The sequence below is a fragment of the Chiloscyllium punctatum genome, chromosome 5, assembly GCF_047496795.1.
Source record: "Chiloscyllium punctatum isolate Juve2018m chromosome 5, sChiPun1.3, whole genome shotgun sequence".
Taxonomy (NCBI): domain Eukaryota; kingdom Metazoa; phylum Chordata; class Chondrichthyes; order Orectolobiformes; family Hemiscylliidae; genus Chiloscyllium; species Chiloscyllium punctatum.
Genome location: NC_092743.1, coordinates 143,969,065 through 144,041,153, shown reverse-complemented (window position 1 = coordinate 144,041,153; position 72,089 = coordinate 143,969,065).

The window sequence follows — 72,089 nt, the reverse complement described above, 5'->3', positions numbered from 1 at the left end:
TTCCAACGCCCCTCTCCCAAGTCCCTCCTCCCTACCTTTTATCTTAGGCTGCTGGACACACTTTCCTCATTCCTGAAGAAGGGCTCATGCCCGAAACGTCGATTCTCCTGCTCCTTGGATGCTGCCTGACCTGCTGCGCTTTTCCAGCAACACATTTTCAGCTCTGATCTCCAGCATCTGCAGTCCTCACTTCCTCCTCCTAGGTGTTGGAACATCATGTTGAGGTTGTACAGGACATTGATGAGGTCTCTTCTAGAAAACTGTGTCCAGTTTTGGTTGCCCTGTTATTGGAAGGTTATTATTAAACTGGAGAGGGTTCAGTAAGGATTTGCCAGGATATTGTCAGTGTTGGAGAATTTAGCCCAATTAATCAGAGATCACAAACACACAGATCGGAGTGAGAACTGACAAGGATTGATTTAACAAACAACTATATTGCGGAAGAGACTTGACCCCACTGAAACAGTCACTGCCAGGCTGTTCAGAAGGAACCACAGCTTCTTCCCCGAACAGAGGATATAGTGGAGTTTCATTCCCTTACAACAATGAAGGGTGAGTTTATGAGACAATGGTGTGAGTCGTACAACAAAGAGAAATAAAGTTCATTCATTGAAAAGATTCAAGTGTCCAGTGTCTGACAATGAGTTAATTGAGCTGAAAAATGTGTTACTGGAAAAGCGCAGCAGGTCAGGCAGCATCCAAGGAACAGGAGAATCAACGGTTCAGGCATTAGCCCTTCTTCAGGAATGAGTTAATTGCCTCAGGAGATTCCGATCCTTGGCTGGAGGAGGTGTTAGTGGGTTTCATCCTGGTATCAATGTGTTCGTATTGTTGAGGGGGCAAGCGAAGTACCTTTGGTGCCTCCTTGTCTGGGTACCCTTTGGGAAGGCTTGACTCCTAGTGCAAGGTTCATTATCAGTTAATCTGAAGAAGTCTATTCTCTTTGTCTGGGGCTGGATGAGTCATGTCCTAAGGTATGTGTGATGTCTGGGGCAGCTGTTTTGGCCAGTTTGCAGCATTCTGGGTAGGTTTTTTGTGTTGTCTGTTTTGTGGCAATGTCATGGGGGGGTGGGACCTGAATTTTCTCCCACAGTGAGTAATGGAGGGTTTGAGTTATAAGGAGAGGTTGGATAGGCTGCGACATTTTCCTTGGAGCATAGGAGGTTGAGGGGTGACCTTATAGAGGTTTATAAAATCATGAGGGGCATGGATAGGGTAAATGTCTGGTATCTTTTCCTTCGGGTGTGGCAATTTCAAGATTGGGGACATATTTTTAAAGTGAGAGAAGAAAGATTCTAAAAAGACATGAGGGGCAACCTTTTTACAGAGAGTGTGGTTTGAGTGTGGAAAGAACTTCCAGAGGAAGTGTTGGATGCGTGTACAATTGTATTGTTTAAAAGACACTTGGATAAGTACATGAATAAGAAATATTTGGAAGGATATGGGCCAAGCGCAGGTAGGTGGGACTAGTCTAGTTTGGGATTATGGTCAGCATGGACTGGTTGGGCTGAAGGGTCTGTTTCCATGCTGCTTCACTCAATGTTGGAACCTGAGGCCACTGGGAACAAGCACAGCAATGGAGTGGAAGGCCAGGCCTCCCAGAGAAATAGGTAAGAGTCACCCAGAATCACTCTTCTGCATAGAGAATAAGGTCCTCTAAACTTCATGTTTCAAGTTTATTAATTTTACTACTGCTTTGTTTCTGCTGTTACCTGTTGGCTCCTGCTTTGTCTATAATGATGTAATTATAACACAATATTTTTGTTTCTTATTAATTGACAACATCATCGTGCAATGAGGCCTACTAGGAGTTAGTCCTGTTAATCAGCCTCCCACCTGGCTCATACTGGCCAGGAATAGCACAGGCAAGGAGGAAGGGTTGGGGAGGAGGGGTTTGGAGGGGTTTGAGCCATTCATCCTGACAATTTCCCTAAGCATTGCTTCACCGGACCCTGTATCCTGTCAACTGCACCTTCCCTACTGCATCCTCCCCATTTTGCCATGCCTACTGTGCCCATGGGAATTGTCTGAATTCAGGGTGAGTGCACACTGCAGCAATGTGGGTCATCACAGTGACACAATTGGGACATACAGGCTACTGTCATTCATTCCTGACCAAGACAAGTCCAACCTCACAATCAACAGAGAAGCAAAGGAGACAGCAGCCTGACATCAGGACACCCAGGAAATTTCCCTCCATTTCACTTTTTAAATTTTCTTTATTCCTCACTGCTTCACAGGAATGCCTTTGCTTCACCTGTCCTCTGCAGAACCCCTTTTCCTTCTCACACACACTGCCCTCCCCAACCCTGGATGCCTGACTTCCCTTAGGCAAGGGATATTTTCTTTAATACTGACCTGTACGTATGTCCCCCTGCAACACCCACCCACACGTTGTGGATGAATAGCAAATTCAAGCACAATTAGGCCAGAATTAGAATAATGTTAGGTATAAAGATCCTGCAGGTCTGATACTCTGGAGATGATGAATCAACTGGAGTTGCTCTCTATATTGCACCTGGATTCCTTGATCAAAACCAGGCTTCAGTTTTATTGAAAAGGAGAATTATTTTCTTTCTGCTATTTGTGAACAAGCACAAGTATCAAGAATATATCCATGCTTCGATATCAATCACACTTTTTCCACCTCTGCTAGAAGAGGAATGCAGACTGACAATGTAGAGAATAGGCTGGCAGAAAATCCAGAGAAGGTAGGTGTGCCATCCAAATAAATAAGGACTGAATTGGAAAAGAAAAATCAAAATAATCCTGCAATCCTTCTGGCAGTGAGCAATAAATACATGAAATGTTTCTTAAACATCCTCCTTACGTTTATATACATTTTGGCACACACATTCACTCTTAGATATACCATGAATCCTTGCCACTGCTCCTCATGTTTCATGTTAGATTCTTGGGCCACCAGCAAATTTTAATGGAGTGCTTTGACTAGTGCATTGGAAAATAACACTTGGTAGTCTATTGTGGAGAGGTTCTTGTCCTAAACAAGGCATGGCAAATTTCATGACTGTAACTAGGTACAAGTTACCTTGGCATGATAGACATTGTTACCAAGAGCATGGGGAAACGTATATGTTCAAACTATAGCTATCTAAGAGCATGGAGAAGCCTTTATGTTCGATATATAGAGGTCCATAAGATATAGGAATAGAAGTAGGCCATTCAGCCCATCAAGTCTGCTCTATCATTCAATGAGATCATGGGTGATCTGATCATTCTCAACTCCACTTTACTGCCGTTTCCCTCAACCCTTGATTCCGTTATGTATTTAGAATCTGTCTATCTCAATCTTAATGACCCAGCCTCACCAACTCTTTGTGGTAAAGAATTCCAAGGTTTATTACAGTATGACTGAAGGAATTTATCTTCATCTCTGTCTTAAATGCATGATCCCTGACTCTCTTTTAGATATTTTCCAATCAATGTACTCAGAGATGGTATGCCACACCGCTGGGGAAGGTGGGATTTGAACCAGGATCTCCTAACTCAGTGGTAGGAACACTACCGCTGGACCATATGAGGCCTCCTTCATTTACATACTGTCTGCATAGACCTTCCAAATTGCTTCTTTACCAGGTTAATGGTGCCCCTTGATTTCCCGTACTTCTGCTGAGCCTCACAGTATCTTGTCACGACAATGGTGGCACTCACTCTGAGTTGTGACTACTTTACTTATGTCTCAGTTGCTCAGCCTATAACTGTGTCATATTCTTAAAAGGCTTCTCCCCACCCACCAGAGGTTTCAGCTTTTCACATGGAGCATCCAAAATCCATGGTTCTGTACTGCATGAGTAATGTATTAAGTTGATAAGTCACTCTGAGAAAGACTCATTCATCTGTTAACAGCCAAAGGGTCAGATTTACTATCAGGAAAATTATATTACAAACATGGTGCTACTGAACTCACAGCTCTACTGTTTTAACAGAGGCAATAACCCCTCATTTTAAAAGGAGATATTTATTAGAAATGTATTCAGTGCTCAAAAGAAAACATCACCAAGAGTGATTTCCACCCTTGAATTAAAAGATGCCTAGCATCAGCACATGTCCTCTCTGTTGTGAAAAGATATCTGAAATGGAGATAGTTAGTATTGAGCTACAAAGTTGCGAGAAACAATAGCTGGGTTCTTTTTTTAAGACTGAACAATGTACAGCCGTCAGAGTCTCTGTTCTAGCATTGACATTTTCAGCTTATGGCATTGAAATAAATTACAACCTGTTATGAATGTGCTGCTGAATAGTTTTTTTTGACATTGTTATTACCAGCTAATTATCTTCATTTTGATGGCTTACCTTAATACCTATAAAATCTAGAACCGTTTTCTGTACAAGATTCAATAAATCTACCTCAATATCAAACCAGGTAGCATTTTCTGGTGCGCAGTTTGTGGTCACCACTGGTATATTTTGGGGGAATATAAAACAGGGAGAAGGTGCTCCCAGCTCCTCCCGACTCTGTCTCACTCTGTATCCCATATGGCAGTGGCTGGGCAAGCCCTTCTACCTGCTGCAGTGCTTCCAAGGCATAGTCTACCTCCACATGTTGCAGGGGAAGGACGAAGCAAGGCAGATCTCCTGGCAGCTTTCATTGCGCAGCCCTTTAAAGGCATCCTGATGCCCACAAACTATCGCACATCCTTCAACAATCTCAAACCCAGCTTCACCCCATCCACCAACTCAGCCAGACCCTGGACATTGCAGCCTGTTGGCCTGGCCCATCCGAAATCCTAGACTTCCCTTTAATTCCAGACTTCATCAGGCTTTTCTTCTGGGAGCCTGCTCGGCGTCCCAGCTCTCAGCCTCTGCCATTCTACGTACTGCTGGGAATCATAGAATCACCCAACTGTTAAAATGCAGAAAGAGGTTAATTGATCCATTGTGTCTGCACTGCCTCTTGGAGCATTTTGATTTAGTTCCGATCTCCTTCGTTTCCCCTTAACCCTCCACAATGTTTCTACGTAAAACAAATACAATGACCATCACCGATAAGAGACAATCAATACCCCTTGTCATTCAAAGTTGTTACCATCACTGAATCCCCCACTATCAACATCCTGGGGGCTATCGTTGACCAGAAGCACAATTACAAAGGCAGGTCAGAGGTGAGGAATACTACATCAAGTAATTCACCCACTTATACAATTAATGCTAAGGTTCTGGGAAGTGTTGCTGAGCAAAGGGATCTTGGAGCACAGGTTAATAGTTCCTTGAAAGTGGAGTCACAGGTAGATAGGATAGTGAAGAAGGCGTTTGGTATGCTTTCCTTTATTGGTCAGAGTATTGAGTATAGGGGTTTGGAGGCTATGTTGCGGCTATACAGGACATTGGTTAGGTCACTTTTGGAATATTGTGTGCAATTCTGGTCTCCTTCCTATCAGAAAGGATGATGTGAAACTTGAAATGGTTCAGAACACATTTGCAAGGATGTTGCCAGGGTTAGAGGGTTTGAGCTACAGAGAGAGGCTGAACAGGCTGGGGCTGTTTTCCCTGGAGTGTCAGAGGCTGTGGGGTGACCTTACCGATGTTTATAAAATCATGAGGGGTATGGATAGGATAAGTGGAGAAGGTCTTTTCTCCAGGGTGGGGGAGCCCAGACCTAGAGGGAGTAGGTTTAGAGTGAGAGGGGAAAAATTTAAAAGGGACCTAAGGGGCAACATTTTCACACAGAGGGTGGTGCGTGTATGGAATGAGTTTCCAAAGGAAATGATGGAGGTTGGTACAATCACTACATTTAAAAGGCATCTAGATGGATATACGAATAGGAAGGGTTTAGAAGGATATGGGCCAAATGTGGCAGGTGAGAGTAGAAAAGCTGTTCGGCATGGACGAGTTGGACTGGAGGGTCTGTTTCCATGCTGTACATCTCTCTGACTCTATGACTCCCCAAAGCTTGTCCATCTGTGGAGTCAGGAGTGTGATGGAATACTCCCCATTTGCCTGGATGGGTGCAGCCCCAACAACACTCAAGAAGCTTGACACTATCCAGGACAAAGCAATCCCCTTGATTGACACCTCATCCACAACCATCCACTCCCTCCACCACTGACACTCAGTAATAGCAGTGTGTACTATCTACAAGATGCACAGCAGAACTTCACCAAAGATCCTCAGACAGCACCATCCAAACCCATGAACATCTCCATCTAGAAGGACAAGGGCAGCAGATACATGGGAACACCACCCCTTGCAAGTTCCCCTCCAAGTCACTCCCCATCCTGACTTGGAAATATATGCAGGACTACAGTGGTTCAAGAAGGCAGCTCACCCCCACCTTCTCAAGGGGCAACTAGGGACGCATAATAAATGCTGGCCTCAGCCAGTGATGTCCACGTCACACAAAATGAATAAAACAAAAATCCAGCTTGGAGACGGTACTGTTTCCACAAGAGTCAGTCCCAGTGTCCCAGAAAACTCAGCACCCCCCGACTCCATCTTGTTTGTGTACTCACTTGCACCAGGCACCAGAGATTGTCAATTTTGAGGTCCTGCTTGTGAATTTTCCACTGAGCTCCCTGAATGTCAGGATCACATCCCCCTTCCTGTGTATGTCATTGATATCAATGTGAACCACAACCTCTGGCTGTTCGCCATCCCTTACCACCACCTCCACTGCCCCCCACCCACCACCCCTCAAGCTGCTCTGGGACAATCTTGACTTGGGCACCACTAAGGGATCTTATCATCCCAGAGTCCCATTGAGAGCTCCGAAAACAGCCGCCTGGCCCCATCAATAAAGATTCTCTTCTCATTTTGGCCTGTTCCAATCGTCTTCCTTCAATCTTGTCCAGCTGGGTCAGGCATGGTGCAGTGGGCTTGGTTAGTGCTGTACTCCTCATGGTCCCATCATCTTCATCAATATTCAGAACAGGAAACCAGTTAACATGTGGCATGTCTGGGGACTCATGCACTACTGGCCTTGGGGATGCCTGGTGGTCTCCCATTACTTATCACCTGACTTGGACCTAAACTGTTGTATAACTGTCTCACTGAATGTGTAGTGTCAAAAGGTGTGGTGCTGGAAAAGCACAGCCAGTCAGGCAGCATCCGAGGAGCAGGAAAGTTGACGTTTTGAGAATACTGTCATTCCTGATGAAGCGTTTACTCTCAAAATATTGATTCTCCTGCTCCTCAGATGCTGCCTGACTGGCTGTGCTTTTCTATCATCACAGTCTCGACTCTGATCTCCAGCATCTGTAATCCACACTTTCTCCTCACTGAATGTGTATCCATGTAATTCCCTGCTTTGAGGATGAACCTCTTCCTGCTGTTTAAATTCTGAAATCCAGAATTCAAGGATGTGCAACTGGTGAGACCTGAGCTACGAGAGCTTCTTTACATCACCAACTCTTCTCTTTGCCAAGGCAAAAGTGAGGACTGCAGATACTGGAGAGATCAGAGTCGAAAGCGTGGTGCTGGAAAAGCAACAGCAGGTCAGGCAGCATCCAAGGAGCAGGAGAATCGATGTTTTGGGCTTAAGCCCTTCATCAGGAATGCCTCTTTGACCACTTGGCCAAAGTGTCCTGCCAAACCTTTAGCTTATCCTTCACTGACTTTATCTTTAGTTACTTCACTTACTTTCACTTTAAACTTACTTTAAACTTATTTGAAACTTACTTTAAACTCACATTAAATATACTTTAAACTTACTGATTTAGTGATTATATGATGTCTAATCCATTCTAGGGCATTACCCAACTATCAAGCATGTTAGCTTACTCAATATACCCAGGAGCTTGGAGGGAGCACAGATTCTTTCAGAGATAATCTCTTTAATTCGCAGGCCACTGTGAGGGTTCCTGCAAGACAAATGTACCCAAACCTTCATTGGAATTGGCATCCTGAATGAGGCCTTATCTTTTTTGACAGTCTAAAGAGAACCTTCTCTTGTCCAAGCTTGTTCAGAAAGGCCAGCAGACTGAAATCTGTAAATAACACTGAAATCACTCCACAGAGGCCAGTATCCCATTACCAAATCCCCCTTTATTTACACATAGAGAGCTCTTGACACTGACCCAGCTCCCTCAGAGCCAGCTCTCAGAGTGAGCAGAACCTCTGACACTCCTGTTTATTTTTTTTCCTTTTTTTTCCTCAAAGGGCAATGCTGTGTGATCAAAACAGTGAAGGGGAGGGAATCTCCTGTTTATTTTTTTTCTTTCTAAAAACTACAGTTTTTCTTAAACCCCACACTACCGTCTAACTGCAGTACACTCCTGTTTATATCTGTCAGCTAGGGTTCCCTGATTGGACCAAATTAACAGCCCCAATCAAGGAACTCATATTCTATGAGGTCCACCTGGCTGACCCTGTTACAATCATTACAAAAACAAACCTCTTCACTTGTGAAAGAGACAAAGAGATTTTCCCTTAAACCTAAGTCTGTCCAGTTTGTTAATCACAAGCCAGCAACCAGGGTAGGTGATAACCCAGTGATATTAGTGTTAGACTATTAATTCAGAGACCAAGTAATGTCTGGGTTTGAGTCTCACTTGGCAGATGGAAGATTTTGATTTTAATAATACTCTAGAAATAAGAGATTAATAGTGACCCATGGAACCACTGTCAGAAAAGAAATCCCCATCATTCACTAATGCTCTTTGGGGAAGGAAATCTGCCATCCCTACCTTGTCTGCCCAAAATGTGACTTCTGATCCACAGCAATGTAGTTAACCCTTCACTCTGGGCAATAAATGCCGGTCCACATCAGTGACATCCAGTGTTCCATGAAGGGGTATATTCAGTACCATTGCATTTATTGACTGTATTGTGGTAAACATCCCTACTGTGTGAAGACTCTACAGCTATTAATACACTTTGCCATGACTATGAAAAATTTTTAAAACTATTTGCAGGAGCAATAGAATAGTCCCAACAACGTGGCAAAATGGAAGCAGCTTAACCAAAAAATAACTCTTAATGAGGGTAAGGAACAGGAGTAGATCCAGATTTCATTCTTTCTGGGGCATGTCACAATAATTAAAATGACTTCTCTGAGTGAGAAATGTTCATGGTTAACTGTCAAAAGCAATGTTAAGAGTTAATACGAAGAGAAATGTTAGTTATCAAACAGATATAACAGACAATTTGGGAGGAGATAATTGATAAATGCCATAATATTAATAAATAGTTAACATAATCAGTGATGCCTGTGGATATGGTTTGATTTATTATCATATGTACCTAAGTACAGTGAAAAACTTTGTGTGTGAACAAAACAGAGAGATCACAGTAAGCAAGGACACACGGATCATAGGTGAAAATGCTTGAACAGAGTAAGGCGTACAGGTTCCACTGTACAAGAGGTGCATGAGGTGGGATCAACAAGAACAAGATCAGCAGTATTTGAAGCTAGATGGCCTTCATCAGCTTAATAACAGTTGGTAAGAAGCAGTTCTAGAATCAAACTTCTGTATCTTCTGTCTGATGAAAGACGTTGTAGGTGAGCATTATCAGGATGCGATGAGTCTTTGATGATGTTGGCAGCCTTACTGTGGCGGTGAACTGTGTAAACGGAGTCCATGGTTGGAAAATCAGCTTTCGTGACGGTCTGGGCTGTGCACACCACCTTCTGTAGTTTCTTACAGTCCTGGGCAGAGCAGTTGTCATTACCAGGTCATTATGCACCTGGACAGCATGCTCTCAATGGTGTATCTTTAGAAGCTGGTGAGTGTCCTTATGGACCACCCACATTTCCTGAGCCACCTGAGGAAGCTGTGCCTGCTTGACTGTTGCATCTACGTGGGAAATCCAGGACAAGCTGGACTCTGAGGAAGTTGACGCTTTCCACCTTCTCAAGCTCAGTCCTGTTGACGTAGATGGGGGAAGTGTTCTCCTCCTTTCTTTCTGAAGGCAATGATCAGTTCTTTAGTTTTGCTGACGTTGCGGGAAATGTTGTTCTCACTGCACCATGTCACCAAGCTCTCGATCTCCTTTCTGTATTTTGACTCGTCGTTGTTAGGTATCCGTTCCACTGCAGTGTTGTCAGCAAACTTGTCGATGGTGTTCATTTAGAATTTGGCAACAGTCGTGGGTATAGAGAGTACAGTATGGGGATGAGGATACATCTTTGGGGAGCTCCAGAGTTGAATGTTATTGGGGAGGAGGTGCAGTTGTACATCTTCACTGATGGCCGTCTGTGGGTAGAAAGCGGAGGATCCAGTTGCAGAGGATGGAGCTGAGACCAAGGTCAGTGTTTTAAGGTCAGTCTGGAGGGATCATGGTGTAGAGGTAGAGCTGTAGTCAATGAGTAGACGTCTGACGTGGGTGTCCTTGCTGTCCAGATGTTCCAGGCACGAGTGCAGGGCTACAGATATGGCATCTGCTGTGGACCTTTTATGTCAGTCGGCACACTAAGGGATCAAGGCAGGCTGGGAGACTGGAGTTGATGTGGACCATGACCAACCTCTTGTACACTTCATGATCGAGGTCAGAGCCATTGGACGGTGGGTATTAAGGCACATTACATGTGCTTTCTTAGATACAGGAATGATAGGCACCTTGAAGCAGGTGGGGGGTTTTGGTTTGTAGGAGAGAGAGGTTGAAGATATTGGTGAATACCACTGCCAGTTGGCCCGCCCAGGAGCTGAGAATACCATCCAGCCCTGTTTCCTTGGGTCAACTCCCAGGAAGACCAATCTGCAGCAGTGACCAAGGGAACAGGTGTCAACAAGTCACTGGCATTCTGCTCAAACTGAGCATAGAAAGCATTGAGTGCATCAGGGAGGGATGTGTCTTTGCTATTATGCTCTGCTTCGTTTTGTATCCCATGGTGTTGGTTAGGCCTTGCCATAGGCAGCAGGTGTCCGTCCGGTTGGTTTGGGTCCCTAACTGGATCCAGTACTGCTGCTTGATGGGATTTGTGTGGTTTTCCTGTATAGGTCTGGATTGTCCACCTTGAATGTTGCACACTTGGTCTTCAGTAGGAAGTGGATTTTCTTCTTCATCCAAGGTTCCAAGTTGGTGAACACTCAGATTGTCTTCATGATACATAGCCCTCCACATGTTTGCTAATGAGGTCTGTAATGGCGGTGACGTACTCAACTAGGTTTCCCGCCAGGTATTTGAATAGGGTCCAGTCCACCGATTCTGAGCAGTCCCAAAGATAGTCTTCCACAGCTTCCATTTTTTTAATGAAGGATCCTCAGCTTCTGCCTGCAAACTGGAAGGAGGAAGTCAGTGCTGTGATCTGATTTTCCAAAGGGTGGGTGAGGGATGAAGCACATGGAATGAAAACAAGCCTGCAGGTCTCCAGAGATGAGCTTACCCCCAGCGTATCTACATATATATTGTAAATAACAAGTGTTCTTGTTCACCACTTGAGACTAACCTCTCTGTAAGAGACTAAGAGCACATGGTGTATGGGGAAATGTATTAGAGTAGATAATGGATTGGCTAAAGGACCAAGAAGCAATATCAGGATAAATGGGTTTCTGGTTGGCAAAGGGTAACTCGTGGAATGCCATAGGGTTTGGTCATCGGGCCCCACATTTACTATCTTGTTAATGACTTGGATGTGGGGGTAAAACATACTAGTGTCAAATTTGCAGATGACATTAAATAGGTGGGAAAGTAAGTTGTGATGAAGAAATAAATTTACAAGTGGATGTGGATAGATCAGGTGAATGGGCAGGAATGTGGTAGATGGAGTTTAATGTGGAGAAGTTATCCACTTTGGTTGGGAAGAACAGAAACAACTTATCATCTAGGTCCTAGGGAGTGTTGATGAACAAAGGGACCTTGGAGTGCAGGTTCATAGCTCCTTGAAAGTAGAGTCGCAGGTAGATAATATAGTGAAGAAGGCACTTGGTATGCTTTCCTTTATTGGTCAGAGTATTGAGTACAGGAGTTGGGAGGTCATGTTGCGGCTGTACAGGACATTGGTTAGGCCACTGTTGGAATATTGTGTGCAATTCTGGTCTCCTTCCTATTGGAAAGATGTTGTGAAACCTGAAAGGGTTCAGAAAAGATTTACAAGGATGTTGCCAGGGTTGGAGGATTTGAGCTATAGGGAGAGGCTGAACAGGCCAGGGCTGTTTTCCCTGGAGCGTCGGAGACTGAGGGGTGACCGTTTAGAGGTTTACAAAATTATGAGGGGCATGGATAGGATAAATAGACAAAGTCTTTGCCCTGGGGTCAGGGCATCCAGAACTAGAGGGCATAGGTTTAGGATGAGAGGGGAAAGATATAAAAGAGACCGAAGGGGCAACTTTTTCACATAGAGGGTGGTATGGGTATGGAATGAGCTGCCAGAGGAAGTGGTGGAAGTTGGTACAATTGCAACATTTAAGAGGCATTTGGATGGGTATATGAATAGGAAGGGTTTGGAGGGATATGGGCCGGGTGCTGGCAGGTGGGACTAGATTGGGTTGGGATAACTGATCGGCATGGACGGGTTGGACTGAAGGGTCAGTTTCCATGCTGTACATCTCTATGACTCTATAAATCCCCTTATTTGAAGGTTGTAAATGTATTGGCGGCAGTTTGGAGGGTTTGCTAGATTGATTCTAGGGATATGGAGTTTCTCTTGTGTTGACACTGAATGGTTTAGGCCGATACACTTGAGTTTAGAAGAATGTGAGGCGATTGAATTGAGGCGCAGAAGGTGCGATAGGGGATTAATGAGGAGAATGAGAGAAGATGTTTCCTCATGAAGCAATCTAGAATGAGAGGTTATAGTTTGAGGACAAGGGGTAGCAGATTTAATGCTGAGATGAGAAAAAATTATTTCTCTGAAAAGTTTGTGAATCCGTGGAAATCACTGCCCGAGAGTGTGGTGGATGTTGGGGCATTGAGTAAATTTAAGAGTTTTTAATGAGTAATGGGTTGAAGTAATGGAGAGTAGGCAGGAGAGTGGAGTTGAGGCTGAGATGAGATCAGCCAGGCTTGTATTAAATGTTACAGTAGGCTTGAGGGGCTGAATGGTCTCCTCCTGTTCTTATGTTATCTACAACCTCATTATTGCAAAATTGGAAAAATCCTCTCAGATGTTGGTGATCTCACATGGTCACAAGGTCTTTCAAAACTCTGTCTCTTTTACTAAGAATTTCAGCCCCTCTCTCACTAGGAGCTAGTCTGACCTCTAGCAGCACACAATCACCCTGGCTTCTGTGGGCATAGTCTTCACCACAAATCCCATGTCTGCACAGCCTCCTCAATCCAATTTTGAATGGATAAGCCCACCATTGGTATCTCTAAGCAACAGTGAGAGCAGTAGCAAAAACAGAAATTGCTGGAAAAACTCAGCAGGACTGGTAGCATCTGTAGAGAGAAAGCAGAGTTAATGTTTCAGGTCCAGTGACCCTTCAGAATTGATGGTAGCTGGGAAAAGGTGAGTACATATGCTGAAATTGGGGTGGGGGGGGGGGTAAATAATAGAAGGAGATGGAGTCCAGAGAAAAAGAAACCATTGGACAGACAAAGGAATAGGTAAAGGTCAGTCTGGGACAATCAATAGTTGCCAATGAGGACTATTAATAGCTTTCAATTGGTTGTTTGTGGTAGTAGTCCATGGAGCGACATGTCCTGGTATGTGGGGGTTGGGATAAGGACATGGGAGAAGGTGCCTCAAAACCTAACATTGTTGAACCTGATACGGAGACCTAAAGGCTGCAGGGTCCCAAGTGGAAAATGAAGTACCGTGTTTCCACCTTGTGCTGAGCTCCACTGGAGCACTGCAGCAAGTCTGAGACAAAGACATTGGCCAAGGAACAGGGTGGGGTGTTAACGTGACAGGTAACTGGAAGCTCAGGGTCATTGCAGGAGTAACCTTATCTCTGATTCTGGAACTGGGCTGTCTTCCCCAGTCTTCTCCAACTTGTTTGTTTTATACCTGCAGATTTATTAACTGCTATTGCTCAGTTCAGACTGATCTATATCCTTCAGTATGCCTTTGTTTCCTTAAAAATGGGAAGGTCAGTTTTTTATTTTATTTGTTGTGTTTCTCCTTCTGTTTCCTTTTCAGTCGCGGCCTACCTTAAAACATACAAATTTAGCTTAAAAACATATACTTTTTTCTGAAATTCTTCAAATAAAGGCTCAACTGTTCCAGACACAAACACAATAATAGTTTCTAATATTCCAATATGTTGAGTAAGATTATCAGTCCATTTACCTTGAAAAGTATTTACTGTTCCAAATACTGATGTTAATGATAAATTGAATTGACCCTTTGTAGGATTAATTATATGATGTTAGAAAATAATTACTAATATACTGAGGTACATCTATCTAATCTCACAGGTATACAATGTAATTAATGCTGTAAAATTACCTTCTTTGTTTGATGAAATAAGAATAAATTGTTTCTCAATCTCTCAAAATTACATTCTGAATCTAATATAAGCACATGAGAGAGTGTCTCACAGTACAGAATGCCAATCTGCATGTCTATATGGTGATTCAGGGTGAAAAGCTAAAATACATTTCATACACCTAATCACAATATGTCAGCTATTTCATCAGAGGAACCTGTTTTGCCTGGCTGATCTTCTCTGATACAAGAATAATTTCTATTGTAGAAAAAAAATTATAGTTGAAGACAGATTAAAATTACCAGGATAATGAGAAAAGGCTGCATAAAGCCAACGCAAGACATACTGTGACACAATGCAGAATGGGTGACAGGTCTGTCATCTTACAATTTAATACTTAATATTGTTCACTAGAAGTCAAACAATGATTGCATTCTTTCTGATAATTCTGATGCAGCCTGTAAAGTGTGTGATATACTGTAATGATGAAGTAAGAATCTAATTCATGAAGACACATTGTAGGTTACAGAAACTGTGCTTGCTTGGTGTATGGATTTTTAAAATAAGTAATAAACTTTCATCATTTGCTGTTTCCTGAGAAAATGAACAATGATTTTAAATAAATGGCTCTGTGGTAGTATGATGGCATATACATAAATCTAATAAATGGGGAGCATGCTGTATCACACCTGTTGACCAATATGTTAACTCTTTCATACCCAGGTGTGTACAGGACAGGAGGTCAGGTTAGCTTAGATGGTAGATTTGTAACCAACAGCATGGGTTCAATTCCAGCATCAGCTGAGGTTACCATGATGGACTCTCCTTCTCAACCTTGCCCCTCACTTGAGGCATGGTGACCCTCAGGTTAAACCACTGCCCGAAATGTCTCTCTAATGACAGAGCAGTCTATTGGTCTAGTAAGACTGTGACAACTTTACTTTTACTTTATATGTAAGACGGAATCCTTCTAGACACATAGGAAATGCAGGCTATGGATATTTCTAAATTATGACAGTAGGTCCTCTAACTGCTAGGGCTACCAAGAACTTTATCACAATCAGCTTCACAGCAGTCACAGAATTCATCATTTGTAAGTGCTTTACACTTTCCAAAATTAACTCTAGCCCCTTCACACATCTCAACCCACACAAATTAAAGTCTTGGGGAAATGTAACTGTACTCTGTGTTAATTGAAGTCAAATTACCTCTCCAGTTGCTGTCAGTGCCTTTGTCTTCAGTCTGTGGGAGAATGGCACAAACTTCACCTCAGACATGGAGCTGAAAACGTGGATTTTCAGAGCTGTATGTGAGCCAGCTACTGAAAGAAACAGCAAGGAAAAGAAAATTCCAGTAAATTGTCAGCAATTGCCTGAGTCAAAATATCAGTGCCTTTTCCATCCCCTGCTGCTGTGTGAAGTGAGAAGAAATATGAGACAGAATTGGAACTTGCTTTCTACTTGCAAAGGCAAACTACGAAATAGCAGCAAAAGTACTTTTAAAACTTCTGAAAGCTGAGGCTGGAAGGTTTGGAACTGTGCTGTCAGAGTTGGGGAAGGCCAGGTCTCACTGAGGAGCAACAATGTCAAACATGAGAGATTTCTCAAGCTTTGAAGGCATAATCCATATTAATTTTACTTATCATTAATATTTATTCAACATCAGAGCCCAAGGAGGGAAGGAGACTATATAACCGCACTGAAAGATTTAGCTGAATCATCTGAATTTAAACGACTGAAAGGTGATCACGTTAGAGATCCTGCAGTGAGAGCATGTTTGCATAGAGAGAAGAAACTTATTCTGAAGTTAGCTATCTGTTGTTAATAAGGTAGAGTGTATTTCTTGGGGGTGATAGTAGGGACTGCAGATGCTGGAGCTCAGAGTCAAGAATGTGATACTGGAAAAGCACAGCAGGTCAGGCAGCATCTGAGGAGCAGGAAAATTGATGTTTTGGGCAAAAGCCCTTCATCAGGAATGAGGCTTGTGGGGCAGGGGGACTGAGAGATAAATGGAAGGGGGGGTGGGGCTGGGGGAAGGTAGCTGGAAATGTGATTGGTATAGTTCGATCTTGAATTGGATCTTCCAAAATGCATCATCTCCCATTTGTCTGGATGGAACTCGTTCTGCCATTTCTCTTCCCAACTCTCCTATTTATCCATATTCTGCTGCATTCTCTGACAATCCCCTCACTACCTATTACTCCACCAATTTTGGTGTCATCTGCAAACTTGCTAATCATACCACCTATACTTTCCTCCAGATCATTTATGTATTTCACAAACAACAGTGGTCCCAGCACTGATCCCTGTGGAGCACCACATTCCCAGAGCGCAGAGCGAGCCCTCCCACTCATCCCCTCACTCTCCCCACCCCCACACAGCTCCTCACTCTCCCCTCTCCCACTCAGCTCCTCACTCTCCCCTCTCCCACTCAGCCCCTCACTCTCCCCTCTCCCACTCAGCCCCTCACTCTCCCACTCATCCCCTCACTCTCCCCACCCCCACACAGCTCCTCACTCTCCCCTCTCCCACTCAGCTCCTCACTCTCCCCTCTCCCACTCAGCCCCTCACTCTCCCCTCTCCCACTCAGCCCCTCACTCTCCCCTCTCCCACTCAGCCCCTCACTCTCCCCTCTCCCACTCAGCTCCTCACTCTCCCACTCATCCCCTCACTCTCCCCACCCCCACACAGCTCCTCACTCTCCCCACCCCCACACAGCTCCTCACTCTCCCCACCCCCACACAGCTCCTCACTCTCCCACTCGTCCCCTCACTCTCCCCACCCCCACTCATCCCCTCACTCTCCCACTCGTCCCCTCACTCTCCCCTCTCCCACACAGCTCCTCACTCTCCCACTCAGCTCCTCACTCTCCCACACAGCTCCTCACTCTCCCCACCCCCACACAGCTCCTCACTCTCCCCTCTCCCACACAGCTCCTCACTCTCCCCTCTCCCACTCAGCTCCTCACCCTCCCACTCAGCTCCTCACTCTCCCACTCATCCCCTCACTCTCCCACTCAGCTCCTCACTCTCCCCTCTCCCACTCAGCTCCTCACTCTCCCCTCTCCCACTCATCCCCTCACTCTCCCACTCATCCCCTCACTCTCCCACTCATCCCCTCACTCTCCCACTCAGCTCCTCACTCTCCCCACCCCCACACAGCTCCTCACTCTCCCCTCTCCCACTCAGCTCCTCACCCTCCCACACAGCTCCTCACTCTCCCACTTATCCCCTCACTCTCCCACTCAGCTCCTCACTCTCCCCTCTCCCACTCAGCTCCTCACCCTCCCACTCGTCCCCTCACTCTCCCCTCTCCCACACAGCTCCTCACTCTCCCACTCATCCCCTCACTCTCCCCTCTCCCACACAGCTCCTCACCCTCCCACTCATCCCCTTACTCTCCCCTCTCCCACTCAGCTCCTCACTCTCCCACTCATCCCCTCACTCTCCCCACCCCCACACAGCTCCTCACTCTCCCCACCCCCACACAGCTCCTCACTCTCCCCACCCCCACACAGCTCCTCACTCTCCCACTCATCCCCTCACTCTCCCCACCCCCACACAGCTCCTCACTCTCCCCACCCCCACACAGCTCCTCACTCTCCCCACCCCCACACAGCTCCTCACTCTCCCACTCAGCTCCTCACTCTCCCACTCATCCCCTCACTCTCCCACTCATCCCCTCACTCTCCCACTCATCCCCTCACTCTCCCACTCATCCCCTCACTCTCCCCTCTCCCACACAGCTCCTCACTCTCCCACTTATCCCCTCACTCTCCCACTCAGCTCCTCACTCTCCCCTCTCCCACACAGCTCCTCACTCTCCCACTTATCCCCTCACTCTCCCACTCAGCTCCTCACTCGCCCACTCATCCCCTCACTCTCCCCACCCCCACTCAGATCCTCACTCTCCCACTCATCCCCTTACTCTCCCCACTCCCACTCGGCTCCTGAATGTAATATTGCTTTCTGTTATTGTTCCTTCATGGGGACTTCCTGACTAAAGCAGTGTACAAAAAGATCATGTGAATCTATGTTCTCATGCTGCTTTGTAAAATTTGTGATATTTGTGAGTACATGCTTCTCGACATTGAAGGACCTTGTCCCATACATGGGAGCGAGAAGAGTCCTTAAATTCATTCAGAATTTACCAAAGGCATCAAGAAACCTTGACAAACCCCACACCAATTAAAATAACTCCCATGGAGGCCAGCACTCCGCCACCGAGTCCCCCTGTATTCACACGGGGTGAGTCCTTAACACTGACCCAGCTCCCTCAGAGCCAGCTCTCAGAGTGAACAGTGACACTCCTGTTTATATCTGTCAGCCAGGACTCCCTGATTGGACCAGATTAACAGCTCCAATCAGGGAACTCCTATTCTATGATGCCCACCTGGTTGACCCTGTTACAATCACAACATCCCTCCCGCTCTGAGTCTGAGGACACAGGCTGGTTCTTTCAGTCTGCCTTCAAATGTTTGGACTGCTCTTTCATCCAGACCACTGGATGATGGATGGTATGGAACTGCCTTTATATGCCAAATGACATTTGACTTTAGGAAATACTCAAATTCCCAGCTGGCCCATTATCTGTGACCAACACTTCCAGGAGTCCATGTGTTGCAAAAGATGTGCACAGCTTTTCTATCGTTGTCCCCATGTTTGATGAATGAACTCTCTGCACGTTCCTCCATTTTGAGTGGGCATCTACAATGACTGAGAATATTGGGCCCATGGAAGGACCGGTCCAGTCAGCGTGTAAGCGAGTCCAGGGTTTACCCAGCCATTCCCACAAATACCGGGGAGCAGTTGGTGGTAATTTTTGTTCTTGTTGATACTCTGGACATTGCCCCACCATTACAGTTCTGTCTCCATCCAATCCTAGCTCCCTGACATAATCTCTTACCAGCTGATCCTGGTGGAGTTCTGCCAGTGTCTGGTAGTGACCTTTGCTCAGGACAATCTTTCTTGCTCCCCATTATAATATACCGTCCTGTCCTGTGATCTGGTCTCTCCTGGTCCAAGAAGGTTTCTGTTCTGTTTGTGATGGCTCATTGGTTGGAGTTTTGCCAGGACCAGATCTTTCTGCGTCCAAATTCTGATATTGTCAGGATGTTCTGGATGGGAGTTTGGTCACTGAGCTACAAGGTTTGTTTTCAGCTGTTTTGTCACCATGTTGATAACGTCATCAGTGAGCTTCCGGTGAAGCGCTGGTGTTATGACCTGCTTTCCAATATTGTCAGCTGTGACTGGGAGTGTGCCCTGAAAAATAAAAACCATTACAGACTCTTTCATTGGTGTTACCACCGGGGGTGTATCTGCCAGCAGGGTGCAGCTGTATTTGCTACTTGGTCGCCTGGATGGTGTTGCAATTTGTAATCATGCACTCTTAGTGTTTGAGGTCACCGCTGAATCTGGCCTGAATCTGGCAGCTCATTCCATACACATACCACCCTCTGCGTGAAAAAGTTGCCCCTTAGGTCTCTTTTATATCTTCCTCTTCTCACCCTAAACCTATGCCCTCTAGTTCTGGACTCCCTGACCCCAGGGAAAAGACTTTGCCTATTTATCCTATCCATGCCCCTCATAATTTTGTAAACCTCTATAAGGTCACCCCTCAGCCTCCAACGCTCCAGGGAAAACAGCCCCAGCCTGTTCAGCTTCTCCCTGTAACTCAGATCCTTCAACCCTGGCAACATCTTTGTAAATCATTTCTGAACTAGGGAGTCACAACATCTTTCCGATAGGAAGGAGACCAGAATTGCACACAATATTCCAACAGTGGCCTAACCAATGTCCTGGACAGCTGCAACATGACCTCCCAACTCCTGTACTCAATACTCTGACCAATAAAGGAAAGCATACCAAACGCCTTCTTCACTATCCTATCTACCTGCGACTCCACTTTCAAGGAGCTATGAACCTGCACTCCAAGGTCTCTTTGTTCAGCAACTCTCCCTAGGACCTTACCATTAAGTGTATAAGTCCTGCTAAGATTTGCTTTCCCAAAATGCAGCACCTCGCATTTATCTGAATTAAGCTCCATCTGCCACTTCTCAGGCCATTGGCCCATCTGGTCCACATTCTGTTGTAATCTGAGGTAACCCTCTTTGCTGTCCACTACACCTCCAATTTTGGTGTCATCTGCAAACTTACTAACTGTACCTCTTATGCTCGCATCCAAATCATTTATGTAAATGACAAAAAGTAGAGGACCCAGCACCGATCCTTGTGGCACTCCACTGGTCACAGGCCTCCAGTCTGAAAAACAACCCTCCACCACCACTCTCTGTCTTCCAACTTTGAGCCAGTTCTGTATCCAAATGACTAGTTCTCCCTGTATTCCATGAGATCTAATCTTGCCAATCAGTCTCCCATGGGGAACCTTGTCGAATGCCTTACTGAAGTCCATATAGATCACATCCACTGCTCTGCCCTCATCAATCTTCTTTGTTACTTCTTCAAAACACTCAATCAAATTTGTGAGACATTATTTCCCATGCACAAAGCCATGCTGACTATCCCAAATCAGTCCTTGCCTTTCCAAATACATGTACATCCTATCCCTCAGGATTCCCTCCAACAACTTGCCCACCAGCGAGGTCAGGCTAACTGGTCTATAGTTCCCTGGCTTGTCTTTACTGCTCTTCTTAAACAGTGGCACCATGTTTGCCAACCTCCAATCTTCCAGCACCTCACCTGTGACTATCGATGATACAAATATCTCAGCAAGAGGCTCAGCAATCACTTCTCTAGCTTCCCACAGAGTTCTCGGGTACACCTGATCAGATCCTGGGGATTTATCCACCTTTAACTATTTCAAGACATCCAGCACTTCCTCCTCTGTAATCTGGACATTTTGCAAGATGTCACTATCTATTTCCCTACAGTCTATATCTTCTATCTCCTTTTCCACAGTAAATACTGATGCAAAATATTCATTTCGTCTCTCCCCCATTTTCTGCTGTACCTTTACTGCATACATCTCTAACTACCTGTTTGATACAATCCCCAACATCACACCTACTGTTTAGTGGCCTGAGCACAACTCCAACTAGTGTCTTTTTCCCTTTGATGTTCTGCAGCTCCACCCATTATCCAGGCTCATGCCCTCACTTACTATTGTGTTAATCCACTCCTTAACCAGCAATGCTACCCCACCTCCCTTTCCTTTCTGTCTGTCCTTCCTGAACATTGAATAACTCTAGATGTTGCGTTCCCATCCTTGGTCACCCTGGAGCCAAGTCTCCATGATCCCAATCATATCATAACCATTAATATCTGCTTGCGCAGTTAATTCATCCACCTTATTACGAATCCTCCTCACATTGAGGCACAGAGCCTACAGGCTCAGTTTTTAAAAAAATATTTATTGCCTTTTTAGAATCACGGTGAAATGGGGCCCTATTTGATTTTTGTCTTTGGCTTCTCTGCCTTCCACTTTCCCCTTCCCCTCCCCGACCTTTACATAGAACATAAAACGTTATAGCAGTACAGACCCTTCAACCCTTGATGCTGCGCTGACCTGTGACGAAAAATATTTGTTTAGTGCTTCCCCTATCTCCTCGGACTCCACGCACAACTTCCCACAATTCTGTTTGATTGCTCTTAATCTTACTCTCATCATTCTTTTATTCCTGATATACCTACAGAAAGTTTTAGGGTTTCCCTGATCCTATCTGCCAAAGACTTCTCATGAGACTCCTGGCTCTTCTTAGTCCTCTCTTGAGGTCTCTCCTGCCTAATTTGGAACTCTCAAGCACCCTAACTGAGCCTTCATGTCTCATCCTAACATAAGCCTACTTCTTCCTCTTGACAAGAGATTCAACTTCTTGAGTAAACCACGGCTCCCTCTCTTGACCACATCCTCCCTGCCTGACAGGTACATACTTATCAAAGACACGCAGTAGCTGTTCCTTGAATAAGCTCCACATTTCAACTGTACTCATCCGCTGCAGTTTCCTTCCCGATCCAATGCATCCTAAATCTTGCCTAATCCCACCACAGTTGCTTTTCCCCCAGCTACAACTCTTGCCGTGTGTTATATATCTATCTCTTTCCATCAGGAAGTGTTCAAAGTGTAGTGCTGGATAAGCACAGCAGGTCAGCATCCTTCAACAGGAATGAGGCTTGTGGGTCAGGGCTGAGAGATAAATGGGAAGGGGGGGTGGGGTAACTAGCTGAGAAAACAATAGGTGGATGAAGGTGATAGGTCAGAGGGGGAGTGATGGACAGATCCGGAGGGCGGTGCCAAGTTTGGAGGCTTGGGACTGGGATAATGTGGGTGGGGGGGGGGGAGTGGAAATGAGGAAGCTGTTGAAATCCACATTTATCCTTTATGATTCAAGGGTCCCAAGGTGGAATATGAGGTGTTCCTCCTCCAGGTGTTGGGTGGTAACGGTTTGGCAGTGGAGGAGGCCCAAGACCTGCATGTCCTTGGTGGAGTGGGAGGGGGAGTTGATGTGTTCAGCCACAGGGCGGGGGGTGTGGGTGGGTGCGGGCATCCCAGAGATATTCTCTGAAACGATCCGCAAGAAGACGTCCTCTCTCCCTGCTGTAGAGAAGACCACACTGGGTGCAACGGATGCAGTAAATGACATTGGTAGGGGTACACGTAAATTTCTGGATGTGGATGGATACCTTGGGGCCTTGGACATAGGTGAGGGGAGTGGTGTGGGTGCAGTAAACATGACCAAATTGTGGTCACTATCACCAAAGTGCCAACTTACCTCCAAATCTAACACCTGGCCTTTGTTACTATCCCCACTTTATTTCCTTCTGACTTTCTTGCATAGGTTCCCATCCCCCTGCCATATAAGTTTAAACCCTCCCTAAGAGCATGAGCGAACCCTCCCCCCAGGATAGTGGTTCCAGTCCTGCCCAGGTACGGACTGTCCAGTTTGTACTGGTCCCACCTACCCAGGACCGGTTCCAAAGTCCCAGGAATTTAAATTCCTCCCTCTTGCACCATCCTTCAAGCCACATATTCATCTTCACGATCCTGCCATTCCTACTCTGACTAGCACGTGGCACTGGTAGCAATCCTGCGATTACCATCTTTGAGATCCTTCATTTTAGTTTAACTCCTAACTCTCTCAATTCAGCCTGTCAGACCCCACCCATGTTTTCCTGATATGGTTGGTGCCTACTTGCACCATGACGGCTGGCTGTTCACCCTCCTCTCCCAGTATGTCCTGGAGCCACGGCTTGTATCAAGGAGGCCAATATACCCCAGAGCCAGGCCCAGTGCCCTGAACCCAGCTGCTGTCTTCCCCTGGTAAGCCATCTCCCCCTTCAGTATCCAAAAGAGTTAGACCTGTTATGGTGGGAGCTGACTGCAGGGGACCCCCATCTCTCTCAGTAAGTTTTATCTGTAGTGTGACCAACTTACTGAATGTACTATCCATGATTCTCTCAGCCTCGTGAATGCTCCAAAGGGCATCCAGTTGCAGCTCCAGACTGGTCAAGCCAGTCAGACAGGAGCTGGTCAGACAGGAGCTGGTCAGTCAGGAGCCGGTCAGTCAGGAGCTGCAGCTTGGACACATATCAAGTTGTCAGGAACATCAGAAAGCTCCCTGAATTCCCACATTGCACAGGTGGAGCATGGCACAGCTCTGGGATCTCCTGCCATGACTTAACTCTTAAGCTAACAACAGCAGTGAAGCGAAGAGAAAATGAGAGAGAAGAAAAACTACACACCAATCACTCACGTGCAGCCTTTGACTTCACAGGTAAACTTCCATCTCCTTCTCCTTTACCCTTGTGTCTTTAGCAACTGCAGTGGCTTGCTCTTCCTCCAACTGCCTTCCCTCGCTACTGCTCACCCTCTTTACCAAAGCCTAGTATTCACTTAAACATAAACTTAAACCTCCAGTGACACTTCGCCCACAAAACTGCCTCCTCAAAATGGCCGCTCCACCACAACTTGCCTGCCTGTTGTTAGCTCTTGGGCAGGGACTGAGAAGACTCCTCCCAGAATCCTTCTCAATGGCACCCTCTGTGATAGCTGCTTCTTCACCTCCCTGACAGCTATAGGCATTCATAATTATTTCCAAGGCTGACCCTTTCTTCAGGGCTGATACAAAGGTGCCAAGATGGAGGCCAAACCACGCATGATAATTCCATAATAATTCATTTTCACCAGAAAAGACCTAAACTCTGGTACAAGCAAGGGAGTCAGGGCACCCTTGATCACCCATTTCTTCCAATGGGTGTAACCATGTCTTGTTGACTCTGTCATCATGCAAGGTAGCCTTGGCTCCTTCAATAGTCTCTAGATCTTCCTGAAGAATGTCCAGGTATTCAATTAGGACTTCACCCAGGCAGTGTTGAGCCAATCAAGGTGAAAACTCTCACAACCAATTTCACCTCCTCAGGCTAGGGCCTGAGCCTTTTACTACAATCAGTGAGAACTCAACCAGAGACCAGAACCAAAGTTGTACCCTTAATCTGTAAAGGTTCTCCAGTATAGGATCTCAGTCTAGCTGAGGGCTTACACAAACCTCAGGGCTGGAGTCCAGAGTGAATTAAAGTTTGCTTCTGCGATCACTGGACCAATATTGACCTCCATTAGAATCAGGTGACCATTTAACCAGATGCTCATTTTGATTGGTTCTGATTTGGATGCTGCTAACTGTTCCAAACCAGGTAGAGGTGGACGTTCCAGGGTGTGCACGCTCCTGGATATCAGCCTCTGAGTTCTCCTACTCCATTGAGGTTTTGTGGGACTTGCTGTCTCAAATCTGCAAACCGGCAGCAACCACAATGGCTGGCATGTCCGAATCCTGAAGAAAATGTTAACCGTTAGGCTGAAGCTTGGCTTTGTTTTGGGGTGTTGCTGTGGGTTGACCTAGAGTCCCTCTGTTCAGGAGATGTCCTGAGTGAGGCTGTGCAATTGTCTTCACTCCAGTGGTGTTCCCCAAGCCCAGTCAGAATGGCGAGAGTGTCCACCTAGTCATAGAGTCATAGAGATGTACAGCATGGAAACAGATCCTTCGGTCCAACCTGTCCATGCCGACCAGATATCCCAACCCAATCTAGTCCCACCTGCCAGCACCCGGCCCATATCCCTCCAAACCCTTCCTATTCATATACCCATCCAAATGCCTCTTAACTGTTGCAGTTGTACCAGCCTCCACCACTTCCTCTGGCAGCTCATTCCATACACGTACCACCCTCTGAGTGAAAAAGTTGCACCTTAGGTCTCTTTCATATCTTTCCCCTCTCACCCTAAACCTATGCCCTCTAGTTCTGGACTCCCCGAACCTAGGGAAAAGACTTTGTCAATTTATCCTATCCATGCCCCTCATAATTTTGTAAACCTCTATAAGGTCACTCCTCAGCCTCCGACGCTCCAGGGAAAATAGCCCCAGCCTGTTCAGCCTCTCCCTGTAACTCAAATCGTCCAACCCTGGCAACATCCATTTCCATTGGAATACCCTGCAACTCAGGTGCTCCACCTGACAAAGCCAGTTGGAGGGCCTGTTTGAAGTCCAGTTAGGCTTTAGCTAGTGGGTGCTTTTGCATGATTACATCATTAATCCTACTCTTATTGCCACTGAAATAACTCCCAGAGCGGCCGGTATCCCGTCACCAAGTCCCCCTGTATTTACACGAGCACTGACCCAGCTCCCTCAGAGCCAGCTTTCAGAATGAACAGAACCTCTGACACTCCTGTTTCTATCTGTCAGCCAGGGCTCCCTGTTGGACCAGATTAACAGCCCCAATCAGGGAACTCTTATTCTTTGGGGTCCGCGTGACTGTGTTACAATCATTACATCAGCACCATCCCAGAACTTTATTTTTAAGAAGTATCCTTGTTCAAGTTACTGCCACCTTCTATCAGCGTACTTCCTGCCATCATCAAGTCAAAATTGAGATTTTTCACCACAAACAGACATCGACTGATTCCATTTTAACCCCACTCGATCGCACATTGGGAAAGGTGCACAAGAGTGATTTACCATTTTAAAAATTCTACCATTTTGCTCTAACCTGCCATTTCCCCGATCACTTTCATTTTTCCGAACCAAATAAGGCTTTTGATAAGGTTCCCCCAAAAGGAAGGAGGGGTACCAATTAACATTCCAAATTCACAGTCTCATGGTTCCATCAGTGACAGGACTTAGGGGCAGGAGCACACGGTATGGGAATGGGGGAGGGGGGATCACAATGCTAATAAGCGGGAACTATTCTCAGGGAAATGCACAACAGAAATATGGAAGTTGTTTCGGGAGCACTGGCTGTGAACGCTGGACAGGTTTGTCCCACTGAGGCAAGGAAGGGATGAGAATGAGAAGGAATCTTGGAATGACATGAGGTGTGAAACATCTTGTCAAGAGGAAGGAGGAAGTGCACTTAAGGGTGAGGAGGCAAGGATCAGACAGGGCTCTAGAGGGTTACAAGGTAACCAGGAAGGAACTGAAGAATGGACTTAGGAGAGTGAGAAGGGGGCATGAAAAAGCTTTTGTAGGTAGGATTAAGAAAAATATCTGAGGAGCTGGAAAATCGACGTTTCAGGCAAAAGCCCTTCATCAGGATTCCTGATCCTCAGGTGCTGCCTGACCTGCTGTGCTTTTCCAGCACCACTCTAATCTTGACTCTAATGTCCAGCATCTGTAGTATCCCAAAGATTAAGGAAAACCCCAGGGCATTATACACTTCAGTGAGGAACAAGAGGATGGCCAGAGTGAGGGTAGGGCTGATCAGGGACAGTGGAGGGAACTTGTGCCTGGAGTCAGAGGAGGTAGGGGAGGTCCTTAATGAATACTTTGCTTCAGAATTCACTAGTGAGAGGGACCTTGTTGTTTGTGAGGACAGCATGAAACAGGCTGATATGTGCAAACAGATTAATGTTAAGAAGGAGGGTGTGCTAGAAATTTTGAAAAACATGAGGATAGATAAGTCCCCTGGGCCAGACGGGATATGCCCAAGGTCACTACAGGAAGCAAGAGAAGAGATTGCTGTGCCTTTGGCAATGATCTTTGCATCCTTACTGTCCACTGGACTACTATCAGATGATTGGAGGGTGGCAAATGTTATTCCTGTGTTCAAGAAGGGGAATAGGGATAATCCTGGGAATTACAGACCAGTCAGTCTTACATTAGTGGCGGACAAATTATTGGAGAGGATTCTGATATACAGGATTCATGATTACTTGGAAAATGATAGTTTGTCTAGAGATAGTCAGCATGGATTTGTGAGGGGCAGGTCATGCCTCTCAAACCTTATTGAATTCTTTGAGAATGTGACACAACACATTGACGAAGGTAGAACAGTGGATGTGATATGCATGGATTTTAGCAAGGTGTTGATAAGATTTCCCAGGGTAGGCTCATTCAGAAAGTAAGGAGGCATGGGATACAGGGAAACCTATCTGTTTGGATACAGAATTGGCTGGCCCATAGAGGACACAGGGTGATAGTAGATGGAAAGTATTCAGCCTAGAGCTCGGTGACCAGTGGTTCCACAGGGAACGGTTCTGGGATCTCTGTTGTTTGTGATTTTTATAAATGGCTTGGATGAGAAAGTGGAAGGGTGGGTTAGTAAGTTTGCTGATGACACAAAGGTTGGTGGAGTGGTAGATAGCGTGGAGGGCAGTTATAGGTTGCAACGGGACATTGACAGGATGCAGAGCTGAGCTGAGAAGTGATAGATGGAGTTCAACCTGGAAAAGTGTGAAGTCATTCACTTTGGATGTAGAATACAGGGTTAAAGGCAGGATTCTTGGCAGTGTAGGGGAGCAGAGGGACCTTGGGGTCCATGTCTATAGATCCCTCAATGTTGCCACCCAAGTTGATAGGGTTGTTAAAAAACTCTATGGTGTGTTGGTTTTCATTAGCGGGGGATTGAGTTTAAGAGCCACGAGGTAATGCTGCAGTTCAATAAAGCCCTGGTCAGACCACACGGCGAATTGTGTTCAATTCTATTCACCTCATTATAGGAAGGATGTGGAAGCTTTAGAGAGGATGCAGAGGAGGTTTACCAGGATGTTGCCTGGACTGGAGGGTGTGTCTTATGAGGAAAGGTTGAGGGAGCTAGGGCTTTTCTCATTGGAGCAAAGAAGGGTGAGAGGTGACTTGATCGAGGTGTACACGATGATGAGAGGCAGAGATAGAGAGATAGCCAGAGACTTTTTCTCAGGGTGGAAATGACTATCACAATGGGATAATTGGAGGAAGGTTCAGGGGAGATGTCAGAGGTAGGTTCTTTACACAGAGAGTGGTGGGTGTGTGGAATACACTGCCAACGGTGGTAGTAGAATCAGATACTTTAGGGACATTTAAGTGGCTCTTGGATAGGCACATGGATGATAATAGAATGTAGGTTAATTCTATCTTAGAGCAGGATAAAAGGTCAGCACACAACATTGAGGGCTGAAAGGTCATTACTGGGCTGTACTGTTCTGTGTTGTAGGTTCTGAAATTGACACAAAAGCTATCCCAGACTGTTCACTGACGTGGCAACAGACCCCAAGTCGAAACACCAACTGCAGAAAGATTCAAGTTCATCTGAATGATTATCAATCTGTAATGCTCACTCTGCTTCCTCTCCACAGACGCTGCCTGAGCTGCTGAACATTTCTCACACCGTCTGCATTTCTAACAGCCATGTAGTTTTGTTTTTGAGTTAAAGTTCTGCTTCTTTTGACATTCAAGCCCGTGGTCAGGAGGAGCCACTTACAAATGCACACACTCAGCTTCACCCTACTGAGAACAGGAGCACAGAAACCACTGCTGCAACTCCCACAATTTTCAGTCGGTGGAAAATTATCAGCAATATCTGTAATTTCCTACAATAATAAAAAGACATGACACTCTACCTTAACTGCTACCAGTATAACAGGATGCAGTATGCCACACGGATCGGTGCTGGGTCCACTGCTTTTCGTCATTAACATAAATGATTTGGATGTGAACATAGGAGATATAGTTAGTAAGTTTGCAGATGACAAACTTGACAGTGAAGAAGGTTACCTTAGAGTACAATGGGACCTTGATCAGATGGGCCAATGGGCCGAGGCGTGGCAGATGGAGTTTAATTTAGATAAATGTGTGGTGTTGCATTGGATTTATACACTTATTGGTGCAGTCCTGAGGAGTGTTGTGGAACAAAGGGACTTTGGCGTACAGGTTCATAGCTCCTCGAAAGGGGAAGTAAAAGCTAGCCTCAGTGACTTTGTGCACGAGAAATTGTATCTCACCAATTTGATTGAGTTTTTGAATAGGTGACCAAGAGATAGATGATGGCAGAGCATTAGATGTTGTCTATGTGGACTTTAGCAAGGCCTTCGACAAGGTTCCGCATTGTAGACTAATTAGTAAAGTTAGATCACATGGGATTCAGGGAGAGCTTGCTAATTGGATACAAAAATTAGGTTGATTGTAGGAGACAGACTGTGATGGTGGAGGGTTGTTTACTTTTGGACTGGAGGCCTGTGACCAGCGATATTCCACAGGGATCGGTACAGGGTCCACTTTGGTTTGTCATTTATACAAACCATTTGGATGAGAATTTCAGAGATATTGTTAGTAAGTTTGAGGATGACACTGAAAGTGGTGATAAAGTTGACAGTGAAGAAAGTTCTCAAAGATTACAAAGAGACTTTGATTAACTGTGTCAAAGGGCTGAGAATGGCAATGGAGTTTAATTTAGATAAATGTGAAGTTTTGCATTTTAATAAAATAAACAAAGGCAGGATTTATACAGTTAATGGTAGGACCCTGGGTCGTGTTGGTGAACAGAAAGATCTCAGGGTGCAAGAACATATTTTCTTGAAAGTGGCATTGGGAGACAGGGTGGTTAAGAAGGTGTTTAGCATGCTTGCCTTCATTGCTCAGACCTTTGAGTAAAGGAGTTGGGACGTCCTGTTGAGGTTGTACAGACGTTGGTTAGGCCTCTTTTGTAGTACCAGAGTGCGGTTCTGGTTGCCCTACTATAGGAAGTAAATTATTAAATTGAAGAAGGTTCAGAAAATATTTATCAGGATGTTACCGAGACGAGAGGGTTTGTGTTTTAAGGAGAAGTTAGATAGGCTGGGACTTTCTCCCTGGAACAGCGGAAGTTTTATAGACATTATTAAAATTATGAGAAGCATGGATAAGGTGAATGGTCAAAGCCTTTTCCCCAGAGTAGGAAGCCCAAAACTGGAGGGTATAGGTTTAGGGTGAAAGGGGAAAAATTTAAAGGGACCTACGGGGCACCTTTTTCACATCCGTGGGACAAATTGCCAGAGGAAGTGGTGGAGGTGAGTACAATTACAACATTTAAAAGACATTTGAACAGGCATATAAATAGGAAAGGTTTCAAGGGATGTGGACCAAATGCAGCCTAGTTTAGTTTAAAAAACCCAGTTGGCATGGATGAATTGGGTCGAAGAGTCTGTTTCTGTGCTATATGACTCTATGGCTCCATGAGCATGTGACCTCTTCCATAATATAAGACATAGGAACAGAAGTAGGTTATTCAGTTTAATGAGTCTGGTCTACCATTCAATGAGATCATGGCTGATCTGACAACGCTCAACTCCACGTTCCTGTCTTTTCCCAAGAACTCTAGATTCCCTGACTGATTAAAAATCTGTCTATCTCTGCAGTTTTCAATTCTGATGAACTCCAACCTCCCCCTCGGCTGTGGTCATGGTGGCCCTGACAGGAGGCCATTCTAAACTCTGCTGCTCATCTCTGACTGGCACCAAATCTCATTCAGCCAACAGCTGTGCTCTCAGCGGGGCATGTCCTCAACCTGAGGCAATCAGCAGCTCAGAGTGAAGATTCTTACCATTAATTTGAGACATCTCCTGGGCCTCACTCCATCCAATCTCTGGAGGCTCTTTCAGACAAAACCCTCCACAGTTTGGTGGCCACACCTTCATTGCTCTGGCCTTGAACTCTGAACCTCTGTCACTGCACACCTCTCCACCTCTCAACCTCTTTCTTCTTTTAAAGCAATCCATAACAATAACCTTTGAACCAAACTTTTAACCATCTATTGTTCTACATTCTTTGGTGACTCAATGTCATGTTTTGTTTATCATGTCCTCGCAAAGTGCTTCAGAATGTCTTATCATGTTAAAAGTGCTGTATAAATTAGTGTTGATGATCAGAAACATTGACCTCAATGTTGAGCCTCAATAGCTATTTAACAGTCAACGCTCTATCCCTCAAGCTACAACTGAACTTCATTCAAACAATGAGAGATACCATCACACCAAAGTCAGCATGGGATTGGGGTCGAAAATCAAAATGTTAGCAACCAAAAGCACAAGATCACACTTGCATACTGAACAAAGTTGTTCCACAAAGCAGTCAGACAATTTTTATTTGATCTTTACAAGTTAAAGAAGACTGCAATGTGAGCTGTAAAGACAGTCTACTCTGTTTGAACTCTGCTGCATCACTAATTCTTTTGAATTGTTAAAAACCGTTACCAACCTGACATTTGTTTCTCTCTCTACAGTTACTGCCTGACCTGCTGAGTATTCACAGCATTTTCTATTTACATTGCTAATAGCTTTCCTGTTTGGTTTAGCTTTTCAAATTACTCTTCAATATCTTTTTGATTCAGAGCTTTACTTTGGGAAGAAAAAATAATATAAATGCGTAGACAGCTTCCACTGCTTCCTATCACATGTCAGGTAACCAGTGTTTTTCTAAAGTCTACAATTTCTTTAATAACATAATGACAGGTGCAATCATGGCACTGCTTGAGGAGCAGGTGCTGAAAAACCCTTGCCCGACCAAACTTCCTCTGATGATATGGGGTGAGAGCAAAAAACAATAAAAGCAAAACCTTGCTTGTGGTACCATGTTGAGGCTAGGATTGGTGAAGGTTCATCAGACGAGAAAGAAATCATTGCACTGTGAACAGTATGACAATCTCGCCTGATCTGGCCTTCCAATCTCCAGGTCTGTGGCTTACAAAAGGAATTTTCTACAGCGTAAATGCTATTCCTTTAAAAAATGTTACGAGGAGTATTTTGAGAATCTAAACAGTACTATACTTCTGTCAAATTTAATGAATTATGATGTTAAAAAGTTCTGTCATGGGATATGGGCATCGCTGGCTGGGCCCAGCATTTATTGCCCATCCCTAGTTGCCCCTTGAGAAGGTGGGGGTGAGCTAGTGCAGTCCATGTGCTGTGCACTGACCCACAATGCCCTCAGGGAGGGAATTCCAGGATTGTGACCCAGTGACAGTGAAGGAATAGTGATGTATTTCCAAGCCCCAGTCTGTTCAGCCTCTCCTTGTAGCTCAAATCCTCCAACCCTGGCAACATCCTTGTAAGTCTTTTCTGAACCCTTTCACATTTCACAATATTCTCCTGATAGGAAGGAGACCAGAATTGCATGCAATATTCCAACTGTGGTCTAACCAATGTCCTGTACAGCTGCAACATGACCTCCCAACTCCTGTACTCAATACGCTGACCAATAAAGGAAAGCATACCAAACGCCTTCTTCACTATCCTATCTACCTGTGACTCCACTTTCAAGCAGCTATGATTAAAAGGCATCTGGATGGGTATATGACTAGGACGGGTTTGGAGGGTTATGGGCAAGGTGCTGGCAGGTGGGACTAGATTGGGTTCGGATATCTGGTTGGCATGGACGGGTTGGACCGAAGGGTCTGTTTCCATGCTGTACATCTCTATGTCTCTATGACTCTAAGTTGGACAGGTGATGGCCTAGTGGTGTCATCGCTGAACTGTTAACCCAGAGACCCAAGTGATATTCTGGGGACTCAGATTTGAACCTTGCCATGACAGATAGTAAATTGTGAATTCAATAAAAATCTGGAATTAAGAGTCTAATGATGATCATGAATCCATTGTTGATTGTCAAAAAAGCCCATCCAGTTCACTGATGTACTCTCGGGAAGGAAACTGCCATCTTACCTTACCTGGTCTACGTGAGACTGCAGTCCCTTGCAATGTGATTGACTCTTAACTGTCCTCTGGGCAATTAGGGATGGGCAAGAAATGCTGACCCAGCCAGTGACCCCCACATCCATGAATAAGCTTCAATCTGCAATTTGAGAGGGAGTGGGTACAATCGGAAGTGACAATATTTCAATTGAATAAAGGGAAATATAAAGCTATGAGGGAGCAACTGGCCAAAGTTCAATGGTGCAATACCTTAACAGGGAAGACCATGGAGGAACAATGGCGGATATTTCTGTGTATAATGCAGAAGTTGCAGGATCAGTTCATTCCTAAAAGGAAGAAAGATCCCAGGAGGAGTCATGGGTGGCCGTGGCTGACGAGGGAAGTAAAGAAACATATAAAGTTAAAAGAGAAAAAGTATAATTTAGCGAAGATAAGTGGGAAAACTGAGGACTGGGAAGCTTTTAAAGAACAACAGAGGATTAGTAAGAAGGAAATACGCAGAGAAAAGATGAGGTACGAAGGTAAACTGGCCAAGAATATAAAGGAGGATAGTAAAAGCTTTTTTAGGTATGTCCAAGGCAAAAAAATGGTTAGGACAAAAATTGGGCCCTTGAAGACAGAAACAGGGGTATATATTACTGGGAACAAAGAAATGGCAGAGGAATTAAATGGGTACTTCAGATCTGTGTTCACTGGGGAAGACACAAGCAATCTCCCTGAGGTAACAGTGGCTGAAGGACCTGAACTTAAGGGAATTTATATTTGCCAGGATTTGGTGTTGGAGAGACTGTTAGGTCTGAAGGTTGATAAGTCCCCGGGACCTGATGGCCTGCATCCCAGGGTACTGAAGGAGGTGGCTCGGGAAATCGTGGATGCGCTTGTGATTATTTTCCAGAGTTCAATAGAATCAGGGTCGGTTCCTGAGGATTGGAGGGCGGCTAATGTTGTGCCACTTTTTAAGAAGGGTGGGCGGGAGAAAGCAGGAAATTATAGACCAGTTAGTCTGACCTCAGTGGTGGGAAAGATGCTGGAGTCTATTATAAAGGATGAAATTACGGCACATCTGGATAATAGTAATAGGATAGGACAGAGTCAGCATGGATTTATGAAGGGGAAATCATGCTTGACTAATCTTGAATTTTTTGAGGATGTAACTCGGAAGATGGACGAGGGAGATCCAGTGGATGTAGTGTACCTGGACTTTCAGAAAGCTTTTGATAAAGTCCCACACAAGAGGTTAGTGAGTAAAATTAGGGCGCACGGTATTGGGGGCAAAGTACTAGATTGGATAGAGAATTGGTTGGCTAATAGGAAACAAAGGGTATTGATTAACGGCTCCATTTCGGAATGGCAGGCAGTGACCAGTGGGGTACCGCAGGGATCCGTGCTGGGACCACAGCTTTTTACAATATATGTAAATGATATAGAAGATGGTATCAGCAATAACATTAGCAAATTTGCTGATGATACAAAGCTGGGTGGCAGGGTGAAATGTGATGAGGATGTTAGGGGATTACAGGGTGACCTGGACAAGTTAGGTGAGTGGGCAGATGCATGGCAGATGCAGTTTAATGTGGATAAATGTCTGGTTATCCACTTTGGTGGCAAGAACAGGAAGGCAGATTACTACCTCAATGGTATCAAATTAGGTAAAGGGGCTGTTCAGAGAGATCTGGATGTTCTTGTCCACCAGTCAATGAAGGCAAGCATGCAGGTACAGCAGGTCGTGAAGAAGGCTAATAGCATGCTGGCCTTCATAACAAGAGGGATTGAGTATAGAAGCAAAGAGGTGCTTCTGCAGCTGTACAGGGCCCTGGTGAGACCACACCTGGAGTACTGTGTACAGTTCTGGTCTCCAAATTTGAGGAAAGACATTCTGGCTATTGAGGGAGTGCAGAGTAGGTTCATGAGGTCAATTCCTGGAATGGCGGGATTGCCTTACACTGAAAGACTGAAGCGACTGGGCTTGTATACCCTTGAGTTTAGAAGACTGAGAGGGGATCTGATTGAAACGTATAGGATTATGAAAGGATTGGACACTCTGGCCGGAGGAAACATATTTCTGCTGATGGGGGAGTGCCGAACCAGAGGACACAACTTAAAAATATGGGGTAGACCATTTAGGACAGAGATGAGGAGAAACTACTTCACCCAGAGAGTGGTGGCTGTGTGGAATGCTCTGCCCCAGAGGGCAGTGGAGGCCCAGTCTCTGGATTCATTTAAGAAAGAATTGGATAGAGCTCTTAAAGATAGTAGAGTCAAGGGTTATGGAGATAAGGCTGGAACAGGATACTGATTGGGAATGATCAGCCATGATCATATTGAATGGCGGTGCAGGTTCGAAGGGCTGAATGGCCTACTCCTGCATCTATTGTCTATTGTCTATTGTCTATTGTCTATTGAATAAAGTTTTAAAACGTTAGGATGGTGAGTAACTTGGAGGGGAACTTAAAGATGGTGTTTGTGAAGGAATAGTTCCGTAGTTTAGTAAAAGTGACGTTTGATTTATGAAAAACTAATGCTTGGAAAGCATCAGTGCATGATAATTCAATACTAAAATGGTTTTTGATAACTACCTTATTAAAAGGTTACCCTGTCTTTTTCTTCCTATTCCTGGAATGTGGGTGTTGCGAGCAGCACCATCCCATGCCACAATGTCCTTGAGAAGGTGTTGCTGATTGACTCTCTTGAACCACGGTCATTATTGTGGTGGCAGTAGAACCACGGTGCTGTTAGATTGGAAACTTCAAAGTGTTAACACAGCAACTAGGAGAATGTTCAGACAAGATTTGCCAGAATGTTGCCGGAAAGAGGGCTTGAGTTATAAAAATAGGCTGAATAGGTTGGGGCTTTTCTCACTGGAGTGTAGGAGGTTGAGAGTTGACCTTATAGAGATGTATAAAATCATGAGCAGCATAGATAAGGGGAATAGCAAAGGTTATTTCCATAGGTTGGGAAAGTTCAAAACTAGGGAGCATATTTTTAAGGTGAGAGGATAAAGATTTAAAAAGGACATGAAGGGTAGCATTTTTACACAGACAGTGGTTAGTGTGTATGGAATGAACTGTCAGAGGAAATGGTGGATGCAGGTACAGTTACAACATTTAAAAGACATTTGGATAAGGACATGAATAGGGAAGGTTTGGAGAGATATGGGCCAAATGCAGGCAAGTGGCACTAGTTTAGATTGGGGACACAGTCAGCAAGGACTGGTTGGACCGAAGGGTTGGTTTCTGTGTTGTATGACTCAGTGCGTGGCAATATTGTTTCAAGTCAGAATAGAATGTGACTTTGAGGGGAAATTGCACAAGGGATGAATGCAGATTTCTCCAGCCTTCTCATTTCCCCTCCCTCCACCTTTCCTCAGTCCCAACCCTCAGACTCAGCACCGCCTTCTTAACCTGCAATCTTCTTCCTGACCTCTCTGCCCCCATCCCCACTCCGACCTATCACTCTCACCTTAACCTCCTTCCACCTATTGTATTCCAAACGCCCCTCCCCCAAGTCACTCCTCCCTACCTTTTATCTTAGCCTTGGCACACCCTCCTCATTCCTGAAGAAGGGCTTCTGCCCGAAACATCGATTCTCCTGTTCCTTTGATGCTGCCTGACCTGCTGCGCTTTTCCAGCAACACATTTTTAAGCTCTGATCTCCAGCATCTGCAGTCCTCACTTCCTCCTTTAAGGTTTCTTGGCATTGTGGAGGAACAGAGGGATCTTGGGGTCCATATCCATAGATCCCTCAAAGTTACCACCCAAATTGATAGGATTGTTAAGAAGATGTATGGTGTGTTGGTTTTCATTAGCAGGGGATTGAGTTTAAGAGCTACAAGGTTATGCTGCAGCTCTATAGAGCCCTGGTTAGACCACACTTGGAATGTTGTGTCCAGTTTTGGTCACCTCATTATATGAAGGATGTGGAAGCTTTAGAGAGGGTGCAGAGGAGATTTCCCAGGATGCTGCCTGGACTGGAGGGCATGTCTTATGAGGAAAGGTTGAGGGATCTCGAGCTTTTCTAATTGGAGTGTGAAGGATGAGAGGTGACTTGATAGAGGTGTACAAGTTGATGAGAGGCATAGATAGAGTGGATAGCCAGAGACTTTTCCCCAGGGCAGAAATGGCTATCACAATGGGGCATAATTTTAAGGTGATTGGAGGAAGGGGAGATGTCAGAGATAGGTTCTTTACACAGAGAGTTGTGGGTGTGTGGAATGCACTGCCAGTGGTGGGAGTAGAGTCAGATACATTAGGGACATTTAAGCGACTCTTAGATAGGCACATGGGCAATAGTACAATGAAAGGTATGTAGGTTAGTCTGATCTTAGAGTAGGGTAAGTGGTCAGCACAACATCGATGGCCGAAGGGCCTGCACTGTGCTGTACTATGTTCTATGTTACTAACCTGCAGCCAAAGGATAGTTCAGCCATGTTTATTAGAATGGCATACTTCCTTTGTTTAAGATGAAGCCAGTTCCCTTACATTTTGCTTAAAATGAATAGTTCTGATTCGTATATTTAATTCTCCATATAACTTTCAGAATACATCATTTACCATGTAACGAAGATTAACAGGATTCTTCAAATAGATACACTGTGCCTGGTCTATTCTGATCAATTTACTGATCTCATTTGGGCCTAGGATGAAAGATAAGACAATTTGTAGATATTGTGCTGTACGTTTTCTCCACTCCCTTCAGCAACATCCGTAAATCATCATTTGCTTTTGTGGAATAAATCTCAAGGTCATCATATATTCCTTCATCTTTCCCTGAAGACTAACAATGCACTCAGCAAGAACTTCAATACAATACATCTACCTTCTTCAATTGGATTTGCTATTGCCACAATGCTTGATTGAAGTTTTTATATGTGGAATCAAGCTTTAATGAGATACAATAACTCAAAACTCAGTTAGGTAGAAGCTGTCAACAAGATCAAAAGAGGGGAACTTGTTTTCATTCTTTTGTCATAGGATTGTTGTGACTTATTGATTTTCACCCAGTTAATGGTGATTGGACATCATCTCTTTCTTGTTTTGTAATAATTTGTTTGGCAGAGTTTGAGTTTGACAGAGAGATAGAAATTAAACAACAGATGAAATGTCAGATCTAGAATTTAACAAGCATGCTCTATATCTTTGGGGATATGTCATTTGGGGAATTTTAAAGCCTCTCGTGCTGTTTAATGCAAACCTGTGTCAATGTTTTGTATTAGTCAGATTTAACATCTAAACAGCAACATCATATCAAAGACCAATGAAAGAATATCCTGTCTAGCATTTGCTTCTTGCACTATCTCTACAAGGTTTACAATTATAAAGAACAGCTACATAACAGGAAGCCACTTTCACAATATTTTGCTTTGTTATAGTGAACTGAAATTTCTCACAATATTTCAACAGATTCCCCAAAATACTATTATTCATGAAGTTCCCCAACAGTCATTATAGAGTGATATTTGCAGCTCAGCCGCAGAGCTTTTATTGTGCAGATGTGCAGCTGCTAAATACAGATCAGCTCAAGTACTCAAGAGGAAATGGCTTTATTGATCTACAGCGCCTTCTGAAAGTATGTAGGAAACTATATTAAATGAAGAATTTTTCAAACATGAAAAATAAAGTAAGTCCAATGATTGGAGCTTCCAACAAGTAATTTGGGAATTTGAGAATTTGGGAATTTGGTGAGTGAGGCAGGAGGCACAGTGGAGTGGGTCGGGCGAAAGAGCCAGAGACCAGCAACAGACTGTGAGATTGAAGCCCATTAATAAGGTGAGCAGTTGGTGGGTTTTAAATTACTTTTTCCCTCGCTAAATGAAGCACAATCACTTAATCTGTTACAGTGGAGACATTGTATTAAATTAATAGCTTAACTGCTTACACCATGGACTCCACACCATCCACAGTAAGTGCACACAGCTTTGAGAAACTTGGCTCAGAGTTAATGAGCTGTAGTGTATCAGAGAGGGGGTACATTCCCTAGGCCGTGTTCCAGGAAGCTGCCACAACCCTTAGGCTGGGCTCACCTGGTTTACTGAATGGTCAGGAACAGGATAATGTGACTACAAAAAGGCCAATACTGAGGGATCGAGCCAGTTGATATGGACAACTCTCAGCCTAATTGCATTGGCCAATGGATTTTTGAGGTTCCTGGATGAGAAAGGGGACTGTTGGGTCAGTGAGTGAACTGACCTTTGTGCTGTAGTTCAGGCAGCCATTAAAGTGTGGCAGTTATTAGAAACAATAGTTGTGCCATAAGACTGTAGTGATTGGAACAAGGGCCAGGTGGATCTGATTGACTAGGAGATCCTCTTAACCTGGGCCAATCAAGGAGCCCTGGCTGACAGTTATCAGCCAGGGATTCACCTGCACACACACAACATGGGTGCTGGGGAAATAATAAGCACTACCGCAGTTAGGCGGGAGTGTGGAGGTTAAAATATTTTTAAAAAGGAGTGTTAGAAAAAAAAAGAAAAAGAAATAAGCCAGGGATTAGCCCAATGGTATATAGGGGCAGACCAAGAGTCGGAAAGCCGTCCTGACTGCTGTCACCCAGGCGGACTGTCCTAGGGGTGGCCGAAAGGTGTGTCAGGGTGGACTGAGAACTGCAAGGGGCATGGGCACGGGCTGCCTCAGAGTGGCCGGAAGGTGGGAGGGGCGGGGGCTTGTTGGGTCTGTATTGTATGCACTGCTTTTTTTTATGTAACTGGATTCTCTTTTTATGTATAAATGTCATTGTTGCTGTTTTGTAATGCTTGAAACTGGGATTTGAGGTTTGTCCTCATTTCCCTGTAAACTGGTTGAATGTCAGGGTTCGGGGCCTGGCTTTGCTGCCCCTCTCTCTCGTAAAATTGCTGTTTCTCTGTATACAGCTGTAAATGTTAACTGTTCTGTAAACTGTTTTGTAAATGTTTAATAAAAAAGAGGAAAAAAAAGTAAGCCAGGGATTCAGAGAGTCTCCTCACTGCAGGGCCTGGCTCTGAGCTGGCTGGTCAGAGTCCATGTGCAGTGTACATGTGAATAAAGGGGGATATGGTGGTCAGATACCAGCCTCTGTGCAGCTATTTCATTGTGACATGTGAAAAGTTACATGGTCTAATCTCTCAAATCTTTACCAAGAATAGATAGTATAAGAAGTCACATGATGATTACAGGTCACAGTGCATAATGGTAACAGTGTACAAAGGCAACAAAAACAGAAATAGCTGGAGAAACTCTGAGTTCTGCTTTGTTTTCTATCTTCCAAATCTGAATATGTGAATGATTTATTTATTGTTGCATCTATCTAGGGCGATAGAGTGAAAAGTGTTCTGTTGCCACCACTTGGCGCCATGTTGATGTACAAGAAGAATAAAAGAAAGCACCTAAACAGAGATCATCTTCATTAGTTGGGATCCTAAATACAGATCCAGAACTTCTGCAAGGACCCCACCCCGGGCCTACTACATCCAGGAGACCCTGCTCGAGGCCTACTGCAGCCAGGAGTCCCTGCTCGAGGCCTACTGCAGCCAGGAGTCCCTGCTCGAGGCTTACTGCAGCCAGGAGTCCCTGCTCGAGGCCTACTACATCCAGGAGTGCCCACTCTGGGCACCATAACCGCTACAGTCAATGACCCACTGATGCTGCCAAGAGTTCATGCTCTACCACCACTGGAGCTGACACCCTGCTGTTATTCCAGAAGCCCTACAAATCCACATCGGGCCGACAAATCCACATCAGGCCGACAAATCCACATCAGGCCTACAAATCCATATCAGGCCTACAAATCCACATCGCACCTACAAATCTACATTGGACCTACAAATCCATATCAGGCCTACAAATCCACATTGGGCCTACGTATCCACATCGGGCCTACAAATCCACATCCGACCTATGAACCCACATCCGACCTACGAACCCGAGTCCCCATCAACACTGTTCCTACCTCCCTGCAACATCAGGAAGATGAAGAAAACAAAACAGAAGGAAAAAAGAAAAAGAAAGCGGAAAATAATGTGGCCGGCCTGGATCAATAGACAATAGACAATAGGTGCAGGAGTAGGCCATTCTGCCCTTCGAGCCTGCACCACCATTCAATATGATCGTGGCTGATCATCCTTAATCAGTATCCTGTTCCTGCCTTATCTCCATAACCCTTGATTCCACTATCCTTGAGAGCTCTATCCAACTCTTTCTTAAATGAATCCAGAGACTGGGCCTCCACTGCTCTCTGGGGCAGAGCATTCCACACAGCCACCACTCTCTGGGTGAAGACGTTTCTCCTCATCTCTGTCCTAAATGGTCTACCCCATATTTTTAATCTGTGTCCTCTGGTTCGGCACTCACCCATCAGCGGAAACATGTTTCCTGCCTCCAGAGCGTCAAATCTTTTAATAATCTTATATGTCTCAATCAGATCCCCTCTCAGTCTTCTAAACTCAAGGGAATACAAGCCCAGTCACTCCAGTCTTTCAGCGTAAGGTAGTCCCGCCATTCCAGGAATTGACATCGTGAACCTACGCTGCACTCCCTCAATAGCCAGAATATCTTACCTCAAATTTGGAGACCAGAACTGCACACTGTACTCCAGGTGTGGTCTCACCAGGGCCCTGTACAGCTGCAGAAGAACCTCTTTGCTTCTATACTCAATCCCTCTTGTTATGAAGGCCAGCATGTTATTAGCTTTCTTCACTACCTGCTGTCCCTGCATGCTTACCTTCATTGATTGGTGTATAAGAACACCCAGATCTCTCTGTACTGCCCCTTTACCTAAATTGATTCCATTTAGGTAGTAATCCACCTTCCTGTTCTTGCCACCAAAGTGGATAACCAGACATTTATCCACATTAAACTGCATCTGCCATGCATCTGACCACTCATCTAACCTGTCCAGGTCACCCTGTAATCTCCTAACATCCTCTTCCACCTAGCTTAGTATCAAATTTGCTAATGTTATTGCTGATACCATCTTCTATATCATTAACATATATTGTAAAAAGCTGCAGTTCCAGCACTGATCCCTGCGGTACCCCACTGGTCACTGCCTGCCATTCCAAAATGGAGACGTTTATCACTACTCTTTGTTTCCTGTCAGCCAACCAACTTTCAATCCAAGTTAGTACTTTGCCCCCAATACCATGCGCCGTAATTTTGCTCACTAACCTCCTATGTGGGACTTTATCAAAAGCTTTCTGAAAGTCCAGGTACACTACATCTACTGGATCTCCCTCGTCCATCTTCAGAGTCACATCCTCAAAACATTCCAGAAGGTTAGTCAAGCATGATTTCCCCTTCATAAATCCATGCTGACTCTGACCTATCCTGTTACTACTATCCAGATGTGTCATAATTTCATCCTTTATAATAGACTCCAGCATCTTTCCCATCACTGAGGTCAGACTAACTGGTCTATAATTTCCTGCTTTCTCTCCCCCACCTTTCTTAAAAAGTGGTACAACATTAGCCACCCTCCAATCTGTGGGAACTGATCCCGAATCTATCGAACTCTGGAAAATAATCACCAACGCATCCACGATCTCTCGAGCCACCTCCTTCAGTACTCTGGGATGTAGACCATCAGGCCCCGGGGACTTACCAACCTTCAGACCTAACAGTCTCTCCAACACCAATTTCTGGCAAATATAAATTCTCTTAAGTTCAGGTCCTTCAGCCACTGTTACCTCAGGGAGATTGCTTGTGTCTTCCCCAGTGAACACAGATCTGAAGTACCAATTCAATTCTTCTACCATTTCTTTGTTCCCCATAATATATTCCCCTGTTTCTGTCTTCAAGGATCAGATGGGCTTGGCCCAGGACCTGCTCCTCACTCACCAGGAGACCCCAGGCTGGGGTAGAGCTATACCTGGCTTGCTCTCACCTGAGACCTCCTCCTTTATTCACCCACTCCCCAGGCTTTCAAGAAAACAAAACAGATAAAAGAAGGAAAAGGAGAGCAGGTGATAGTGGACAAGGCCCAGGCTCAGCCCTGCTACTCCTATTTGGTTTTTGTTTAAAGTACAAAGGCACTTGTCCAAACATCTTCCTTTTCATTCAAAAAAATGGTCCGGAATACCTGGAGTGGCAGTTCTAATCTACCCTGAAGCAGGGTAGAGAACATCATCCAGCTTAAACCTAAACCTCATCACTCTTTTCAGTCTCTCCCCAGTTTTTCTCTCTGGAATGTCATGAGTCATAAGCAATTCTTTACCTTACTTATTGGGATCTTCTTTAGGAGCACTGCGCTGTTTGATGTGATTCATAATATCATTGCTCTGTTTAACCAATAGAGCACATCCTTTACCTTTCTCCCCTCAGACTCAATTCCTTTGATGGTTTCCACAGACACACCTCATCACTGCTCTAGGCCTAAAGACTCTAATCCCTTCGTACAGGATCCACTTTGGGCAATCACTCAATCTCTATATGGCTCATGTTGTCTTATACCAGCTTGTGTGTCCTTTATGCCTTCTATAGCATTTAAGGTCACAAGAGTGTAAAGTATAGGAGCAGAAGTAGTCCATTCAGCCCATCAGTTGAAGGTGTGCTGCTGGAAAAGCACAGCAGTTCAGGCAGCATGTGAGGAGCAGGAGAATCGACGTTTCGGGCAGGAGCCCTTCATCAGGATGAACGGTATATGTCCAAAACTTCAACTCTCCTGCTCCTCAGATGCTGCCTGACCCCCTGCTGTGCTTTTCCAGTCCCACACCCTCGACTCTGATCTCCAGCATCTGCAGGCCTCACTTTCTCCACACTTTCAGCCCATCAAGTCTACACCACCATCCAATGAGATCACAGCCAATATGATAGTCTTCAACTCCACCTTCCTCTACAACTTCTGATTCTCTTACTGATTAATAATGTGTCTACCTCAACCTTGAATATTTTAAATATTTTTAATGACCCAGCCTCTCCAGTCCTCTGCAGTAAAGAAGTCTGTAAACCCACGATCCTCTGTGAGAATACATTCCTCCTCAACTCTGTCTTCAATGAGTGACCATTTACACTGAGGTTAAGTCCTTGAGTCCTAAACTGTCCCCACATGGGAAACAACCTTTCAGCATTTATCTTCTCAAGCCCCCTGAGACCCTTATGTATGTTTCTATAAGATCACTGTGGGCGGCACGGTAGCACAATGGTTAGCATTGCTGCCTCACAGCGCCAGAGACCTGGGTTCAATTCCTGTCTCAGGCGAATGTCTGTGTGGAGTTTCTCCCCATGTCTGTGTGGGTTTCCTCTGGATGCTCCAGTTTCCTCCCACAGTCCAAAAATGTGCAGGTTAGGTGAATTGGCCATACTAAATTGCCCGTAATGTTAGGTGAAGGGGTAATTGTAGGGGAATGAGTCTGGGTGGTTTGCGCTTCGGAGGGTCGGTATGGACTTATTGGGCCGAAGGGCCTGTTTCCACACTATAAGCAATCTAATCACCTCATGTTATTCTGCACAGACCTGACCCACTCACACTTCCCTCAGACAAAAATCCCTCCAGGCACAGTATCAGTCCCATGAACCTTCTCTGAACCACCAATATTAACATGTCTTTCCTAAGATAAAGTTTCTGAAACTGTTCACAATATTCCATGCATGGTCTCACTCGGGACTCAAAAAGTTAACTCCGTTTCTCTCTCTCCACAGGTGCTGCCAGATCACCTGAGTTTCTCCAGCAATATATGTTTTTAGGGTATCACCACTGCCTTGTATAGTTTTCACAAGACTACTCTATTTTTATTCTCCATTCCATTTGGCTTGCCTCTTATCCATTGAACTTGCGAGCTAGTTTAATAAAAAACAAAAAGACTGCGGATGCTGTAAATCAGAAACAAAAACAGAAGTTGCTGGAAAAGCTCAGCAGGTCTGACAGCATCTGTGAAAAGAAATCAGAGTTAATGTTTCAGGTCCTGAGGGAACTGAGGGAAGGATCACCAGACCCGAAACATTTACCTTGATTACTCTTCACAGATGCTGTCAGACCTGCTGAGCTTTTCCAGCAACTTCGGTTTTGGCTGTGTGCTAGCTTTTTGTTTTCATTTCATGCATGAGGATTCTGAAATCCTTCTGATCTACAGCTTTCTGCAGTCTTTCTCCAGCTAACTGATATTCAGTTCCTATATTCTCCGTGCCAGACTGCATAACCTCACATTTTCCCATGTTTTCTTCCATCAACATGTTTTTGTGCACTCAGTTAGCCTGCCTATGACTTTCTGCAGACTCTTTGTGTCTTCTTTAACATTTGTCTTACATTCTATTTTTGTGTCAACAGCAAACTCGGCAATAGCACATTCACTTTCCATCCGAGTCATTAATATAAATTGTAAACAATTGTGGTCCCAGCAGTGATCGCTGTGGCACTCCACTCGTTACAGGTTACCATCCTGAAAATGCCCCCCACCCCTTTATCCCAACTCTCTGTTTTCTAGTAGTTTGCCAATCCTCTATTCATGCTAGTATCCTGAGCCCAAATCTGTGGGCCCTTATCAAATAAACTAGCCACTTGTGCCTAACTTTGTTGAATGGCTTTTGGAAATTAAAACATATTTTATCTACTGCTTCCTCCTTATCCATCCTGCTTGTTACCTCCTCAAAAAAACTGGATTAAGTTTGTAAGGCACTTCAAGAAGCTGTGCTGACTCTGCTTGATCATGAGATGCACTTTTAGGGTATCAGTTAGCTCAGTTGGCTGGGTGGAAATACAAAGCGATGATACCAATAGTGTGGGTTCAATTCCCACACCAGCTGAGGTTACAATGAAGATTCTCCAGCTCAATCTCTACCCTTGCCTTCTCATGGTGACCCTCTGGTTAGAAAACCACTTGTTATCTCTCTGTCCTGTGGAGGAGTCCATTGTCTGATGAGAATATGGCAACTGTACCTTGACTGTGTAATATTGAATGCTCTGCTTTGCATCTTTTATAATTGGCTCTAACATTTCCCCAATAACAGATGTTAAGCTAAATATCCTCTAGTTACCTACTTGTTGTCTCCTTCCTTTTTGAGTAAGTGTTACATTTGTAGTTTTTCAGTCCTCCAGGACCTGTCAGAATCTAAGGGTTCTATCTGTGAGCCCATTATAACTGCTGCTACTTTCTTTAAACACAATTTTATGTTTAATTCCTCTCGTAATAAAGGCTAGTGTTCCATTAACCTTCTTGAATATGTGCTGTCACTCCATAAGGTATGTTGCCTCCCTGGTGCCAGGGTCCGGGACGTCTCCGATCGGGGGTATAAGGTTCTAAAAGGGGAGGGCGGACAGCCAGAAATCGTGTTACATATTGGCACTAATGATATAGCCAGGAAAAGGATCGAGAATATAAAAAGTGATTTCAGGGAGTTAGGATGGAAGCTGCAAAGCAGAACCAACAGAGTAGTGTTCTCTAGTTTACTACCGGTGCCACGAGATAGCGAGGTGAGGAACAGGGAGTGGGCGCAACTTAATACATGGCTGCGCAGCTGGTGTAGGAGGGAGGGCTTCAGATATGTAGATAATTGGGATGCCTTCTGGGGAAGTGGGACCTGTACAAGAAGGACGGGTTGTATCTGAACTGGAAGGGGACCAATGTCCTGGGTGGAAGGTTTGCTCGAGTAGTTCAAGAAGGTTTAAACTAGTATGGCAGGGGGGTGGGAGCCTGAGCTGTATACCAGAGGTGAGAGTTGATGCAGATGAGGCAATAGCAAGAGGTAGACCAGCTAGTGGGAAGGAATTTCCTGGGAAGGAACCAAGGGATCAGTTAAAGTGTGTTTGCTTTAATGCAAGGAGTATCAGGAATAAAAGTGATGAACTTAGAGCATGGATCAGTACCTGGTGCTATGATGTTGTGGCCATAACAGAGACATGGGTTTCTCAGGGGCAGGAATGGTTGCTGGATGTTCCAGGGTTTAGAGCATTTAAAAAGAATAGGGAGGGGGGGAAAAAGAGGAGGGGGTGTAGCACTACTAATCAGAGAGGGGATCACAGCTACAGAAGCTTCCATTGTCGAGGAAGATCTGCCTACCGAGTCAGTATGGGTGGAAATTAGGAACAGCAAGGGAGCAGTCACCTCTTTAGGGGTTTACTACAGGCCCCCCAATAGCAGCAGGGAGATGGAAGAAAGCAGAGTTTGGCAGATTTTGGAAAAGTGTGGACGTAGTAGGGTTGTTGTAATGGGTGACTTTAACTTTCCCAATATTGATTGGAACCTCCTTCAAGCAGAAGATTTGAATGGAGCTGTTTTTGTAAGGTGTGTTCAGGAGGGTTTCCTAACTCAGTACATTGACAGGCCAACAAGGGGAGAGGCCATTCTAGACTTGGTGCTCGGAAATGAGCCAGGGCAGGTATCAGATCTTGTGGTGAGAGAGCATTTTGGTGATAGTGACCACAACTGCCTCACATTCTACACAGCTATGGAGAAGGAGAGGATTAGGCAAAATGGGAGGATATTTAATTGGGGAAGAGGAAACTATGATGTGATTAGACATGAGTTAGGAAGCATGGATTGGGAGCAATTGTTCCATGGTAAAGGCACTATAGACATGTGGAGACTGTTTAAGGAACAGTTGTTGTGAGTGATGAATAAATATGTCCCTCTGAGACAGGCAAGAAGGGGTAAGATAAAGGAACCTTGGATGACGAGAGCGGTGGAGCTTCTCGTTAAAAGGAAAAAGGTAGCTTACAGAAGGTGGAGGAAGCTAGGGTCAAGTTCAGCTCTAGAGGATTACAGGCAGGTGAGGAAGGAGCTCAAAAATGGTCTGAGGAGAGCCAGGAGGGGGCACAAGAAAGGCTTGGCAGAACGGATTAGGGAGAACACAAAGGCATTTTACACTCATGTGAGGAATAAGAGAATGGTCAAAGAAAGAGTAGGGCCGATCAGGGATAGCTTAGGGAACTTGTGTGTGGAGTCTGAGGTGGTAGGGGAAGCCCTAAATGAGTTTTTTGCTTCTGTCTTTATGAAAGAAACGAACTTTGTAGTGAATGAAATCTTTGAAGAGCAGGTGTGCGTGCTGGAATGGATAGAGATAGAGGAAGCTGATGCACTGAAAATTTTGTCAAACATTAAGATTGACAAGTCGTCAGGCCCAGACCAGATTTGTCCTCAGCTGCTTTGGGAAACGAGAAATGCAATTGCTTTGCCACTTGCGAAGATCTTTTCATCCTCGCTCTCCACTGGAGTTGTACCTGAGGGCTGGAGAGAGGCAAATATAATTCCCCTCTTCAAGAAAGGAAATAGGGAAGTCCCCGGCAATTACAGACCAGTCAGTCTCATGTCTGTCGTCTGCAAGGTGTTAGAAAGGATTCTGAGGGATAGGATTTATGACCATCTGGAAGAGCATGGCTTGATTAAATGCAGTCAGCACAGCTTTGTGAGGGGCAGGTCATGCCTCACAAACCTTATCGAGTTCTTTGAGGATGTGACTAGAAACCTTGATGAGGGTTGAGCTGTGGATGTGGTGTATATGGACTTCAGCAAGGCATTTGATAAGGTTCCCCATGGTAGGCTCATTCAGAAGGTCAGGAGGAATGAGATTCAGGGGAACATAGCTGTCTGGATACGGAATTGGCTGGCCAACAGAAGACAGCGAGTGGTAGTAGAAGGAAAATATTCTGCCTGGAAGTCTGTAGTGAGTAGTGTTCTATAGGGCTTTGTCCTTGGGCCTCTACTGTTTGTAATTTTTATTAATGACTTGGATGAGGGGATTGAAGGATGGGTCAGCAAGTTTGCAGACGACACAAAGGTTGGAGGTGTCGTTGACAGTATAGAGGACTGTTGTAGGCTGCAGTGGGACATTGACAGGATGCAGAGATGGGCTGAGAGGTGGCAGATGGAGTTCAACCTGGATAAATGTGAGGTGATGCATTTTGGAAGGTCGAATTTGAAAGCTGAGTACAGGATTAAGGATAGGATTCTTGGCAGTGTGGAGGAACAGAGGGATCTTGGTGTGCAGGTACATAGATCCCTTAAAATGGCCACCCAAGTGGACAGGGTTGTTAAGAAAGCATATGGTGTTTTGGCTTTCATTAACAGGGGATTGAGTTTAAGAGTCGTGAGATCTTGTTGCAGCTCTATAAAACTTTGGGTTAGACCGCATTTGGAATACTGCGCCCAGTTCTGGTCACCCTATTATAGGAAAGATGTGGATGCTTTGGAGAGGGTTCAGAGGAGGTTTACCAGGATGCTGCCTGGACTGGAGGGCTTATCTTATGAAGAGAGGTTGACTGAGCTCGGACTTTTTTCATTGGAGAAAAGGAGGAGGAGAGGGGACCTAATTGAGGTATACAAGATAATGAGAGGCATAGATAGAGTCGATAGCCAGAGACTATTTCCCAGGGTAGAAATGACTAACACGAGGGGTCATAGTTTTAAGCTGGTTGGAGGAAAGTATAGAGGGGATATCAGAGGAGGGTTCTTTATACAGAGAGTTGTGAGAGCATGGAATGCGTTGCCAGCAGCAATTGTGGAAGCAAGGTCATTAGGGACATTTAAGAGACTACTGGACATTCATATGGTCACAGAAATTTGAGGGTGCATACATGAGGATCAGTGGTCGGCACAACATCGTGGGCTGAAGGGCCTGTTCTGTGCTGTACTGTTCTATGTTCTACGTTCTATGTTCTATAATAACATGGTGTGATTCATGTAACAGAATATCAGCAATACAGAATTGCGTGGCTGTTCTCTGCAGAAGTAATAGTCTACTTTTTTATTCTTCTTAAAGAAGTGAACAACTTCACATTTTCCAACATTACATTCCATCTGCCAAGTCTTAGTCTGTTCACTTAACATTTATATTGTTTGGGTTTTTTTTATCCTCCTTACAAACCATTTGTGACATCAATACCTATTTATCTTGGTGCCATCTGCAAATTTAATCTCTATGCCATTGTTTTTCTTATTTAAATTATTTAAATAAATTGCAAAAAAGCTGAGGCTCCATTGCCAATCTTGCAGAGCTTCACACGTCTGATTTTGTTCATCAAAATATGACCCAGATGTGCATCTTCTCTGTTTTCTGAAAGTCAGCCAATCTTCTATGTTACACACTACACCATAAACTCTTACTCAGTGCAACAACTTTTTATGTGGTACCTTGTTCATTGCCCTCTGGTAACCCAGATACAGGGCATTTACACCTCCCTGTCCCTCCCCCTTTATCAATAGAACATATCACAGACATCCAAGAAATTGTTTAAACGTGAATTCCCTTTGACAAAACCATGCTGATTCATCCTGATGGTCTTAAATTGTTTTAAGCTTTGAGTTATAACTTCTCTAATTATCAATTCTAAAGTCTTCCTCAAAACTGCCATCAAGCTAACTAACCTACCTGTTTCCTGCCTCACTTCCTTCTTGAATAGTGGAATAATATTTGTTATTTTCCAGTTGGTCGGAACTTTCCCAGAGTCGAGGGAATTTTGGAAAATTAACATCAATGCATCGATGACATTACCAGCCCCCTCTGAAAGCTCGGTTGGCTGGATGGCTGGTTTGTGGTGTACAGGGATACCATCAGCACGGGTTCATTTCTTGTAAAGGCTGAGGTCACCATGAAGGTACCACAATAGCCCCTTGCCTGAGGCATGGTGACCCTCAGGTTAAACCCCTGAGTTTAAACTCCCATGACAAACTATCTCTCTGTAATCAGAGAGCAGCTCGATGGGTCGATGGTGACTTTACCTTTGGCCATTTGTAAGACCCAAGATGACACAAGGAAAGATTTCGAGAGATTGGGCTTGTCAGTTGCAGAAGTGGCCAGGGCTGGGTCAGCATGCAACAGCAGGTTTCTAAGTCTTGGTCTCACACCAGGGAAGGGAGCTAACACCTGAGGGAGGGGTGGAGACAGAATTGGAAAGGCTGGATGGAGCACTCGAAGGAGACAGGTCTTGGAAGGGGCACCAAACGTGGAATTGAAGGAAACTCCTGCCATTTTCCTACTCAGGGCCTTCCCACACTGCCCTTGGACTGAGGGCAGAAACTGGGCTGAGGGGGTGTCAGGCCACATCTGCTCCATTTAAAATTGTCCATGGGTTGGGAGGCTTGAGGAATACTACACATGGAACTTTACTGGTAAGCCCAGCCTGAAACCCCCCCACAGGGGCTGTACCAGTTAGCCCCCTGGCTCTATTCAATGATATGCTCCTGCCTCATTCGCTTTTCCAGCTCCCTCTAGCTCCCACCTCATCCTGTACTTGGACGTGAAATACAAGCTGTGGATATGGTGATCCTGGGCCTCAGTCATTATGCTTCATGACTGCTGCCTCACCCCAAACGTCCCCTTCTGATATTACAATGGGAAATCAAGAATACTCACCCTCCCAGACATAGCAGCCTGAAGAGGAAGAGTGGGAGAGAGACTGAAAGAGAGAAATAGTACAGGAGTGATGAGAAGACCCTGATAGATGACTGTTCAGACACTGGTATTACTCATACCCTTATTGGACAGCAGCCAGTGAGTGACCCGACATCAGCGATGCCAGGTATTCGGGGTAAGCTGCTGAGTTCTACCACAGGGGACTCAGAAAGGACAGCAATACGGGAGGGTGTACAGGAGAATACAGAGTGAGTAGCAGATAGAGATGCTTGGTGTTTTGGCAGGTCAGCCATACAGTGTGTTGTCACTCATAAAGAGTGTCAAGAGGACTGACTCCAATGAGATACAGGGTACTGTTTGGAGCCTGGAGCTCACCTCTAACGGAGTATAAATGGTGGACAACTCCCTGACAGCACTTAAACATCCAAAAACAATGCAGCAATTTGTGGTGATGTTTCAGCTTCAATCCCACGTTCCTAGGTTGGACGTTATTTGATGGGTAGAGCTAACTCAGCCTGCCAGAGGGGGAAGTTGGATGAGTTGGATCTGAGTGTTCACATTTGCTTCCTGACATCGGGAAACTGTCCCCAATAAAGTTGGAAGCCCGAGAGTAGAAACTGCATGAATGCAGCTGGCAGGAATTCAGTGGCATCTCAGGAACCAACTGGGGGATAACACAATTCTCCCATGCCTCCCAAAAGCCAACAACAGAACTCTGCCATGTTCCTGGTAATCTTGGGAGAAGGGTTGCTGGCCCTCATCATTGTTCATCCTGCGCCAGGCCAAGGGAGCTGGCATCAGGAGCTGCCAAAGCCTGGTTTGCCTCAAACCCTTCTTCCCTTCCATGTCCTGTATCTCCATTCCTTGGGAGCCCCAATGTGCTTAGCCTTTGGATGAATCTTTGGAGGATCCCTGGTTAGTGGCTCTTCTCCTGGGGAGGTGCTGCTTTTGATTGACCAGGAATTCTCAGGAGACATGTCTCGAGTGCAAAATCCTGAGGAAGGCCCTGTAAAGGCAAGTAACAATTGCCAGGCTTCACCCACTGAGGAGACACAGTGGACCCAGAGGTAGAGGAATGTCAATGACTCTGTGTGCTTTGGAAGCTCAGACTGAGGTCAGCGGGTGCTGACTTGCTGCCAGACTAGCTATAATTCCCAGTGTTCACAGAGAGACGCAGGGTCCCACTACAACCTGTGGTTTCTAACAGATTGCTAAGATTGGCAAGATACCAACTGTCAAGGTGAAGCCTGAAGTCAGTGCTCTCTCTCTCCCACTGTCCCACCCTGCCTCTGTGCCAGTGGAGTTGGCAACAGCTTTCAGCCAGTCCATATTAAGGCAACATTGTCATCGCCAGGCCACACAGACCCACAGCTACATAAGTGCATGGTCCAGCACTATCTGCAGCTTTACCCTGCAGCCACTGGGGGAGCCTTATACAAGGCAAAGGAACCCATGAAGAGGTCATGGAGAGAATGAATTAAAGTGTTCAATTTTGTTTATCTAGTTGGCTGTGCTGTTGGGTAAAATGGAAGTGCAAAGTTTGTTTTTTTGTTGGCGATGGTTTTTTACTGACCGAGGGGACATGATAACCAGTTAGCTCAGATGGAGGGTGAAAGGAATGTCGTCCTATTGAAAGTTGAATGTGAGCGGCCTGTCCAGAACAAAGGAATCCAAGATGCCTTCTTTCTGTTACCGCCTCTTTCTCCTCCATCTCTTCCTCATGGAGCCTCTGGATTGCTAGTTGCCATGGCTCCACACTTACGTTATATCACAGCGGTGAACCCCTCTGTTCAATTAAACCAAACACCCAGAAAAACTCACCTCACCTCGTAATCTATTAACGTATGAGTGACAGAGAACTCCCAAGTTTCACTATTTAAAGAAAATAACATCAATCTATTCTTTAACTCTAAAAGTGAACGTTAAACAATTACTATTTACAACTCTAAGCCTCCTTTCCTCTTAGATGTTTGTTACCTCCCTCCACCTCTAAAACAACATACTGTCCCCATAAAAACCTGTATTAAAATTATATCTACTTAAGTTCCATACCACACAGCGGCTGTTGTCTCCAATATCCTTCTCCTTTCAGCTGTAAATCTCTCTGGGTCATCTTCAGTCCTCTACTGCAAACATGTTTCATATGAGAAAGGTACCTTCGATAGAGAGTGTTTTGACTGGCAGTCCCTCTCAATGGCAGTTACTCTCTGTTTAACTTTCAAAATGCCTCCTTCTTTATACCCCAAACATTAGATCATCACATAGGTTCAAGGTTGGCAAAAACAATAAATTCAAAATTGATTTTGTTGTAGTATCCTGGGGCATAATTTAAACTGATTGGTTAAGTTTGAATTGATGTCAAAGCAGCAATGAACTCAGGTATCTGTTTCACAGCCAAATGTTACATATTTTCAATTTTTCAGTACACTCTAAGACTGCTAGCTAGTCACACAACAGGTGCTGGTAAGCTCTCAGTGCAAAACAGTATTCACTCTCTCTTAAGTGTATAGTACACATCTTCAACTTCATAACCCTTATAATTATGATATTTTGAGAGAGAGGATGCAGCAGATTACCACAACCCTGTTAACCTCAGCTGGATGTCTCCAAAGGTCTAGACATTAGAAACATTGCTTTAGTCAGTCAATGGGTCTGCCCCATAATGTACTGTGAGCTGGGAAATGATGTACTGTAAGCTGGGAAATTTATTTTAACCTGGGCAAAGGTAGTCGGGGGTAATTGAGGAGAAAATATGCAGGGAGATCTCAACTCTATGTAAGAATAATAGGATTGTGATAATAGGCAATTTTAATTTTCTGAACATTGACTGGGACTGCCATAGCGTAAAGAGCTTGGATGGGAGGAATTTATTAAATGTGTAAATTTATTAAATAGTAATCTAATCTAATCTATTGTACTCTTTGCTACCTTCTCCCCAGCCCCACCCCCACCCCCATTTATCTCTCCACCCTGGAGGCTCTATTCCTGATGAAGGGTTTTTGCCCAAAACGTTGATTTTCCTGCTCCTCGGATGCTGCCTGAACTGCTGCGCTTTTCCAGCACCACTCTGATCTAGATTCTGATCTCCAGTATCTGCAGTCCTCACTTTAGCTTTGGTGAGAGTAGGGAACAATGGATGAATAAAGATATTGAGGTTCTGGTCCAGAATAACAAAGAGTCACACATTAGATTAGGTCCCCTCTAGTATAGAAACAGACCCTTCAGCCCAACACGTCCACACTAATCCTCCAAAGAGCAACCCACCCAGATCCATATCCTATATTTACCCCTGACTAATGCACCAAACACTATGGGCAATTTAGTTTGGCCAATTCACCTGACCTGCATATCTTTGGATTGTGGGAGGAAACCCACGCAGATACAGGGAGAATGTGCAAACTCCATGCAGACAGTCGCCCGAGGCAGGAATCGAACCTGGGTCCCTAGTGCTGTGAGGCAGCAATGCTAACTACTGAGCCACCATGCTGCCCCCATTAGATCAAGTGAATCTCTTGAAAAGTATAGAGGTGTAGACGCATTCATATAAGGGAAATCATGAATACAAAAACAGGATATGAGATAGCATTATCAGATAAGGTCAAGGATCATCCAAAGAGATTCTACAAGGACATTAAGAACAAAAGAGCAACTTGGGAAAGAATACGGCCCCTTAAAGATCAATTCAGTCATCTATGTGTTGAACCTCAGGAGAAGGGAGAGATGCTAAATGCATATTTAGCGTCAGATGTTACTTTGGAGAAAGGAATGCAGGCTAGGGAACCTGGGAAAGTAAATATTGATGTCTTGAAGACAGCCCACATTGCAGAAGAGGGGGTGCTGGAGGTCTTAGAAAACACAAACGTACATAAATCCCCAGGACATTGTAGGACGCCAGGGAATGTCCTAGCAGAGAGATATATATATCATCTGTAACCATGTGTGAGGTGCTGGAGGACTGGACCATTGTTAATGTTGTGCCTTTGTTTAAGGAGGGCTGTAAGCTGAAGCTTGGGAACGATAGGCCTGTGAGTTTGACATCAGTGATGGGTAGGTTGATAGAGGTGATTCTGACAGTTCGGATTTACATGTATTTGGAGAGGCAAGGACGGATTAGGGGTGGTCAGCTTGGCTTTGTGCAAGGGGATTGTGTCTCACAAACTTGATTGAGTTTTTTGAGGAAGCAAGTAAAACTATTGATGAGGACAGAGAGTAGGTGTTATTCACATGGGCTTTCATTCCACATGGCAGACTAATTAGTAAAGTTTGTGGGTGGCACGGTGGCACAGTGGTTAGCACTGCTGCCTCACAGCGCCAGAGACCCGGGTTCAATTCCCGCCTCAGGCGACTCTCTCTGTGTGGAGTTTGCACATTCTCCCTGTGTCTGCGTGAGTTTCCTCCCACAGTCCAAAGATGTGCAGGTCAGGTGAATTGGCCATGCTAAATTGCCCATAGTGTTAGGTGAAGGGGTAAATGTAGGGGAATGGGTGGGTTGCGGGTCGGTGTGGACTTGTTGGGCCGAAGGGCCTGTTTCCACACTGTAATGTAATCTAATCTAATGACCTGGATTCAGGGAAAGTTTGCCAATTGGATACAAAATTGACATGACGGCAGGAGACCGAGCATGATGGTGGAAGGCTGTTTTTTCAGACTGGAGGCCTGAGGGATTGGTGCTGGGTCTATTTTTGTTTGTCATTTATATAAACAATCTGGATGAGATTTTAGGTTAGTAAGTTTAAGGATGACACCAAAATTGGTGGTAAAGAAGAAATGAAGAAGTTTATCTAAGATTACAAACAGATTTTGATCAATTGGATCAGTGGGCTGAAGAATACCAGATGGAGTTTAATTTGGATAAATGTGAGATTTTGCAATGGCAAAACTGACAAGGGCAGGACTTATACAGTGACTGTAGGGCCTGGGTAACGAGAAACAGAGAGACCTGGGGCTTCAGGTACATAATTGTTTGAAATGTATGTCGCAAGTAAACAGTGTGGTTAAGAAGGGGTCCAGCATACTTGCCTTCATTGCTCAGACCTGAGTGTAGGTGCTGGGACGTCATGTTGAGATTGTACAGGACATTAGTGAGGCCTCTTCTGGAATACTGTCTACAGTTCTGGTCATCCTGTTATAGGAGGGATATACTACATTCGAGAAGGTTTAGAAGAGATTTAGGTTAGAGTCCCTACAGTATGGAAACAGGCCCTTCAGCCCAACAGGTCCACACCGACCCTCCAAAGACTAACCCACCCAGGCCCATTCCCCGCCCCTATATTTACCCCTGAATAATGCACCTAACACTATGGGCAATTTAGCATGGCCAATTCACCTGACCTGCACATCTTTGGACTGTGGGCGGAAAGCAGAGCACCCGGAGGAAACCCACGCAGGCAGTGGCCCAAGGTGGAAATTGAGCCTGGATCACTGATACTGTGAGGCAGCAGTGCTAACCACTAATCCACTGACCCATCATGCCAGCCATTTACCAAGCTGTTGCTGGGAATGAAAAGTTTGGGTTATAAAGATAGACTGGAAAGACTGGAACATTTTTTGCTGGTGTTTCAGAGGTTGAGAAGTGACATTATAGAGGTTTCTAAAATCATGAGGGGCATGGATAAGGTGAACAGCAAGGTCTTTTCCCGAGAGTGGGGGAGTTCAAAACTAGGGGGCATCTTATCAAGGTGATAAAAAGGACACGAGGGGCAATCTTTTTCCACAGAGTGTGATTCGTGTGCGGAATGAACTTCCAGAGAAAGTGGTGAATGCAACATTTAAAGACATTTAGATAAGGACATGAATAGGAAAGGTTTAGAGGAATATGGCGCCAAATGGAGGTAGGTGGAACTAGCCAAGTTTGGGGGCATGATTGGATTGGAGGATCTGTTTCCATGCTGTATGGTCCTATGATTCTGTGACTCTGTGTAAGGTTATCTAATCTCTTTGTGACAGCCTTCAGTCTCACTTTTTTTTAATTTCAAAAATATACTTTATTCATAAAATGATTTGATGGTCTGTACATTTGATCATGCAATACATATGTCCACATTTACAAACACAGATTCGTATTTATCCTTGTCATTTACAATCCTGTGCATTTTTCAATCTTGTACATATATTTGGCTGAGGCATCAGCAGAGCACAAAAAACATCCGCATGGGCCCCCTGTTCTTCTTTAGGCAGGCCGATCTTACACGGTGGTCTTTCCCCACCGCGCCTTGGCGGCAGCTGCCCCAAGCTTCAGCGCGTCCCTCAACACGTAGTCTTGGACCTTGGAATGTGCCAGTCTGCAACACTCGGTCGGGGTCAACTCCTTCAGCTGGAAAATCAACAGGTTTCGGACCGCCCAGAGAGCGTCCTTCACCGAGTTGATGATCCTCCAGGCGCAGTTAATGTTCGTCTCGGTGTGAGTCCCGGGGAACAGGCCGTAGAGCACGGAGTCCCGCGTCACGGCGCTGTTCGGGACGAACCTCGACAAGCACCACTGCATTCCTCTCCAGACTTCCTCTGCATAGGCACATTCCAGAAGGAGGTGTGTGACAGTCCCGTCCCCACTGCAGCCACTTCGAGGGCAGCGTGCGGTGCGGCAGAGAGTCCGGGCGTGCATAAAGGATCTCACAGGCAGAGCCCTTCTCACCACCAGCCAAGCCATGTCTTGGTGCTTGTTGGAAAGTTCTGGCGATGAGGCATTCTGCCAAATGGCTTTGACAGTCTGCTCAGGGAACCGCTCGACAGGATCCGCCCTCTCCTTTTCCCGAAGGGTCTCAAGGACGCTACGTGCTGACCACTTCCTGATGGACTTGTGGTCAAAGGTGTTTTTCCTCATAAATTTCTCCACGAAGGACAGGTGATACGGAACGGTCCAACTACTCGGAGCGTTCCGCGGCAGCGAGGCCAGGCCCATCCTTCGCAACACCGGGGACAGGTAGAACCTCAGTACGTAGTGACACTTGGTGTTTGCGTACCGGGGATCCACGCACAGCTTGATGCAGCAACACACAAAGGTGGCCATCAGGGTGAGGGTGGCATTGGGCGTGTTTTTTCCCCCATTGCACCGGTCTTTGTACAAAGAGTCTCTTCGGACCCGGTCGATCTTTGATCTCCAAATGAATTGGAAGATGGCCCGGGTGACTGCGGCGGCACAGGTCCTGGGGATAGGCCAGACCTGTGCCACATATAGCAATACTGAGAGTACCGCACACCTGATGACCAGGTTTTTTCCCGCGATGGAGAGCGACCGTTGCCCCCATCTGCCTAGTTTCTGTCTCATCTTCCTGATCCGCTCCTCCCAGGTCTTGGTGCACGCCCCAGCCCCCCCGAACCAAATACCCAGCACCTTCAGGTGGTCAGTCCTGACGGTGAAGGGGATAGAGGATTGGTCGGCCCAGTTCCCGAAGAGCATGGCCTCGCGCTTGCCTCGGTTTACCTTGGCCCCCGAGGCCCGTTCGAACTGGTCACAGATGCACACGAGTCTGTGCACGGACAGCGGATCCGAGCAGAAAACAGCGACGTCATCCATGTACAGGGAGGCCTTAACCTGCAGGCCCCCGCTGCCAGGAATAGTCACCCCTCTCAGGCTCGCATCCTTCCTGATGGATTCGGCAAATGGCTCTATACAACAGCCTTCAGTCTCACATGTTAATGGTCAGTGCCATGATGCTCAACACTGCGTCAAGCACTGTCTGTAGTAAGGAGAGTCTCCCACTGACCTTGCCATCTTAGTCAGATTTACTGCAGAAGAGGTCTGTGTGTTGTGAAATTAGTGCAAGATTCGCATTTTCTCTCGAAACAGAAACAAAATTGCTGGAGAAAATCAGCAGGTCTGGCAACAGTGTGGGAAGAAAGCAGAGTTAAAAATTTCGAAGAAAGATCACCAACTTTAAGGGCATTTAAATAGTCTTTGGATAAACATATGGACGACAATGCAATAGTGTAGGGTAGATGGGCTTCAGATTGGTTTCACAGGTCAGCGCAACACTGAGGGCCGAAGGGCCTGTACTGTGCTGTAATGTTCTGTGTTCTGTGTCACTGGACCTGAAACATTAACTCTGATTTCTCTCCACAGATGCTACCAGACCTACTAAATTTCTCCAGCAATTTCTGTTTTCCAACATTTGCTGTTCTTGTTTTTTTTTCCATTTTCTCTGGACTCTTCTCACAAGCACTGCTGTCTCAGAGTGCCAGGGTCCCAGGTTTGATTCCAGCCTCAGGCGACTCTCTGTGTGGAGTTTGCACATTCTCCCTGTGTCTGTGTGGGTTTCCTTCGGGTGCTCTGGTTTCCTCCCACAGTCCAAAGATGTGCAGGTCAGGTGAATTGGCCAGGCTAAATTGCCCAGAGTCAAGATGAGAGTGGTGCTGGAAGAGCACAGCATGTCAGGCAGCATCCGAGGAGCAGGAGAATCGACGTTTCGACAAAAGCCCTTCATCAGGAATCCTGATTCCTTTGATTCCTGATGAAGGGCTTTTGCCCGAAACATTGATTTTCCGGCTCCTCAGATGCTGCCTGACCTGCTGTACTTTTCCAGCACCACTCTCATCTAAACTCTGATCTCCAGCATCTGCAATCCTCACTTTCGCTTAAATTGCCCATAGTGTCCAGGGACATGCGAGCTAGGTGGGTGGGAAGCTTCCAGAGGGTCAGTGTGGACTTCATAGGGATTCTCTAATTCTATGATTCTATAAGCAGCTGAACTTTCCTTTTCTGCTCACTCTCCCAATGGCCTTCTGAAACAGTCAACTCTCCAGGTGACACAGCCATTAGTGACTATCAGAGCTGCCCATGTCTATGTCCAACATTCATATCACATACACAGCAGACTTGTCTTGAAGCAGAATTATGCGCATCAGGCAATCACAACCCAGTGACCAGTTCACTGATCAATTGTTTTTTGGAGATATGTTTTCCATTCAATAATGTGGTCAAGCCAGTGCAGATATCATTGACGGAGCAGTGAGTGTATGTCAAAGGATGGGTCAGGACTGGTGGGTTGTTGACCTTAGTCATGCAATATGAAACAGATTCAATGATTTTTAGAAACTCACAAACTGGAACAAAACTCATATTGAAGATGTAGGTCAGCAATGAAGAAAAAAGGAGAAAGTGAGGACTGCAGATGCTGGAGATCAGAGCTGAAAATGTGTTGCTGGAAAAGTGCAGCAGGTCAGGCAGCATCCAAGGAACAGGAGAATCAACGTTTCGGGCATCAGCCCTTCTTCAGGGCTGAAGAAGGGCTGATGCCAGAAACGTCGATTCTCCTGCTCCTTGGATGCTGCCTGACCTGCTGCGCTTTTCCAGCAACACATTTTCAGCAATGAAGAAATCCAACCCAAGGCCTTCCACAGAGAGAGCTCCAGGTAGCGATCTTGTAGACCCCAGAGGGCACAGAATGGCAAAATATGAACATCAGAAATAAGGTGAGATTTGAAGAATCATACATGCACACATCTGTATCCTCCAAATGCATATTGAAATGAAACTTATTTTATGCAGTAATATAAACTATAGATCCACCAACTAACAAGCAACATAAATGCCTTCACCAGATATCAAATCTGCAAAGCATTGGAACATCCCATTCTGCACTTTTTCTCTCCTGTGACTGTACCAGGAACACAAAGGATGGAAACTTCAGAATAATCATTCCCTGTTCCATGCTGAACATAGATATATCACCTGCAAATGTTAATGTGAATAACAAAAATTGTCTTGCTTTTATTCCTTCACATCTAGCATTTCTTATTTTACATACACATATAGGTCTCAAACATTATAGTAAGAACATCAAAAACTAAAATATAATTTATGAAAACGTAGTGTTGCATCTAGTGTCAGATTTAGTTCAAGTGCATTTTGGATTAATTTAGACTGTCGTAATTGTTAAAAATTAAAAGCATGTCTTGTGTTTTTACACATTTGCATTAAACTGTCTTTCATGTTCACATGCTTGCAACCCTTTAAAGGGAAAAGAAATGTCAATCCAATTGTATCCTCAAAGTAATAACCCAGAGCATCAAACTCAATCACAAGAAAGCCACTGCATACTGAAGGTAATGGCATGTCAGTGTTTAATCATGCTGATAGAATTTCCAGTTGTTACCCATGTTAGTACCCATGCTTTTTGGTATATTTCATAGTAAGCAGAGCAAAATATCGACAAAATAGAGAGAAATGTGCTAGACCCCTCACTATCTTAAAAACTGGTTTGTATTTCAGTCTCTCACTTTCCAATATAAAGCAAATGAATAGACCATTGTCCTCCTGGAGCTGTGTCTCAATAACTGCACATTTTCTGGGTCTGTGAGTTTTTACAATGAAATATCAAATTCAATCTATGTACATAATGCTCCAGTGACTGTCAGGAATGGAGTTAATATTGATTGCCTTCAATATAGATCACATCATTGCTGGAATAATGTTCCATAAATGATGGTTAACAAGTTTAATAGAACAACAGTAACACTGAAAGATAAAGCAAATCACAAATACATTTGTTTGATGTGAATGTATGCTATTTGCACAAGTGCATTAGTTATCAACAAATGAATGTTAATACATTTAACACATTATTCTAAATATGTGGATTATGTCTATAAAAATCCATCAAGCTCTTGGATTACATTGTTGATGATATATTCCAGTTTACGTTATTTAATTGTCGCATTCAAATATCAGAAAACAATGCTAAGTAACAAAGAATTCTCCAACCTGTGATCCATCTGTGTAAATATATCTGACCAAATCTTGCCCTCTCCTGTTTCATTCTTTATCCACAATAAAATCTGAATCCCCCAACAATCTGTAAGACCGCATTGAATGTCAAACAGGGGGATAAATGCAGCACACAAAAGCTATGAAAAATGAAAGAAAAAGCTTTTCCATTTTCCAATTTCATAAAATAATTTCATAATTTGAGCAAATGCTTTTTTTATGCTTGGAACCAATTCACATTGAGGTAATATATTGTATTTTTGAAATTATATAGTCCCATTTAACTCGACGACGTTTTCATATCATAAAGTTGACAAGCCTATGGCAAAGTTTATCGTTCTCATAGACTTAAATGAAGACTACATAGGGGTAAGAAGTCTTCTTTCTAGAAGGGTCAGGAGTCCCACATGGTATGTGCCTGCCTGGTGCCAAGGTAAGGAACATCTCGAACCAGTTTGAAAAGACATTGGAAAGGTGGAGGGGAGGATCCAGTTGGTGGTGTTCATGTTGGCACCAACAACATTGGCAAGAGTAGGCAAGAGGTCCAGTTTCGGAAATATCAGGAATGAGGAACAAAATTGAAGAACTGGACCTCTTGGGTTATTATCTCTGGATTATTACCCAAGCCATGTGCAAATTGGCACAGAGATAAGAAAATCAATCAATTAAACATGTGGCTAAAGAATTCATGCAGGAAAGAGGGAACAATTTCATGGAACACTGGCATCAGTATTGAGACAGGAAGAAATTGGGACAGGCTCCCCCTGAATCAATCTGGGATTAGTGTGCAAGAGGAAAGGCTAAATAGATTGGTCACAAAGTAAATATGGAGGAGGGCTCCAGGGAAATCGATACGATTTCAAAATCAAGTAACAGGACAGAGAGGGAAGCAAGGTTACAGGAGCAGGTCAGAGGATGGGAATCCTGCGGTGAGTAACTCCCCTCCTGGCTCCCCAGAGCCTCCCCACCATCTACAAGGCACAGGTCAGGGGTGTGAGGGAATACTCTCCACTTGCCCTGGATAGGGGCAGCCCCAACAACACTCAAGACATTTGACACCATCCCAGACAAGACAGCCTGCTCAAGGGTTCTAACGAAGGGACACTGGACCCGAAATGTTATCTCTGCTCTCTCACCATGGATTCTGCCAGATGTGCTGAGTTTCTCCAGCCATTTGTGCCTTTGTTGTTGATAGACGAGATTAATGGGCAAAACTGTGGCAGGTGGAACTCAATGTAAGCAACTGCAAGGTTTTCTGTTTTGAAACGAAACAATAGATCAGTCTACTTTCTAGATGGTTAAACAGTGGATGTCCAAAGAGATTTGGAGGTTTCAGGTGATAGGTCTTTAAATTATCATGAACAGGTGCAGAAAATAATTAGGAAAGCGTATATCATGAGATCTGAAGTACAGAGGTCCAGGCATTATGCTGCAGTTATACAAAACAAAGGCTAGACCCTATTCGGAGCAGATCTGGGCACTGAACCTGAGGAAGGATAGATTGGCCTCGGAGGGAGTACAATGTAGGTTTATAAGAGTGATACCCTGAGTTCAGGGGTTACATTATGAGGAAAGATTATACAGATTAGGTCTGTTTTCTATCGAATTTAGATGGTTAAGGGATGGTCTGATCAAAGTCTTCAGGATATTAACAGGAAAGGACAGGGTAGACAAAGATAACCTATTTCCACTGGTTGGGATTCCAGACGAGCAGCATTGTATGAGGATTAGGGCCAGACCGTTCAGGGGAGATGTTCAGACACACTTCTACTCACAATGGATGGGAGAGGTTTGGAACTCTCTTCCACAAACAGCTGGATCAGTTGTTAAATTTTAAATCTGAGATAGATCAATTTTTGTTAAGCAAAGGTATTAAGGGATATGGGTCAAAGATACATGGAGTGAGACCATCGATAAGCCATGATCTCATTGAATGGCAGAACAGACTTGAGGGATGAATGGTCTCCTCCTGTTCTTATGTTCCTGAGATGAATAATACCTCAAGAACAATTTGAAGATTTTAAGTTAACAGTAACGATTTGAATATGTGAATGTCCTTTGTTACAAAAAGAAATTAGCAAAACTTTGATGTGGGCAGAAGGCAGTCCTGTATGTTTCTCTATGTTAAGAACATTGCTAAGAATGACTGAGACTATCACAGCTTTTAACAACTTAAAAGCCACTCAGAAAGTGCAATCAGTGCCATCAATTTGCTTCCCCTTGTGACAGTTCACATGGGATCTCTCAGGAAGCAACCATTCCCTGGCCTGATGTAGAGGTGCCAGTTTTGGACTGGGGTGGACAAAGTCAAAAGTCACACGACACTGGGATATAGAGTCATAGAGCTATAGAGACGTACAGCACGAAAACAGACCCTTCGGCCCAACTCATCCATGCCAACCAAAAGTCGCTCCGAAAACTTGCGAGTTCAAATAAACCTGTTGGACTATAACCGAGGATGGTGTAATGTTTGATATTATTCCCTGGCCTGGGAGACAGTGCCATTGTCCTGCACCCCTCCTCTCCCTCTGGTGTCAGGCGGAGTCTTGGATGTGGGTCTTCCAAAAGCAGTCAGGTTCGGTTTAACCTGACAGAGAAATTCCCTGGGCATTCTCAGGGCACCACAGTTATGATGGTCATACGTAACAATGGGCTGAGAAGTGGCAGATGGAATTTAATTCAGATAAATGTGAGGTGCTGCATTTTGGGAAAGCAAGTCTTAGCAGGGCTTATACATTTAATGGTAAGGTCCTAGGGAGTGTTGCTGAACAAAGAGACCTTGGAGTGCAGGTTCATAGCTCCTGGAAAGTGGAGTCGTAGGTAGATAGGATAGTGAAGAAGGTGTTTGGAATGCTTTCCTTTATTGGTCAGAGTATTGAGTACAGGAGTTGGGAGGTCATGTTGCGGCTGTACAGGACATTGTTTGAATACTGTGTGCAATTGTGGTCTCCTTCCTATTGGAAGAATGTTGCGAAACTTGAAAGGGTTCAGAAAAGATTTACAAGGATGTTGCCAGGGTTGGAGGATTTGAGCTATAGGGAGAGGCTGAACAGGCTGGGACTGTTTTCCCTGGAGCGTCGGAGGCTGAGAGGTGACCTTATAGAGGTTTATAAAATTATGAGGGGCATGGATAGGATAAATCGACAAAGTCTTTTCCCTGGGGTCGGGGAGTCCAGGACTAGAGGGCATAGGTTTAGGTTGAGAGGGAAAGATATGAAAGAGACCTAAGGGACAACTTTTTCATGCAGAGGGTGGTACGTGTATGGAATGAGCTGCTAGAGGATGTGGTGGAGGCTGGTACAATTGCAACATTTAAGAGGCATTTGGATGGGTATATGAATAGGAAGGGCTTGGAGGGATATGGGCCGGGTGCTGGCAGGTGGGACTAGATTGGGTTGGGATATCTGGTCGGCATGGACGGGTTGGACCGAAGGGTCTACTTCCCTGCTGTACATCTCTATGACTCTGTAACGACCAGGGACATTTCAGCTCAAAGTACTGAAAAGAAATGCTGCACCACTGCACGGTTTCAGAATTTGTCTTTTTAAAAGCAATACCATCAAAGTGATAATGAACCACATGATGTCTTTGTCTCCACAAAAACTGATATGCTAATCCAGAACACTTGTCCTGTCCCTGCTTTTCAGGACCAATATGAATGGAATACTGAGAAATGTATGGAAGGGGATGGGATTGTAGCAATACTGCCAACATAACTAACAAAGATATTGGACATGGTTATCATTTATACGTATTAAGAATCTATTTATATTGTATTTAAAACATTTATCAATGTATCTATTCAAATCAGTAGACATTTAAAAATATATATTTCCCTTAGACACTGTGTTGTTGGATTAAAAGTTACACTCTATTGTCATTTCCATATAAATAGCAAACATTAACATGATTCAATGAAAGTGGATTTGCAAAAAAAAATCAATTTAATTGAAAGCCAAATAGCCATCATAAATTGGTGACCTGGTGATTTAAATATCTTGGAATGGTTTCAAATTGCAATGGGGATAAGAGAGGAATTGATGTTGTTTGTGAAGTTAAAATATGCAAGAAATGACTCAGAGAAGGAATGTGTATATTTATTGAATCCATCGCTGACATGATTTGCATTCACATCGTGGCTTTACTGCGTGCACTAAACACTTGCTTGATAACCTGTTTGCTTGAATATATTTTCTTTAAAATCTAAACAAAGGTAGCAGAATAGAAAAGAAATCTCTAGTTTTTTTAGCTTGCTGTTAGAAATATTTATATTTCATCAGATCTGTATGTAACTTGCAGAGAAATTGCAGAAAACACATTTGATTTTAGTTGTATTGCTACATATATACTAGGAGCAGATTAAAGGTTAAAACAATGTAGAATGGCCTTGAATTACAGTGTGCAACAGGCATTGATTCTTAACATTGTTTGGTGGGTCAAGTCACTAGTTTGACTGAGCTAGGACACCACTTGGGCCTTATCTATCTGTTCCATGCTAGCCTGTATCGATCTCCGAACAAATGAGTTGGATTTACACCTGGATATAGAGACAGTATCATATGGGCCTATCCCATAATGTTGCTTGATCTCCTACATTCCAGGTCAGACCAACATGGACCCCCTTTCCCATCCCCCAATTCCCTTCCCAGCCCCTCCCCCTCCCTCCACTCCTCCCAGCCACCAACCGAATTCCTTCCACCCATTGAGTAACCAGGTCGTACCCTCTCCCTGTCTTCACCTATCCCCACTTCACCACCCTGCCCCCACCACCCCCTTTATGTGCAGCTTCCCCCCACACCCACCCCCTGTCCTGAAGAAGGGTTACACCCCAAATGTTGACATCTCCATCTCCTGGCTTGCTGTGTTCTTCCAGCCTCCTGCCTGTCTACTTCAGATTTCTACAGTGCAGGATGAGTTTCTGTACATATATTCAACTTGGAAGGTGGATGGTTTGGGTTTGTGACTGTACAGTCCAAGGGATGGAGTTGGAGCTGAGTCAGAGTGGATTACGATGATGGCCACATGCATAGACCAAAGATCGCTCCACAACCCTAGGTCTCACAGCCTTGCCAGGATAACTCGTCGGCCATTATAGAGACCACTGCACTACCAACCATGCCAGCTCCCAAAGCCTCGCCAAAACTTTCCTACGCACTCTCTATTGATCTGACCAACAGACCCTCTTCATTCCCCTTCCCTCCCAGTGCATAATAGAATTTACCCCTCAACTCTGATCTCAAGGTCTGGCCAGCACCCTCCCCTCCTATCAGCACTTTCTCATCCCAGTCCCAAGTTTTGGCAATATCCCGCATGGTAAAATGTTCCATGTTTCTTCCTCCAGAGTTCGTCACCATGATGTAGATGATGTAAATCTCTCTTACATTTCAACTACAACCAGAGAGGCAAAGCCATTTATTTTGTGATGTATTGCATTGTCATTCTGAATGCATGGATCTTGTGACAGTTCAAACACATTCTACCAAAACTAATTACAATGTTTTCCAGCTTTGGTTCACTTCAAGAAAATTTGGAACCTCCCTACACATGTCCAATCATACTGAGGTTATCAGACCCTGGCTCCTGAAGGCCTTAGGATAACAAAAGGGTCAATCTTTGTAGAATGTAGGCTGACCAGAAAACCAAGGGGCTGTACAACAGGCACCAATTATTCCATTGTTTGGTGGGACTGTCCATTGGCTCGAATGATTAAGATTACTGACCAACACAACACAGACTGCCAGCACTTCCAGGGGCAGGAATATGAACAGGTGCCTACAAGGTGGAGGGGAATGGAAGGGTGGGAGTAGATCAAGATATTGTCTGAGCTGCCTGATGTCTCAGACTTGGAAAGGCTTTGAGGAAGGCAGACAGAAGACTGCGGCCAGCAAACCGTCAGTGATGAATATTCTACCAACTTGGCTACAGGGGTCTAACACTTCTGTAACGTGTTCCCAGACATTTGGCAGTTTTCAGGCATTTCTGTCAGAGGTTACTCACCAACTGTTGCATTCCTCCTACAAACACTGCCACATCCACAGGGACTCCATTTCAAGTACTGAATCATTCTCAAAGATCTCTCAATTCCAAGAACAAATGTCATTTCCCAAAAGGAAAATAATGTTCTCTTGGTAGGAAAACATTTAATTAACAAACAACAATAGAAATTATTTGCCAGTAGGTCTACACATAAAGAAAAATACAATAAAAGTATAGAATGTAGAATTCCCAAGCTATTTTGTACACCTCTGCAAACCCAGAGATTCAGAAAGAGAACAGAAATTGCAGAAAATGGGTGGCCCCACTATAGGATCACTCGTTGTTCCCGTCACATTGCATTTTTGTTTCACCTCAATGTTAGGAATACAAGAACATTAACAACAGGAGGAGGTCGCTCAGTCTCTCTTTAATACGCTTCCCTATTTAATTACAATATAACTGATCTGCACCTCATTCCATTTTCTTGTCTTTGCTAACATCCCTTTACAAACAAAAATCTATTCCAGTTTTAAAAATTCTAGTTGCCCCCTGCACCCCAGCATGTTGAAAGAAGTGTCTTTTAGGTTTCTAACATCTTTTCTATGAAGGAATCCCTCCAAATTTTGCTCCTGGTCCAGATCTAATTTTAAGGTTATATGCTATTGTCTTGTTCCTCAAGTTCCACGAGGAAAGGTTTATCAACAACCTACCAAGATTATATTATTATAACATTCTCAAAATAAGATGGCTGCCTGATTAGGGCATTAGAGGCATAATTTACATTGGTGTATGCGAGAGCAGCTGGAAAATGAGAGGAATACTTTTGTAAGCAATGTTTAGGAGCTGTGTTCATCTTGGGATGGTGTTTCTAGGGAATATCTACCCTCATCCTTTTGGGGTATAAGAAATGGTTCATAGATTTCGTGTTGGAATGCTCTGGGAATCTGACTCTTGTTGGTAACCTACATTTGTACTTGCCTGAGTAAAAGAGGCGATTACAGGAGGAAATTTGTGGTGACTCTCACACACAGAACTTTGATCTCGTTTATGTTGAAAGTGAAGTAACTGTCTCATGTGGTTGGTTTTCTTCCAGTACCTCAAGCTGCCAATAGTTAATAGAGTAGCACATCTAAATATCACAAGGATGTCTTCTTAAATCAGACTTCTGCAGATATTTCATACTCCCTCAATTCTGAGTCTTTCTGATTGACAAACAGGACAGATGCTGCTGGGGCCATTGGGAATTGTCTTGATGCCAGTTACACGAGATGGTCAGAGGGCTGTGGGAGAGAGGGCAAGTGCGTAGCTTCCTGATCTGAATATTTCCATTGAAAGGTCAGTTTCTTACTTATTATGAAGTATCTGATAAAGTGTTCAGATAAATCCTGGACCTGCCTGGTTTCTGGTTTTGTGTGGTTTATTTTGCAGGAAATTTAAATCAATGTCTGGAGGCAACTGGCCAAGTCATAATGACCTCAGAAATGTCTGTAAATATTTTTACATTCATGCTCCTACCACATGTAAGGTTACCAGAGCTTCAAGTGATCACATTGAATACGTTGAGTGGTTTGGTATTGACTAATCTTCATACACGTATACACGTACTTAATGGATAAACTGACTGAGTGGAAATATATTGATGGAAATTTTTGTCTTCATGAGTGCATGCTCTTGACTTACAGAAGTGTGCATGTGTCTCACCTCAACCTGTTCAGAGATGTCATTATGAACTTCTAGACCAGGTTGGGACTTGAACTTATATCTAAGGATTCTGGCTTAGATATAAAGACACTACCATTGCACTACAAGAACCCCTAAAATAGGTATTATCTTCACAAGTTAGAATATTCTTAAATGTTGGCAACACACTAGGCTCCACAGTGCAAGGTTCCCATCCTAAACTGATTCCACGAACCTGTGTTTGGCCCACACCTCTTCAAATCTTTCCTATTTATTACATGTCTTTCAAATGTTGTAACTGTACTTGCATCCACCACAACCTCTGGCAATTCATTCCACACATAAACCACCCTCTATGTAAAAAGGATTGACCTTCATGTCCTTTTTAAATCTTCCTCCTCTCACCTTAATAATATGCCCCCTAGTTCTAAACTCCCCAACCCCAGGGGAAAAAAACCTTTGCTGTTCACCTCATCTATGCTGTAGTGATGTTATAAACCTCTAGAAGGTCACCTCTCAGCCTCCGATGCTCCAAGAAAAGAAGTCCCAGCTTATTGAACCTTTTATCCCAAACCTTCATGTCCTGGCAACATCCTGGTAAATCCTCTTGTTCTGCACCATCTCAAGTTTAACAATATCCTTCCTTTAGAAGGGTGACCAGAATTATGTACAGTATTCTAGAAATGGTCTCACCAATGTCCTGCCCAGCCACAGATGAGATCCCAACTCTGACACTCAATGTTCTCACCAATGAAGACAAACATGCTCAACGCCTTCTTCATCACCCTGTCTACCTGTGGTTCCACTTTCAAGAAACAATGCACCTGCATCCCTAGGTGTCTTTGTTCGGCATCACATCCCAAGGCCTGACCATTTACTGTATAAATCCTGCCCTGATTTGCCCTACCAAAATGCAACACCTCATATTTACCGAAATTAAACTCCATCTGCCACTCCTTGGCCCATTGGCCCACCTGATCAAGCTCCTGTTGTACTCTGAGATAAACTTATTTTGGTGTCATCTGCAAATTTACTAACAATGCATCCTATAGTCACATCCAAATCATTTTTATAAATGAGGAAGCATAGAGGACCAAGCATTGATCCTTGTGACATACCACTGGTCACAAGCTTCCAAAATAAAACACAACCCTTGATCACCACTCTCTGTCTGTTACCTTCAGTTGGCTAGCTCCCCCTTGATTCTATATGATCTAACCTTGCTAACCAGTTTATCAGACAGAATCTTATTGAATGTCCACATTGACAAAGTCTACCGTTGTTGATGGTCATGAAGAAATTGTACCTCTGAAATAGTTTGCATATGTTTAGTTATCTATGGTGGCCAACTTAAATGGAATTGAAGGAACAGAGTAAGGCCAGTTAGCTCAGATGTGCTGAGCTCAGACAGCATGGGTTCCATGTCGATTAGGGCTAAGGTAGTTTTTACAGTTTGTACATTTTCTATTGGCCCCTGTAGGATATTCTGGAAAGACTTCGAGTGTTGGAGATTTGTGGAGAGGAATGATTAGCAACCATCATACAACTGAGGACAAACATGAAGAAACTGCTTTTCCATATGTTCGTAACATGTTTAATTGTGCAACCTGGCCTTTGTCCCAGGTTCCAACTTGTTTCTTTGAATTTAGTCTTTCAGTGGTGTTTATAAGACATCATTTTAATACCAGACCGAGCTGCCAAGTGAAGATTGATTCTGAGCTGAAGGAACATCACAAATTGTTGTGCATAAATTGTAGTCTTGTTGGAGTACATGGGCAGAATAGAAATAGGAAACAATACATTTATAATGTGCACTTGGTAACAGGAAAGCATCCATTTTGCAACATATACAATATTATCGATGAACTGACTAACAACAATAAAAATGAACTGTTTAAGGTTTCAGAAGTGATACAAATGTTTTCTTTACAATCATAGAACTCAAGATAAATCTTCATTAAACAAAAATACAGGGCAACTGAGATAAACAACATTCCAGACATGAGGGCTGGAATGCTCTACAGTGAAATTGTTGAAGAGATTTGGCATCAATCATTTAATCTTAGAGCATTTCCAGGGGTGTCTCATATTGTTTTCACTACTCATTTCATCTCTTCGAATACTGTAAACTTATATTTGTTTATTTATTAAAACATAGAACAAAGGAGCAGGAGGAGGCCATTCAGCCCTTAGAGTGTGCTCCACCATTCAACAGGATCATGGTTGATCATCGAGCTCAGCTCGGTCCCCTGTTCCCACTTTCTCCCCATACCCTTTAATCACTTCAGCACTAAGACTCCTTCCTGAAAACAACCAATGTTTTGGCCTC